Genomic DNA, 57,299 nt, shown 5'->3' on the forward strand with positions numbered 1-57,299 from the left:
ATCTAATAAAAAGGTGCTAGCTGAGGGTGACTGAAACCAGTGCTGGCTCTGCCTCTCCCCACAGCTCCCTACTAACCTGTGTGTTCTCTGCTGGAAACAGAGATGCGATTTTTGGATTTGTTGTGTTTTATGAGCTACACTTCAACATTAGATGCATGTAATTGAGCTAAGTCTTAGGAAGTCTCAATGAGTATCTGAGGGAGTCCACGTTGCAGATGGCTGGCCTAAGTCAAGGACCTGCTATGTGGTTTGCCTTGGGTCACATGAAGAAACAGCAGTTCCAGACAGAGGTGCCCCAGATTCCACAGGTTCTATGCTTTCTTAGCATGTAAAGGAATCAAAGCGATACTAAGTTATTCATGTAAAACAAACAAACAAAAAAGTTGGAGTTATGTGTCTAGAAACCTCTCTCACATCTTTTTTGTCATCTTGAACATCATGCAGGTCACTCAGTTGGTGAAGAATTAAGTGATCAAATACTTCTAGACCCACTGGAAGATAGAGCAAGCTGTGAGCTCTTCCTGGAGCATTTTTTCCCACTTGATGAATCCCAGAGATAGAAATGAATTTCGACTACTTTTCTTCTTCGTTTAATGTTGTGTTAATGAAGCCACTGCACAAAAATGATATACCTGAAGAGGATTCTTGGAGTATTCAGTTTAAGATTCTAGTTAATTTTAAGCAATTTGCTTTGAGGAAATTTATCTCCCCTACTGTTCTTGGACGTTTTAAGATAAGAGTCATCATGTCTTTTAAAACACCACACACACACACACACCACACACACACACACACACACCCCTGTAATCTCTTTATTAAGCATGAATGGCACTTAGTTAAGAAATAATAGCTCTATTATCAACTAAAAGATGTTTTTCAATTCTACAGTTTTCTGTCACAGACTACAGAATTAGAGGTGTAAATAATAAACGAGGGATAAGGATGTGTTTCAGATACCAGCATGAACAATATTCAACAGGAAGTTAAATTAATCTTGAGTCTACAAGGAAGACAAAGTCAAGTTGGGCTAAGTTAACTGGTGGAAGGGAACACTGTGACCACCTGACACGTTGCCTGCCTCGTGGTGAGTCTTTATCAGGCATTCACGTAGAAGGGTGTAGCAAATGTGCTCGGACCCCACCTGCAGTGGCCTGAAAATGTTTTCCACTTTCACCTTCCAAGTGGATAAATGATTCCACTTAACAATTAGAGGGAAGGGCTGGCAACACCAGCTCAATCCGTATGTATACATTGCTGGTTCTGAAGTCTTTTTGGATTTTGATTCTAGGGAAGGGTGAAGAGCTGCACAGCCCTGGACCCTGGGCCCCGGGCAGCGGGTTCTTGTTGGAGGCAGTGGGTGGATGGGCATGCGCAGCTAAAAGGTGGGGCCGACTGGGCACCACCTCCGCAGACTTCAGAGCTGTGTCTGCAGCACACTAGGACATGGAGAAGCTTGCATGGAGATACTTTTGTACAGCTGAAAATGGTGATGGCTTTTTGCTGCGAATCCTGCAAAAAGCCAAAAGCGACCTTCGGTATCTTAGAATCCATCCCTCTCACTTTACAGGTGAGGCTCTGAGGCACAGAACATAAAAGGATCTGCTGAAGGTCACAGCATGAGTCAGTAGCAGAAATAGAGCTAGAAACCAGGTGCCCCTTTCATGATTTAACACCTTTGTTAACTGTCTACAACTGGCCAGAAACTGTGCTGCTATAATTAGTATTATTTTCCTTGTGCCGTATGCCTGTGTACCTGATGTATACTTGGAGGCTTCTTGAGGGGATTGGTTGTTTTTAAAGATATGGTTGACTGCATATGAACATTATTTTAAAGAGATTCCACTAATCAAGTTATCAAAGTATAAAAATCTTAAGCTGCATGTATCCTTAGCTTTTGGGACACATCTAAAAATGGATTAACCTACCTGGTTTGCTATATTTTGTTACAAATAATGCAATATTTTAGTACCCCCCCCTCAAATGACTGATGAATGATTCTCTACCTGGAATAATGAATCGGAGTAGGAAATACTCTTTTCCATGACGATGCTGAAAATTTGCCTTCAAGTAAGTGTATAGTGTAAATATCACAAACATAATTCAAAAATCCATCCAAAGTAAAAACTAAAGCAGTAGCACATCCAGGCTAGCGTCCTTGGTGCTGCAGTAGCTACTGTGTCTCCTGAGCCACCTGAGGCCTATTTGCTACCCAACCAAAAAGTAGGGTAATGGTCCTTTTTTTTTTACCTACATTAGGAAAGTGAGTTTTACTACTCCGGAGTTTTCTTTTTCTTTTGCTAATTCTTCTCTGGGTTGGGTTCAGAGACTGACAGTAAGCTGGACAGCAGTTACCCAGGAAGGAATACTTTATTTTTTCTCATTTCCATTGCGAACCTTTATCCCAGGGTTCTTTGCCAAAAAGGGAGTTGATAAGAAAGAGAGCGGGCTGCTGGCTGAGGGACACTTCCCTGTGCAGAGCAGTAACGTGCTCACAGCAGGCTGGGTTCACCTTTCAGACACAACAAAGGGCATCTGGTTATACGCCCTCTTGCAAGGAGCTTCTGCATGTGGTTCCTTCTTCCCAGGTGAAAAGAACAAGTGGACAAATCTTGTTTCTTAGCTGAGCTTGGCTTACTCAGAAAACGTGGTTTAAAAACAAGGTCCAAACCATGACATTGTGTATTCGGTAATTTATACTGTAATAGGGACCACAAAGTAAAGGTTGAAAATGCATGATTTCACTTTGGTTCTTTTCTTTTGCCCAAACTAATCAGAAATGACCTTGGTACATATGGTTGAGGGTTCAGCTTAGTTGCTTGGCCATAAAATTGCATACATAAACTTGGATCTGCAACTGAAGGCAGGTGGGTGTAGCAGGATAAAATCCTGGAATAGATGAAACTATGATTCTAGCATCAACGAAAACCCTGGGCCTCCGGGGATTGTTGTTGTTGCTGATGAAGGGAGGCATTTATTTAACAAACATTTCTCTAGTACAAGTACTATGCTAAGCTGTGTAGATCCCTGTGTCCAACCCAGCCTTTCTTCATCACCTGGGGACTTTTGAAACATATGGTTTCTTCCACTGATTGGGGTGTGGTCTTGGGCAAGTCAGTCAGACCTGGGAACTCTTCTGGCTTGCTTCCTGACTCCAGGGGCCTTTTCCCATTCTCCCTACCTAAAATGTCTCACTCTTATGGCAGGGATTAACCTGAGATAATGTAAAGATCTTAGCACTCAGATCTCAAGGGTGTGAAGTTCTCTGCTACGGGTGGGGACTCTTGGTTGTTTAAAAAGCTACCCAGGAAGTATAATGATCAGTCTTAGTACCCAGGACTACAAGAGGCCTGAAAAATAATCTCACCCCTCAGGGTACATAGTTACCTTCCCCAGGAAGGTGACCACTGAAAGTGTGTTTTAAACTCACAGCTGGCCTCTGGGTTGCCTTCAACCAGTATCTCAAAATGTGCTTTCATCAATGTTAAGTTTTTACAAAAACATTTGACTTTTTTCTTCTCCCTAGGATTATTCTGTTAAGAAAAATGAATCGATAGACAGCTCTTTTGCTTCTATGGATACTAGATCAATTTGGAATTAAGTGTAAGATAAGAGTACATTTCCCTCTTTTTCCTCAGACAGTTAACTTTGTAGGTAACTATTCTGACTGTGCAATTCAGGTGCCACTAGGGAGATTTTCCGTTGAGGATTATTAGGATTTTATACAATTGCGTATTATTTTTGAAATGTGAATTCGTGGTTTTATGGGGAATAATGAGCTCACGGCTCTTAGCAAAATTAATATTTGTGTTATGTGCACATCCCGATTTGAAAAGTGGGCACACAGTGTCCATGGACAGAAGTCTCTGGATTACTGTAATTTTGGGGGAAATACAGTAAAGGAAGGCAAATTAAAATAACAAACAAAAAAGAAAGAAAAATGAAAAGAAAAGAAAAGAAGAAAAGTACTTTGAAGGCACTTTTTCCATAGGAAAAAAATATTTTATTTTTTTAAGAACAAATTCAGTTTGAAACATGTGGAATGTGACTTCACGGATTTCATTTTCTGGGGCTAACTGCAATGTGAAACTAAAGCAGATTTAAAACCTATGACAGGCTATTAAAATAAAACAAAGAAAGAAAAAAATATTTATAACTCAGGCATAATACTGTGTTACTTACAAATTGGACAACGAAATTTTAAATAAATATTCATGGTACATAATTACGGCACAAATATGCAGCAATTTGGCAACCTTTTATACCATTTTTTCCTCATTACAGTGCAAAGGGGAATGACACTGCCGTTAAACAAGCTGTAGCTAAATACATTGCAAAATTCAGATTTTATACAAAACATCTTGCTTAGACTTTATAAAAAACCAACATTGCTCTATGTACACAATCTGGGTAAGAAAAGCCATTTCTTTCTTGTTTTCACGTGTGTTTTTATTAAAAAGGTGAATAAGGCTACTGTAACACCCCAAATCCATAGACAGTAAAATCTGAACCTATTTACAGCATCTTCACTTAAACATGATGGGTGAAATTCCAAAGTCGGGTGACCAGCGACGACCATACAAGCAAGGCATTTACAGTAACTTTCCAAAGCTAAACCAACTTCAAATAAAGGGACGCTTGGTAGATTGTCATATTCTGCACCAGACACAAAACAGACGCACAGAACACTTTTCAATTGGTTGCAGGGAACTCTTTTATCAATTCATCTGATTTTTCACAGTTTAGCATAGAACCAAAACGTAGCCAACTGATGATACATACATTTGATTTCATTAAAATCAGACTATTTCCCATTTTTCCCCTTCTCGCCCCTCTCCCCCATCCTAAAAGTAACTTCTGATGGCTTACAAGAAACTCTTGTACGAATGCACAGAAAGGAGAGGTTGGGGTGATGGAAAGAATTACATATGTACTGTGGCTGGTTACCACGGCAACCCTCCACAGAAATATGATATAGATATATATAATATATATTGTAGATATATATTATACATATATGTACACATGTATACCACACACCCACTCACACATACACACACGCACTTTGGACCAACATCATTTCCAGGTTCAGGAAATAGGGGATCATAATTTCTGTGACAACTCATTTTTGCAGGTACTCACTGGAGGTCTGAGAACCTTAAAATGCTGTCGCTACATTTTTTTTCCCTTCCAATTCAGAAAGCAAAGTGTTACCATAGTAACAGGACTATGTTAAAGATGTCTATTTTGCATAGCACATAAAAAGTAGGTTTCCTGTTTACTCTTCTTGTTTCCCAGAAGGGAGGGGGTGCGGGGGAGGACAGGAGGAGGGAGCCAGAGCTAAATCATCACCTGAAGCCCCCAGTGTGACCCGCTGGATTCTAGAGAACACTTCAGCCCATAAGGCAAGGGAAAACCCAACGCAGAAAATAAATGCCGGAACATCTTGTCATTGTTAAATATATGATGCAGTCACATCGACTTCCTGCTCTGCGGGGCTCGTACTTCCTAGTCTACGGTTCCGTGAGATGCCTTCGGAGGACTTGGTTATTTTTGCATTTGCTCTCATTATTGTTCTTTTTGGAATGATGTTGTTTTTCCCAGAAGTAGCTGTCCAATTTGTTTTTTTTAAGCGCTGAGCATTGGGACCACTTAATTGCCACGAATGAATTTCACATCTTCTGGTGTGTACTGTGTGCAACCTTAAAATATATATTAGTAAAAATCTTTCATTTTATATCCCTTGTGTTCTATATACCTATTATAAATATGTCCTATCTTCCTTCTCCCCCTGGACATCATAATTTATTTCCGTCTTAAGGACTCTAAGAGGTTTGCCGTATGTGCTTCACCTTGACACAGAGCACCAGGCGCTGCAGCCTCCATCAGTACCGACCCTGCAGCCCTGGCACCCGGACAGCACCGCATAAACCAAAGTGTCGTAAGGCTCAATCGGGAGGGGAAGGGGGAACCTGGGGGGAGGGGGATCTGACCTACCTTTTATAGATGAGAATTCTTTAATAACAACGATGATGATGGAATTACAGCCTGTTTGACCTTTGGCTTTCCAACTTTTAGGTCAGATTTGGCTCTCTGCTATTCTCCTAAATGCTTTCCCTGTGTTTAATAAAATGTGATAAGTATAGCAGCTGAGTCTGCTTAAAAAATCATCCAAAGCAGACCGACTCTCCTACAGCTCGGAGCTGTATATCTTATTGCCAGTACCACAACAGTCCTGCCCGAATATATCATCAGCGGCCTACTTTCTCCCTTCCCTCCAAGCCTGTTCCTTTCCCAACAATACCCGTCTTTGTTCCCCGGAATGAAGAGGGGCTTTTCTTCCTGCACATCGCTATTTGATAACAGCAAGTGCCTCCCCATGCACTGGAATCCACTGTGTGTGCTGTCGTGTCTCCTACTTGCCTCTTAAATCTCAGCAAAACCAAAGTGCTGTGCTACCTAATTGCTTTTTTCTTTTTTCCCTTCCAACTTTCTGTTTCAGAGGCAGCAGCAGTGAGCTGCAATTGCAGCCAGCCCTTTCCCCAGCCCCACTCCCTTCTACGAACTCTTGGCCTTCTTCGCAGACAGCCTAGCATCTGGCTAAAGGGCACCTTGTTAGCAAACACAATTTCTATGAACGGATTACCCATGGACTGAAGCTGTTGTTGCCAACGGCTGGAGGAGGGGACTCCAGACATGAGTGTTCCATTAGTGATGCAGATGTGGAGTGGAGGTCTCAGGTGAGGTGCTGCAGAGCCCTGGGTAACAGAACGAGTGAGACAGCAAGGACTAAACTCTAGAGATCTTTGCACACCTTAACTAGCCCAAGGTCCGTGTGACAAGTCCGGTATGCACTGCGGGGGAAACGCACCCCAGGCAGAAGCCGGCCCTTCCAGGCGTGGCGTCCTGGGGCACCTGCCAGGATGCTCACAGCCCTCTCGTCCACAAACCACTGTCTTCCCTTGGCTTCTGCAGAGGCCTGAGTGACCGCAGCACATGGCTTCGAGGAGGAGACGTGTGACGCGGCACAGCAGTCCGAATGGGCGTCTTCTGCACAGTCTTCCAGCTTCCAGGGAGCGTGTGTGTTCACCAAGGCCGAATGCTACAAGACTAGGTAAGCTGTCCAGCGCGACGGGCTCTTCCAAGGAGGAGTGTCCCTCTCCCCCGGTGCTGTGCTTCAGTCAATTCTCCAGCACGCGGGCTCTCAAACCCTCAAGGGAGGCATCGGGACATTAGGTGTCCTCTGGGAAAGCACAGGTACCACCAGGGTCCCTCTCAGACCTTGTAGTAAATGTTCGCCGGGCTCTGCGGGGGCATCTCCTGGACGATGTACACCGGGTGCCCGTAGTCCCCGCTGACCTTCTCGTAGTGAGGGCAGAAGACGCTGTCCGCAGTCCTTAGCGGGATGATAATGTCACTGGGCTCCGAGCCGTTGTTGTTGCCGCTGCGCTTGGGTGTGGCCAGTGTGCTGAGCGACAGTGTGGTTGTGTGCTGTGGCGAGTGCTTCCTGTGTCTCCTCCGGTACTTCAGCAAGAGGACCACCAGCGTGATGATGATGACGATGAAGATGATGCATCCTGAAGCAATCCCTGCGAATAAGGCCACTTCGGAACCGAGGATGTTGTTCCCCGAATGTCCGGCGCTGTTGCCGTCTGTGCTAGAACCTGCAGACGCGGAGACAGAAAAGGTCAGAGATGGTTACTGCTGTCCCGGTGCTGATGGACTGCTTTTATGACCCTTAAAAATGTGAAAAATAAGCCAGGCTTATTACTACCTAGAAGCTGGACTTTGCCTCACCAATACCTCATCTAAGAGCTCAATGCAAAGGGAAATGAGAGGTATCTCTAGGAGGGACTTCCCTACCCTCCCAAGCCCCAGGGTTTCCTTTGTATCGTTATCCAGCAAGAGCACAGACTGTCGGTGACAGCCAGCCCTTGATCTTGCTTCATCTTGGAACCCGTGTCAGCCAGCCTGGGGCAGCGGCAGGGAAGAAAAAGGGAAGCGGCCAATTCTCCAGGTCAGCGGTGAGCGTTTATGTGGTATTGCTCTTCCGCCTCCTTTGAGAAAGGGAGTTTCATGCGAACCTTCAAAGGGCCTGCCTTCTAAAGAAGAGCCCTACCTCCTGGCAGAACAGAACAGCTCGGGAACGCGGAAGGAGTGAGGGGGCCTGGGAAAATGTGCAGCTCGTAACTCATCCGTATTATTTGATTTACACTTAAAATATATTTGGAAGGCAGCAGAAACTCTCACACCGAACAGACTGCCAGCCCAAATGTTAAGCACTAAAAAATTGCCTGGCATCATTATATTATCCATTTATCAGTTTGTCACAAGAATTTGACACATCTTGTCATTGAAAGTTAGAAATAACAACTTCCCTCCTTGACTCTTGGAAAGAGACGGAATATTGCTGCAGATGATAAATTCGCACAACGACCAACCAAGCACACAACAATCCCTAATACAAAACTGCTGATGTCTGCTCAACGGCTACTCTATAAAACCTTCATTAGCATGGTAACAAATACAGAACTATTTGTTCCAAGACTGTTAAGAAAATGAAGGTCAACGATGGACAATTTTATCTGGTATTCTACACTTTTGCCAGGGACCTGTTTAATATTTTCTTTTACATGGAAAATGTGAAACAAAATAACGATAACCACCTGAAAAAATACTATTATGCAATATTTAAAAATGTTACCATTTAAAATTTAGAAGAGGATCAATTAAACCCTCTGTGGATTACATATAATTAGATGAGGGATTAGCACATTAATTACATATACATTAACATCAGCTTTAAGCTGGCGTTGACAACCAGCTTGATAAAATGTCAGCCAATGAAACCTTTGGCCTGACAGAGTAGTTCTAATAACTGGCACGTACAGCTCATGAATTCTACTCCTTTGAATGTATGACTTTCATTGGAATGAGTTATTTTGTTCTTATTGAGTGTAATTAATGATGACTCACTGACAGCAAAGATTCCTGATCACTGTAACTTCCAGCTAATCCTAACTGGTTAGAAGTCCTTAGACTCTGCCCTACCTTTTAAGATACTACTAAGAATGTGGTACCCACAGACCTCCATACACACAGATCATGCTGTTATACCTGGATTTGGTTTTACAAAGGGACTTGTTGTCGAACTTCTTCCATTTGTACCAGCTTCTAGTTCTGGACGTCTTGTTGGATCTTTATTCCTGGTTGATCCAGCAGAACTTGCATCTATATGAAAAACAAATGATTAATTACGGCACAGACATCTGACAATATCTAGCTTTAGGAGCTGCATATATATTTCAACAGGCATGAATAGCAATGAACATAAGAGTCTTTATGCAAAGTACTGTGAAATACAAGAATATAATTTTTCTTTTAAAACAAAATGGTTATACTAGTTATTTCAGAGGTTTAGATCGTGAGGCCATCTGTGGAAACTATAGGGATTCTTGCATTTGGCAGGCAAAGCATTGCAGATGACATTTCAATTTAACTGAGCAAGTTGATTGACTACTATACCAATTTTTAATTAGAAGAATAATTATTTCTTTCTGCACAATAGGTTATCTATATTGGAAAAGTCACAATGAACAAAACTCTTCTGTAGTCAAGATTCAGAAATGAGCAAAACTGCACAAGCTTTTAGTTTTCATTCTGGATATTTTGATTTTGAACCAAAGTGTTTTGCTTTTTAAAAAGAAATATCTGTCTATCATCTATCTATCTATCTATGGCAATAGACATTCTACCTTGCTGACACCAACTCTTAGAGAGATCTCCGATAAAAGCTTAGTACATTGACTTGAGGAAATCTGTCAGTGGCTCAAAGTGCAGAAGGGTTTGCTTTGAAAACTAAAGAGAAGCGCGAATGAAGGTGGGCGTCGGCAGCATTAGCGCCACACTAGCTGGGGGCTACACCAGGTCCCAGTGGCGTCATGAAGCAGCAGATGGTCTTTACCTTGTCCAACTTTCATGAGGATCTTCATGGCTCTTGTCTGGCACACCCCTCCCTCCTGGTTATCCAGGCCCTCCAAAGACCCATTTGATGTAGCTGATCAAAAATAAAATGGACAGAACAAAAAAATAAAGAAAAATCAGGAAATCAATAAGCCAAGTTTACATGAACATGAAATGTCTGAAAACAATTTGAAAAATAAGAATTCACTCTTAGTCACAAGTTTTCTGAAAGTATGGGGATGCTGAAAGCCAAAAAGAAAAAGAAAAAGAAACAAAGAGAAATGGATATCGGAAACACTGCCGCATGTATGCTATCTGACTCCAAATTTATTTAGGCACTTTCTCCTTCCTTCACAAATGACTGATTTAATGTTAGTCTATAAATAAAAGGGGTGGCATCTTTCAAAAAGTCTATGGACTCTTTTGGGGCCAAACTCAGAAGAGCAAAATAGTTAATGCAGCCATTTCCAAATGTGGTAATCATCCCCCCACACCTGCTTCCTCCACCACAGATTTCCTGCTTCAAGAACAATTAGCTTGACGCTCTGTTTGTCAAGCATCCAAGTTCTGTAAACACTAGACCAGGAGCCTCCCACAACCCTTGTCTTCTTTTTTCAGCCTTATACATGCTTAAGAAGTATACCAGAATTCAGGTCTTCAAAATCTCCCCTTTTTCCTCCATCGTTTTGTAAATCAGAAGAACACACGTGTTATTACTGCCAATGTCAACCTTAGTCAACCTCTTCAACCAAACTACCTGCTGCGGGAAAACTCTGGCTGAATAGAGGGTTCACACACATGCCCACCACTGATTCTGGGTCCTGTGGCAACCCTGGAGAGAAAGTGGGCACTTTCACCAGCCACTTGCTGGTGTTCACCAATTGAATTCCCTCTCCACCTCAGCAGTGAGGACTGGAAGGAAGGACAGAATCATTTTACCATTTTCAGCATTTTTTTTTTCAACAGCCTATGCTCTATTTAAACACATCCTTGTTCTGTCTCTTTAGACCAGTGAGGTCTCTGAATAGCTTTGTAACTCAAGCTGTAAAGAGATAGGCTGCCAGGTACTTTAATGAGAAACAGGCTTTGAATTACAGTTCAAGTTCCAGGAGAGAAAAGAAGGTGGAGAGTGCTAGACATTTTCATTCCCCTAAAGTTCAAGGGGCAAGGAACAAAAGTGTTTCATATACACTTCTGCAATTTAAATCCATTTTCTACCTGATTATCAAAGTCTTGTCTTGTAACACTGTACTTTGCAAGGGACTGAAAAAAGGATTGATTTTCCGGTAAAAATAAATCCCAAAGACATTCTTCTAATGGGATTGTTTGTTTTCCAAACAGTAGGTCAGCAAACAAGTTCTATATGCCTTTATGGTAGAAATATGCATTCCACTGAAATTATATTAACTACAAAAATAAGGCACTTATTTACTTGTCTTTGTGGTCTTGAATTAACTTTTACTTTCACTGTTTTCCTCAAAACAAAGGCTGCCTCTTCTGTGCATACATATCACTGTGCTTCTCTGAGTGCCTGCTTAAACTTTACAGTCTCACAATCGCATCTCATTCTTCTGTAACTGTGGATAAATTTTTCCCGGGAAACTGGGCAATAATTGCCATAATAATAATGTCTTGGAAGGTAGTAAGAAGCAGACAGTATCTGTTTGTAGATACAAACATTGTAGACCATTAAGAAACTGTTCAGCAGACAGCTTAAAAAAAAATACCTAAAAATTTTGTACACTTCTGTGAATCTAAAAAAAATATTTTTTTAATTATTTAATGGGGCTATTAAAAATTTTTTTTTATTATACTTTAAGTTCTAGGGTACATGTGCACAACGTGCAGGTTTGTTACATATGTATACATGTGCCATGTTGGTGTGCTGCACCTGTTAACTCGTCATTTACATTAGGTATATCTCCCAATGCTATCCCTCCCCCAGCCCCCCACCCCACGACAGGCCCCGGTGTGTGATTTTTTTCAGTTCTTCGTTCTGCTCTTTCCCTTTTCCCTCCTCCAAATATGTGCCTAAATTTTAAAGTATCCTTTCCTCCCAGAGGCTTCAAACTATGAGTTTCTATGAGCAGACCCTATTTCTGGACCATTTCAGAGCAGTGCTATAATCTTCAATTAATTGTTGAGAATTTTCCTATTTGATTTTTCTAAAAAATCAGGATACCTCTGCATATAGAAAGAAGTGAAAGGCTGATGTCTCTATTTGGCTGGTAGTTTAAAATGTTTGGTTTACTTAATTCAAGTGGAATCCCAATGTTTTTAAATTCACATGCACGTAAATGAACCTACATGCAAAAGTGCACTCAAACTCAAAGTTAAATGACTTACTTTTTGTTGCTAAAAGTTTCAACACTAAGCTGAAAAATGACAAAATGAGATCTGAAGGGCAGTGCAGAAAGAAAGGGGAGGAATATACATTTATTTATTTTAATCTTGAGGGGAAAAGACAGTCAAAGATTCAGATCCAAAAGAAAAACAATTAAATGAGTATCAGCAAGAGAAAGACAGGCACAGTAGAGCAGAGTTACTTGTAAATAGAATTGAGAACTGCGTCTGCAGAGGGAGAAACTACTGATGACTTCTACTTTGTCAAATTGGAAGCACAAGAGGTGCACATTATTTGACTTTTTTTCTTTTAATTTGTAGGTCAGTGCCTTTTCTGAATATCAATGCTTTTGTGTGGAGCTCCCTAGGTTTACCAAAATGGTGTCTTGACAACCACAAATGTAAAATCTCTAGAGTATTAAAATTCAATTGGAATCTATAATTTAACATCCACAGACTACAAGACAGTAGGAGGAAGGCTGTGTTGCATAAGAATGAAACTGCTTTGCACCTTTAAGAGTGAAAACTTTTTTATTTCTTGGTTTAAAAAAAAAGTGTGGGGGGAAGAGGGAAACGTTCAAGTCTTAGAGTTGAATAAGGAAAAATCTACAGATGCTGCCTTTGTAGGTTCTTCTGAAGCCACAGGCTATTGCTTGTTTGGGGGAGTGTGCTTGCCGGGTGGTGAGCAAAAGTGGGCTGAACAGTCTGAGCGCAGACAGTTTTTCTGCTATATTCAGGATTTTGCTTCTTTTCCTTTTAAGTCAACCTGTGACTTGCAAAGGTTACTGGAAGATACTGAAAAATTCACAATTAATATTAAAATAACATCCCAAATACTTGGTTGCTTATAAAGGGGCATTTAAAATACAGTTACACATTCCACCACGAAAGATTTTTGCCATGAGTGAGAAATGATCTAAGGTGCCTGAATAACCCTGTTTTAACCCAGTGAGTACGCTGGTACTAACTGAAACTCCAGGAGGTAAACTTTACGAGCATAACATAATTCAAAATGACTTCAGTCTATTTTATACTTGATGTAAGTAGAGCTTCCCATAGTAAAAATCACCTTTCTTCTCCCCTGCTACACCCTCATCACGGAGTATAATTCTTATGCTGAGGTTCCAAACCTATCTCCTTGAGCAGTGACACAGCTAAAAAAAAAAAGTCTCCTATCCCAATTACACCTCCTTCCTGGCAGCGAACTCTGAAATAAAACCACAAGATTAATATTCTGATTTCTCCTGCAAGTCACCAAGAAGCTTTGAAAGGCTTAGTGGCTGATTTTGAAAAATAACAAGAAATTGCTAATGCTTGGGAAAAAAAATCTATTTCCATTTCAGGAGACAATTTTGCAATTATGTTCATTGTTCATTTGAATGTACTGGGAATTTTTAACTTAGAGAAAGAGTGAAAATAAATTGTTAGTTCATTATACTTAGGTTTTCTTTGTATCTTTCTATCAGCGTGATCTAATGCAGCCACAATCATAGTATTGCTAAATAGATGAAATCACATTTAATCATTCAGAGATAGAAAAAATAACATTGTTATAACTAAGCTTTTAGTGCCCAGTATTTTTTTTCCCTTGGCTCAGGAAAAAAATAGACTTTACAAATCTAAAAATTACCAGAAAAGTTTCTCTATCCAGTTGGAAAATAGGCTTAATAAAGATACATGGGCATTTTACAGCCTGCTTTTAAAAGCTTTTGCTTCAGGGGTCTAACTGCATGTAGTAAGTTTATAGAAGTCACTACATTGTCCCCCCCAGGGCCTGAGTTCCAGTGGGTAGAGATTACTGCTCAGCAAAAAAGTTCCTTGAGTTCACATCGTCTAAAAGTTCTGCAGCACATCTGAAACCACACAGCTGCCATCTGCGGTTTGCCATCTATTTGCACCTATACTTATCTGCAGTTCTTAGTCACTGGGAAGAGTATACTGGTTATCTGAGTAGGAAAAAAAAGAGAACCAGTGAGTAACTGTAAAGCAGACTGGAAGGGCAAGAATATTTCTGGCTGTGCTTTTTAGCCCATCCCTGCGAAGAGGAAGTAGTACTCCATTTTCACATGTCTTCATCTGATGTTCACCGCTCTGCTCCCAGGAGGCTAAGCTCCAGCCCCACATCTTGGCTGTGTTTAGTCCACCACATTGCTAAGAGTGTGCTAATCAGATGGACAATCAAACTTCTGGATTTGTACCGATATACGGGTCTCACTGGCACAGAGATTTGAAACGGGGAAGCACAAAAAAATCCTACAGAATAATGGTATCACAGTTCTTATGGAAAGAACGAAGCACCAGGAAATATAAATACTATGGAGGGTTATTTCAAATTATTGAAAAATGTAGCGTATTTGTACGGGGCCAGGATGGAGGAGAGGGCCGATGGATACTTGAAAGCAAGTATTTGTATCAACTCCGTTGAAGAAGCCCGTCAGAGAGACATAATCAGCATCCAGAGTCATGAAAACCACAGAGTCGCCAGAATAAAAACGTTGCCCTTACATACAGCTGCACTGGACACAACTCACTCTCACATAACCACGAAACAAGTAGCATTTTATGAACATTCTCTGTCAATATCTATGGGAACTATTCTTTTCCAGCATGTCCTCACATGCTAGCCTTGCTAATTTGGACTTCTTAGGCGAGTCTTCCTACACATCAGTTTCCTTAAGCTCAATACAGACTTCTGAAGATCGGAAGACTGTTATCTTGGCAAACTGAGGAACTAAAAAAAGCATAATCCAGTAACAACATGGAAAGCAAAGCCGTGACTTTAAAATAAACATAAACACAACAACATACCAAACTATATTACTGTTTTCTTCTACCACAGGGCTATCAAATCTGAGTGTCAAAAAAAAAAAAAAAAAAGAATAAGGTAAGTTGAAAAATAAGAAGGCTGATAAAAAAATAATTAATGAATATACAACCTAGGAAGCTAAGATTTATCTATTTAACACCCTGACATCAATTCAAACTATGTACTCTAGAAACAAGAATTCAATTTCTGAAACTCAAATTAACGTAGTTGAATGCCCTGAGTTTCACAGTTATCTTTTAAGATGCTAACTCAGAACAAAAGTTCTAAACATGGAAATGATAATGTTCACTGAATGCCAAAAATAAATGACTGTTTCTTTAAAGTTAATTAATAAAACCTTCTGAAACAGAAACATCTATTTAATTTGCCAAAAGGAAAAAGAGAATTTCATTCATTTTTTTTCTAACTTCTTCCTTTTATGTGTTTTTCACTGTGGCTTTAAAATGAGAAAAATGAGAAATATAATCATGACTTCCAAGGGCCTCATTATTCTTGTTTAGCTTAATATATTTAAAAAATTCAGCATTACTTCAAATCACATAGCACTTCATCCTATAATACCAAATTTGCCTTATCTTAGACCAAAGTTTTATGGTATACTTCCCCTAAATGGCCTCACTTGAAGAAAGAAAAATACAGAAGAGTTTATTTTCTTTCTTTTTTTTTTTTTTGAGACGGAGTCTCGCTCTGTCGCCCAGGCTGGAGTGCAGTGGTGTGATCTCGGCTCACTGCAGCTCCGCCTCCCGGGTTCACGTCATTCTCCTGCCTCAGCCTCCCGAGTAGCTGGGACTACAGGTGCCCGCCACCACGCCCGGCTCATTTTTTGTATTTTTAGTAGAGACGGGATTTCACAGTGTTAGCCAGTTTGGTCTCCATCTCCTGACCTCGTGATCCACCCACCTCGGCCTCCCAAAGTGCTGGGATTATAGGCGTGAGCCACCGTGCCCGGCCCAGAAGAATTTATTTTCAAGAAGAAATTTATACTTAGCAAAGTTAATTTAAAAAAAACAAGCCCTCTACTTGATGAGACGGTTCTCACTGACATTTGATTAACTCTTATTTTGCATGCAGGGAGCCACAGCTAAAACACTGTATAAACTACCAGTGATGGAGGATGTGTGAGTTTTTCACCTGTGAAAATATTGTTCAGTATGATAGGAAGAATCACTTGAATTAATACCACATTGCTATGGTTGTGTTTTGAAAACTTAAAGCAGTAAATCATGCATTAAGAAGTAATAACTGGCTTAGCTTCAGTGACTTTTCTATGCAACACAATTAATTAGTTTTCTGCACTAAACAGAATAATTTGGAAAAAGTAGATTCTAAAATTGAGTCACAATTTAGACCTCCCCTCCTGTTTGCCAGCATTGAAATATGACTGAAGATGTTATCAAGTGCAAATGGATGCTCTTAAAGAAAATGGTACAGTTTTATTTCCTTAATTTCAAATATTCATGATGAACAATAATAGGACATTCTACCCAGAGCTCAGAAATAAGAGTGTTAACAATGGAACAACTTTGAAGCAGTTTGGTAAGTTGTTTTTGTTTGTATGTACACTTAAAAGGTTTTGATGACATATATTACTTAATTACTTCTACTTGGGAAGAGAAAGGATACCAGGATACAGAACTGAGTTTACAGGTGCCATCATGCTATGTGAGGCTTGGACACTGAGGGAGAAGGTCAATCTACTGAGAGAACAGTCACAAAATAAAGCAATAAACACCACATCTAGAACAGGAGAAATTCTAGCACAGCTTTCACATAAAGCCTTTTAACCATTAAAAACCGTATGAATGTCAAATAGCAATCAGTGAAGACATTCAGGGCCATAGTTATCTTTGACAATACAGACCTGGAAAGCTACTGGCTACAGACACTCAAGAGTGAAAAGACGGAAGAGCAGAAAGCAGTGATGGCAGGTGCACATGTGTGCGTGTCTACATGTGTGTGCTTGCAAGCACGTGTACACATAGAGGGTACAGATCAAGAAAACATACCATCCAGGCTCAGTGATGTACACTGACGCTTTTCTGAGAAAGACCAGATAGTACTGGCAATAAACTTCACCTCCCCCAACCCCCGACTTTTTTGTTTGTTTGTTTTGCTAGAGACATGTTTAACCACATAAGATTATTTATGGAGTTGTTTATTTTATTTCCCCTCAAAATATTGTTTGGAACACCTTGGTGTCTTGACTTTTAATAAATTCTGTCGAGGAAAAACATCACTTTCTAAGTCTAAGATCTTATCGTTAAAAGTTATGACGATTTATGCAGGTGGAATCTCTCAGTTAAAAAAAATTTAACATAATTTCAAAATAAAAAACAAAACAGAAAAAAAGGCTTTTCTTCTAGTATAATTTAAGGGACCATTTCTTATTGCCACAGTAATTCAGAAAAACTTAATATAGTGGGAACATGAGAGTCAATGGTAGAAGAATAAGTAACTTCACATAGAAGAGCCAGCCTTAGACACACCTGAATATGTGTCCTGAGCTAGGGAATCCGGGAGTGGCCAATGTGGAGAGTCATTCCTTGTCTATGAGGAACAGCTGAGCCCTTGGCCCATCCTGTGGAACATGGGCCGTACAGGGACTCGAGGTCCTAAGTTCTGGAGTAAATGAAGGTTGCCAGGTGGAAGTCATTAGCTGGGTGGTGTTAAGTGAAAATGCTATAGATAAACTACATGCTGTTTGCAAGCAGATGCAGTTTTCCTGCCCAGCTCACTGCCACGGGGCCATGCGGATATCTTGTCTAGCCCATTGCCACTGGACTCTCTCTCTCATGTATATGAGCCCCCAATAAAACCCCATGTCTTGAAAAAAAAAAAGTCAGCCTTAATATGCTTAATATGGGCCAAAATGTACTAAGATGGAGGAATTGTGTTTTAAAAATAGGTGGCCAGATGACCGCTTCAATAGTAATGACTAAGCTCCCATTTTTAAAGAAAAGAATAATGTAAGAGTTCTAAAGATAAAACATCATTCCCTATTGTCTATGTTAGCTGTACTTAAGCATCAGATTTTTTAAAATGAAACTTCCCAGGGAAGGGAGAGTGATAATATCTAATGAAAATATTCTGAACCATGAAGAGGCATGTGTTTGAGTGAATTATTTCCAGCACATAATCCAGTGCCTGCTCTCCAGATTTTGACAGTCTTAATCATTAAAATATCCTTGCCAAGATACGAAAAGGTCTAGCTGGGAAAGGGTCAGAGTAAAAAGTTCATGGTGGGGAGGGTGCACATCCCACAACCCTCTAGCTCTTTCTACTGTCACTAATTGCATGCAATGATATTAATGACCCAGTAATTGCAAGACGAGTGGCACTGAAGTGGAAAACATCCATCGGAGGCAGAGTTCATCTCTAGGTGGTGGGACTTCACCAGCGACCGAATTAATGTCTGCTGACAGTTTAGAATATAACACTGCAGAGGAGAAAATGCACTACTCTCATGGCATCACAGCTTAGATGGACATGTTGTTTGCTTTGACCATTTAGAGACCAGTAGTAACCCCAATAAGGTGCCCCTATCTGAATGTGCCCTACACATGAACCTTATTCCGTCCAGGGGACATGTTCTATCCTCTAAGAATCCAGAGCAATTTCCCACGTTTGTGCCAATAAAAGAATACCTTCATCTCCTGTTTAACATCAGGAACAACAAAACGGGCTACTTCACCAATGCAAAAAGCCACGTGCAAAGCAGAACTGTCACCCAGCCTGGCTCCTCTGTAATGAGATCAATTACACTCCAGCTTGAGGGTCTGCCAATCCATCAGTCCGTCTATCCAGCCAGCCAGCCAACAAAACTGTTGCACTTGTACTTGGCTAAGGAAATTTGAAGTCTCATACCACCTCTACTTGTACGTTTGAGAGATTTTTATTTTTAATAACTATATTATGTAGCAACTTTCTATTGAGGGGCTCAAAGTACTTGCTAACACAAAAACACAAAATAGTATAGACTTATTGAAAAAATGGAATTAAAAGTATGTCTAAAAAGAAAAAGAAAATTCATAAGAGCTAACAAATTGCCACTATAACCACCTTTTCCCAATGGCCTTCCTTTCCTAGTACCCTGTAGGATTTTCTTAGTTCAACTTTGGGGGCAGATGATTGCAAGCTGGTTATATGTACACAATATATGACAAAGCGTCAGTACCAAAATGTCTGATACAAGCATACAGTCCATCCTTTATAGTTCATGAGCTTCTCTGCTGTTGCTATGTATGCAACATGTGTGTACGTATACTCTGCTGTCTCTACATATGTGTTATGTATGCATGCATACTATCTTTACTATTGCTACATGTGCACTTAGATGTTTGGACCCAGGAGGCACTGCTGTAAACTAACAATGCTGGCCTAAGGGTCCAGCGGCCCTGGATTGAGTTTTGTTTCTGACATTTGATGGCCAACTGAATTGCACTAAGCTACTCACACTCTCTAAGTTTCAGCTTTCTCACAGTGATAAAAATTGCTCTAAGACCTAATTGCTCTAAGTCTGTGTTTCTAGACTTCAAAGTGAGAGAAGATTATGTGAAGGCCACAACGCTTCCCTAAGTGATCAAACACCCAGCCTGAAATTTTGAAACTTCAGGAACAAATGTGACTCTTAAGAACTATACAAATAAGTTAAAGTAATATTTGTTTGTCTGGTCTGTGTGTCTTGGCTATTTTCATGTGTTTTATTTTGCTTTAAAGTTTTATCTTCTTGATGAATGTTTAAAGGTTATTAAGAAAGAAGCCTATCCTCTTTCATTCTTGTACTAGGTCTCTAGCATTGTCCAGTTATTTATAAATCCCAGTGAACCTTAAAAAAGCCATAAATAAGGTGCTAAAGATACCAAGATACATTTTATGAAATAATGAAGGCAGTTTTATTCTGAGCAATTCCTAAATAATTTTTGCTGTCATGATGGCTTAGGTGATGTCATTTAATGTGAACAGAGTCTCCGTCCACAACAGCTTTTTCTTCTTACACACTGAGCCATATGGGACAGACATCCCCGTGGTCGTGACTCCATTATACCTGAGAGCCAGAAGTTTCTCAGTGCAATCTCAAGTTAAGCAGAAGCTGAGACTTTAATCCTTAAGTGTAAAGAATTTATCTTTATTCATATTAAATTCAATAAGGAGTCTCACTGACACATACTGGGAAAACCTTTAAGACAGCCAGAAAAGGAGTTCACATGATGTTAAGAAGTAACAGAAACAACGCTTCTAATTATCAGACTAATGGACTGATCTACTTTCCCAGCTAGCCTCAGTGATAACGCAACCCTGACACATTTTCTTCTCTGGAAGACGATTTATACCACATTAGGATGCTACTAAAATTATCAATAAACATACACTATTTTCATTGTGTAACAAGGAACTGAAAAAAAGTCCTGGCAAGGCTGGTGACATGGAAATTGGGAAAAATGATTATATGTATCTGAAGACTCCTCCCCTGTCTGTCTCTTTTGGGTCTTACAAAGGATCTGCTAACAAGCTTGGGCAATTCCATGAACAAAAAAGATACATAAGTGCATGTTTCTTGGTAAAGGAAGCTCAAGGACAAAAGGGCTTTTATAACACTCAAAGAAGACAAAGAGAGAAGATCTTATAATTAAGTTATGCAGCATTCCTGAAACGTGTAAACTCTCTGGAGTTCCATTTTATGGATGGACTTCAAATCAGCCAAGCTTTTGGGGCCCATCCTCTCCAGCTTGCAGCCAAGCACAGGTCTGCCTCCAGCCTGGAGCCTCATACTTCCTCCCCTGCTCCAAAGTTAACTCTTAGTTATATGTATTTGGTGTCAAAGGTGGAAGTAATAAGCATTTTATATATCCCACCGCATCTGGATTCCCATCAACCCTGTGAAGCTGGTGCTGTCATTATCCCCACTTTACAGATGAAGAGACTGAGGCAGAGAGGGGTTAAGTTACTTGTCAAAGGGCACTCAAGAACTCGGGTCTTGCAGACCCCAGACTCTCAACCTAAGATGTTGATCTGTTTCTCTTGGACAGGGGGAGGGTGGTGGTGGTGCTGTATCCCCCAAGATCCCAAATGCACAGTCTCTGGCAAGATTCTGATGAATATCCTATTACAAAGATGACAGCTGTAGGTTAAAAATAAAAATGAGTTTAAATGCTTGAACTCAGCCATTATGCTCAAGGTATCAAACATAAATCCTCACCCCTCAATCAGAGGACCCAAATGACAGGCTGATGTTGCTGTATCACCAAATGGGATTACATTTAATGATGGAAATGTGGCTTTTGCTACATTTATCGTACATAAATAATTCATCAAATAAAGCACATAATCGCTTTATACAGCCCACACATTATTCTATATTCTAAAAGAAATCTATATGTTAAGAGGACATTTGAAAGCTCCTCTATCTTGCTAAAGAACAGTGCATTCAGTACGTTTCAGTGCTACTTGCCAAACCTACACCCCAGAAATAAGTAAATCAAAAGCAGAGAACAAAACAAAAATATGCTCAACAACATAAGCAATAGACTCTAAAGTTCTTCTGCTTTGATTCTTTAAGAATATTGTTTCATTATATTTGTGCAAGCATTTTACTTTATTCTGTGATTTTGCTTAGAAGTGGAGTACATGTCTAAAAAATAGCAAAGCTGTTTGTGAAGCTTTCCAATTTTGCATGCTCTTTATTAAAAAAAAATAAAAAATAAAAAGCTATAGACAACTGAACCAATGAGGGCCCTAAGAAATGGCAGCTTCTCCAGACTCGTTCAGTGTTTCTTAAGGAAGACTTTGCCAAGGCATGGAGAGTGAGGGAGGCCTCCAAGAGGATGCCATGAACACCACAGGGTGGATCTCACAGAACAACCTTTAATCAAACAGTCCTTAGGAAAGATGACTTATGGACTATGCCACAAGATGTGTCTTAGCTATGGATTTGCAGCAAAATAATGCAAAAGCCATATGAAGCTAAATTGGGAGGTGCTTCATTAATACGGTTTTCTTTGTCTAACAGCTCTGCTGTAGCTACTGTTCACTTGAAAAGTATGAAGACAATGGCATTCATTTTTCATCCATCTCTGACTCACATGATTTTGGTAGTGTGACGAAAACCTCTTTGTGGGTTATTTTGCAAGGTTTTATGCGAAGGTAGAATAACCAGCCCACAGAACCTTCATAAGGACAGCTGTTGCAAAGGGCCAACACATCAAACCTGCTGACTCATTCAGCTCTGGGTGTCGCCTCTGAAAAGAAACTAAACCAGGCACAGAAAGTGCTGCAAAGAAAACTCTATGGATAAAGGCTACGAACACAAGAAGGCTTTCCCAGTATCAACTGGAGCATTTAGTAAGTCTAAGACACAGCTTCCCTTGAAAATGGGCAATTTCAGAACAGTTATTTCATGAACATTAAAAAAAACTTTAACGACAATAATGAAATAACTATAGGTTAGGTAAATTAGCTACTCTATTTTTAAGGCAATTAAAGATCTGAACATAATAAAGAAAAGGTCTCTTCAGACCACATGGCCATAATATCTCCATCTTTGCATCACTTGAAGATTAGGAGATCTCATTATGCAAATCAGGCCCAGGGCTAATTACTGAAATAGGTCACTTCAAAAAGTCAATTCTAAACAAGAATAAAAACCCACATACAGATGCTCTGTGACTTAGGTGGGGCTATGTCTTGATACTTGATAAGCACAAGGTAAGCTGAAAATATCATTAAATTGAAAATACATTTAATACTCCAATAAACCCATAAGAAAGTTGAGAAATTTAAGTGGAACTATTGTAAGTCGGTGACCATTCGTATATAATTTTGCCACAAGTTAAAAAACAAATAACCATCTATGAGAAGAACGAATGAGGATGCATATCAGTTTGCCACATATCTCCTAAGGGGACTTAGTGAATACTTAGTGTGTTTAAAAATACAGTTCAAATTAAAAATTCATATTCACGTCTGAAACTCACAAGTGTGATGACTATATTTTAAAGCAGGTAACACCACAAATCAAATTAAATGTTTTTAAAGAATTTACAGAGGATCCTGTCCATTTGAAACCACACTAACAAGTGATCCTATATTGGATTTGTATGCCCAGCCCTAAGGTGGCTTGAAACTGGAGGAGACCGCCATCATTAGCCAGAACAATGACAATACTAAAAGTGTTTTTTAGGGAAATAAATTAAAGTTCAAAGAAATAAAATTGACTTTCTCATTAAGCTTAGGAAGCAGGACTAGCAAGTAGGACTCTAGGTTCCTGGTTTAATTCTTCTGAAATGCTGTTCATGTAGGGTACTCCCCAATGCAAGTCAGTCCCTCTGGACTGCTCCTCACTGGGGGAAAGTCAAGCACTCCTCCAAAGCATCAGATCTCTTTTTCCTCTCCATGGAAAGAAACCAGCACACAATAACATATTTATTATAACACTGCTCGTTCTGAAGGTGCTTACCAACTAGACACTCAGATTTGGGGTTAAACCCATGTAGAATTTATTAAAGCTGAACTCAAATACCAATATTATTTACTGTCTCAAAGTGAACCAACGATTTGAAGTGTTAAAAATATACATGTAAATTTTAATACTTTCCGTCATGCTACCTAGCACTATTTATAAATGTACTGATATAAAAATTACTAACTTCAAACACTTTCCTTCTCAAAAAAGCCAGTACAGAGCTTGACTGTGTGTGTGTGTGTGTGTGTGTGTGCATTTGTCTGATATGCAAAGTAGTGACTTTTTAAAATCCATTCATTGTTTTGGTGTATTGGAACTTATGCAGAAGCAATACAAAGTCAATATTAATTTCTAAAACTATTTTAACATTTGTTCTCTGCATTTCCCATTTCCTTTTTAGGGAAACTTGTAGATCAATGAGCTTTGCTGTAGGGTGGGTGAGAAATTGGCTTCTATATTTTCCCAAGTATCTGAAACGCCTTCCTCTGCCTACGCCATCGTGCAAGTCTTTCAACTCTGCTGAAAGTCTCAACTGGACTTCCTGGCAAACTTCTGAGCCCTGAGTCCTTCACCCAGCCCTTATGACAGTCCCCCAAAGCAACATTCAAATAGCCTCTCATAGTTTCAAACTTGAGACCCTCAATTCTATATTAAGAAAGATTCATTTATCCCAGGCTACCATATGCTTTTGCATGGTAAATCATAACTCTAAGGAGAGCTCTGATGGCCAGAGTAGCTCAGTAACTGCAATGAACCTGTTAGTGTGGTATGAAGAGTTTCCAAAAAAAGAAAATAATAGATGTCATTATTGTGTAGATCAATATTATAATTATAAATTAAACTGCTTCTAAATACAAATCTCTCATGTATTAATAAAAAGCAATTATTACATGCTCACTACATTAAGCAAAGAGATGTTGGTAAACATTTATTTGCATATCTTGCATATTATTTCACACTGAAGGTTAAACTCTTAATGTTTACTAAAATTCCACTTGCGCCCAGTGCGAACTTAGAATTTGCAAAGCATTCTTCATGAAGTCATAAGCTAAAGTAAGAAGAGAGACTCTGGGTGTATTGGCATTATCAGTGGACTTGGGCTGCATCCACGCATTAGGGACATACGTTCACTGCCCTAGGGCATCTCATCTCTAGTGTGTCCACTCTTCCCATACCAGTACCTTCTTTCTCCCACCCCACCCAGGGGCATCAGTTTCAGTTCCCTGTGAATGTCATGCTTAACAGTAGCTTTCACTGAGAAAGTCTTACTTTAAAAGTCTTTACTAAGGCCAGGCGCGGTGGCTCACGCCTGGAATCCCAGTACTTTGGGAGGCCAAGGCGGAAGGATCACGAGGTCAAGAGATCCAGATGATCCTGGCCAACATGGTGAAACCCTGTCTTGACTAAAAATACAAAAACTAGCGCACGCCTGTAGTCCCAGCTACTTGGGAGGCTGAGGAAGGAGAATCGCTTGAACCCAGGACGCGGAGGTTGCAGTGAGCCGAGATCACGCCACTGCACTCCAGCCTGACGAAAGAGACTCCATCTCAAAAATAAAATAAAATAAAATAAAAAAATAAAGTCTTTACTAATATAAATACGTTGTTAGGCTTCCAAGAGCTTAAAGTTTCCATTTATTTTACCTGGTAACTATTTTACATTTTCAAAGATTTCCCTACTATTCTGCATACTTGGCCACCCCATCTACCTGTTTCATTTCAGAATGCTTTTATTTTATAATAATTATTCCTTACTAAGTATATACTCTACCACTCTCTCTTTTTTTTTTTCTTGTTGTTGTTGTTACTAATTCTTGGTAAGCTACTCTATGCATCAAGTTGGCTTTAAAATAGGTTTTCATTCTGTGCTTTGAAGTGTAGCTCTTGAGCTGCGTGCAGTGGCACATGCCTGTAGTCCGAGCTACTTGGAGGCTGAGGTGGAAGGATCACTTGAGCCTTGGAGTTCAAGGCTACAGTGAGCTGTCATCATGCCACTGCACGCCAGCCTTGGCAACAAAGCTAGACCCTGTCTCTAAAAAAATAAAATAACAATAAAGTGCAGCTCATAGGTTGAGATGCAAGAGTTTCAGTTTGATCACCAAGAGTCTCCTACCTAAAGTTTTAGAGTCCACCTTGGGGCAAATAATAAACCAGTGGCAGACAGCAGTTCCCTAATAAACTGAAAGTCTATGGTAACCAAGCCACTGGAAAATTCAACCCAATTATGAGTATAATTTTAAACCAAAGAAATTAAGAAAAAAGACTTCATTGCTTGAATGATGCGAACAGCTGTCTGAGTCACCTAGACTTTAACAACACCTGGGGCCCTGGGAATGACGCTGACGAGAGATCTGCACATAGTAGGCGTGGGCTCCAAATGTGCTCATCAGCTGACTTCACATCCTCACAAGTTAGCCTCAGATATGACCCAAAGGATACGTACCATCTCTTCCTGAAACAGCGTGTCAAATTATATATGTATGCAAAAAAGGGTAATTCACTGAGCAAACCAAGTTTCATCTTTTTCTTCTGAATCTGGTTTTAATGTGACCTGTCATCCCCACCTTTCTAATTTATGAGCTCCGTCTTCTCTAGATTGTTAACTTCTTGAGGAAAACATGCTATTTTACCACCTTTCACTGCTGAATCCCTAGCCCTTAAGCACAGTCTCTGGCACAGAATAAATACGAAATGAATGAGTGAATGAATGGATGGATGGGTGAAGAGAAAAGGCAATGCACAAGATTTACCTATCAAAATCCACCAATGGTCCTTAAAAATGGTTTTGTCAGTAGAGATGCTGAATATATTCATATAATACATTTATTTCAATACTATTAAGAATTCTAGTGTTTTTTTTTTTCTCTTTGGGTATGTATACTTAATGAATACTGGTAGCACAGGGTCCCAAATTCAATGAAGTTTTCTTTGAAAAAAAAAAAAGGGGGGGGACAATTTTTCAGCAAAGATTTTCATCAAATTATTTGCCACAATAATTTTAAGGAAACAAAAAATTGATACAAACCTATATAGCTTATCTTAATTTCTATAAAATAAATGAATAAAATGATACTTACATATAATGTAATAATCTTTGTTCTTCTGAAATTCTAGACCCCAGAGGTTAGGGCTGAATTCTTGAAACTTGATGGTGAATTTGATATCTTGGTCTGGTTTGGCACAGTTGAGGAGAGGGGTATTTTCCTTCTTAATAGTGCATCTGTCTGCTTGGTCTTTATCAACCATATAAACTTTATAATATTCATACTGGCCAACAGTTTTAGAGTCCACTTTGGGGCAAATAATATCCAATTTGTCTCCTATCTGTGGGTATAGTACCAGTCCTTGTCCAGGTAGAAATCTAAAAGCATAAGAAAAAAAAGCCATTGAGTTGATAAAAATTAACAGTATTAATGACAGTTACAAGATAGCCAGGCAATGCCGATAATCCCAAACTACACATTTTCAGATTCACGCTTTTATTTATCAAAAGTCTCTTACTTCAGATCAATATGGGATGAATGTATTTTGGAATTAAGCTTTAAAAGAAAAAGGAAAGACAGAAAGAAACCACTTTCCTTACTCTAAGCTGTAGGATCAGGCTACCTGCTGACATTTCTTTACCACCCCCTCGCTTGTAATATTTCAGTACTCCTTTGTGTAACTTTACAGTAACTTTTCCTCCACGGTGAGTCAGATCTCCCACATGTTTGTTATTTTTTAACCATTGGCAGCTTTAGTTTATTGGGCATGCCACAGAGAGAGCTCATCAATTGGAGGGAACAGTGGATCCACTAATACTTTGTTGTCCTGTTAGTTTCCATGTGCTGTTGATGTTAATTAACAGACAAGTTTCATCAAGAATGTTTCAAATTACTTATCATAATTAGTCAGTCACTGATCAAACAATGGGTTTTTTATTACACTGAACAAAAGAAATGTCTTACAAATGCATAAAAGATAACCAGAAATAATTAGTTGTGGTATTGATTCAGCTGCAAAATGAAGAGTCCTCTACTTGCAAGGACAACAACTACTGTCCCTGCTCTACAAATCTTTTTTTTTCTTCCCTTGAGATGTATTTGCTCCAATTAATTCTCAGAAGCAAATCTTTAGAACTAAGACTACTGATACAATATCCCCTTAATGCTTATAGCTAAAAGCCTCCCTCCTCCTCCCTTTCCTCTTTCTTGGTAGCCATGTTCCTGAATGATCTTTCTTAATGGGGAGTTTCTCTGAAAAACTGAAACAAGAACTTCCTAATGAACATCCTTCTACAAGTGCTAACACTAACAACACACTTAGAAATCCCAGCTCGTTCGTAAGCAGCCAAGCCTGCAGGCTCATTAAAATATTAAAGCCTAAGAACAAAGAATCGCCTCTGAATCCTTCCAGTCCAACCCTTTCTTTAACCAGAGACGCCCACCAGCCATGATGACTACAGGGTCATAATTCACTAAGAGATAAAGCAAGGATGATAGCGCACCCCCAATTTCAAACCCATACCAAGGGAATAGTTTATGATTTATGCTAATGAATGGTATTAATTTTCTGAAAAGTGCATGAGTGTGGTTATGAAGCAGCACAAAACATAACAGAAATCATACTATGGATTCATATTAAAAACCCGCACTCTTTTTCAGCAGGAAAAATGTATGTGGCTGTTACCTCTTTCTTGGGAATGTGTTACTGTACAACCCCCAAAAGAGAAGGATGGTCCCTTTTTTTTTAACTGAGCTCCTTTAGCAAGGACATATGACATTCATTCATTCAAAAAAACTTTCTGTGAAACAGAACTCAAAACGAATTTTTACAACAATGATATATTTAAAACAACCATGTGTGTACTGTTGAAGAATTCTCTAGAACTTTTGACAAATGCAAATCACAGTGGGAGCCTCTCTGTGGTATCCCCTCAACCTTGTGAATGGCAATGTATTCTCTCTAGACAATTTCATCTTCTTTATGGACAAAACACAATTCAGTTTCTCAAGTAACAGACTGAATCAGAATGTTTGTGGATGAGGCTAATTTCTTTATCTCCCCCAGCCCCTCCAACACACACACAGTAATTCTGATTTGCTGCTGAGGTTAAAAACCTCAGGCAAGATGCCGGGCAGTAAGTACAAACTAAATTCCATAAACATTAAATTGATCATCTTCCTGACATTTCCTTTTTCTCCTGACTTATTCTTTGACCTTTTTAGGACATCTTTAAGGTTTACAAACACCAGGAGTCAATTCCTGTCTTGGGTTTCTCATACACTCCAAACCTTCTCTATCCTTAATCTGCTCCTTCTGTAGCCTGCACAGCCAGCACTATACAAGGGTTAGCTACTATTAGGGGAAGTATTCCTAAATTACAAGCCCTGGGGGCTTCCCAGTCTTCAGAGATTAGGATCCTTAACCAAGCCTGATGCACCCATTTCCTCAACCATTCATTCAGCTCTTTTAAGAAAATGCATTACACCCCCTCCCAAGCTGTACATCTCTGCAAATCTTAAAACTCTCCCACATTACACCCTATGTCTCAAGTTTGGCTCAGTAAGCTCTTTCTACATTCAAAATGCTCCCAAGATCCTGTTTCCTTCATGAGGATTTTTTTTTTCCTGCTTAACTAAAGATTCACAGGAGGTTTCCTCCCGGGCCATGCAAGTCACTCCTCTTGACTCTCATCACTCACCGTCTCAGCGACAGCTCTTGCTGGTGCTGATGCCGTGAGGTCGAGAACATGGGACGCAGGAGTCGGTGTGGCTTTGGGGATCTCTGTGTTTGAGGCCATATTTTCAGAAGGCGTAAGTCACATAAATCACTTAATGAGCCTTTTAATTCATTTTACAAACATGCCAGGCCTTCCTTGATGTAAAGTTTTCATTCAGTGTATACTGTCCAACTTTGTTAAAAATCTATAATGGTCAGTGATGGCAAACCAGGGGGATGCTTATCAAAATGGAAGTGTGGCGGGGAGGCTCACATTTCAATATGCATATTTGATATGCTCGTAAAAAGTAAATCGTGACAGAACTCACTATTCCTGATGATTCCAAAAGCATTAATTCACCTTTCAGAACACACTGTGGCAAAACGTGAGGCAAGAATTTGATCCTCGGCTCTTCAAAAGTAATTGTTTCTAGAGCTCATTAAAACAATGATTGTTCCTTTAATTAAATCAATACAAAAGGCCCCAATCCTTGAGTGGTTTAGTAGCTTTTACTTTTTAAGCGTATATGTAAACAGCCATAGCACACAGTCACTTTAATTGAAGAAATTACGGCTTCTCAGTGGACAGAGTGCAGTTGAGCTGAGAGCCTGAACTACAGCTCTCCTGGCCATGTTTTCACTACGTGCAGTCTGCATTATTGACTCTGCCTCCCGGGAACTCTCACACTTCTAAAGCACCATGGCAGCAAACAACAGTACTGTGAGTCTAACAACTCAAGTAACCTATTTTGTGCCAGACGTTATGAGTGACAGAAAAGTGGAGACCGCTGATCATTAGGAATTTATAGTCTAGCTCCCTGAGGGCAGGCAAGTCCCACATGTGACTAATTCAGTATTAAACGCCCAAGGGGCTGACACAGAGTAGATGCTCAATAAATAATATATTAGTTGAACAAAAAATAGGAATGAACAAATAGAAGCTAATATTTATACAAATTGAAGTCAAATTAAGTACCACTATTTGCAGATCACGGAGATGACAGGCATTCTGAAGACAGAACCACTGAGTCAGGACAGGATACACGGAGGAGGAGAGACTGGATTTCCACAGATGCCCTCCCAGGCACACTGGCGTTTCTGGAGAGCAAGGAGCCCTGCAGATGCAGTTTCTGACCCTTTCTCTCTGGAAAAAGTTGTAAGTATTGGCAGTCTTCTACAATCCCTCTCTACTTAAAATGCAAGGCAATCAGCCACCTCCAGAACCACTAATAATACAAACACAGCTGCTTTTGAGCACTTGCTTTTGGCTCAGCACCGTCCAAAGCCCCATACATCCCATGTTCTTCATTTCAGCATGACGCATGGACCTAACACACAAAACAGGTGAAGACACACTGGTGCCCAATGAGCATGACAGGAAAAGCCCCCTTTCTCTGCACACGTTTCAGTTTTGACTGCAGCACATTCAATTATAACTCCGGCGTTGGGAAACCCATTTTTTCCCCCAAATCAAGCTGTTCATACATAAGCCATGAAGTTAAGGGAAATCAAGACACGCACATGTAAGCGTCACATGGAGAGCCAGGGAAAGCCTAGCTCCACACCAAGCACACATCAGTGGTGCCTGAAGGGAAGAGGCTTCTTCTGAGGCAGTCATCTGAGACCACGGCTCAGATGTGCGACCCTTCCCCAGGAGGCCAGGAACCAAAACGTGAGGAAGAAACAGACCAGCTACATGGCATTTGGGTTTTACATTTAATATTACATATGGACTCCAGACAATTATGCAAACAGCAGAATATATATGAAAAGCAAATGGGGTGAGTTTCCTAATACTATCATTTTTTAATGGAAGACAACTGAGTTCCATATGTTATAATCAAGTCAGTAAACAGAGTTCCTATTTTGGAAGTGATGGGGTTTATATTTGAATTCTGTTAACTTTGATTGCTTAGACTCATTAACAAATCAAACTACACAGCACATCTATCTATGCCCTAAATGTTTTGTAATATTCAACAATACACTTCTCCTATGCTGACTTTGAAAGTGTTAAAAAGAATTATGATGATGATAACTGGCTAATTTTAAATTGCTAAACTGACTTTCCATTATGGATGCCAAATACAGATTTCTTTCTGTGTGTTCAGATAATGTTCATCTTGTAACCAAAAACAGCAGAGGGAAACCGCCACAGTTACAACCCATACCACATGGGGGGAGGCTGTTCTTGTTAAACTTCGCCCAGACAGAGAGTGGTTAGAGAGAGGTGTCATTTCATAAAGTCTGCTGATTTTAAGCCCAAATAAAAAGCAAAGACCACCAAAAGTGATTCATGTCCCACACAGGAGAGAGAACTGAGCCAGACCAGTTCCGTCTCTGAGCAAAGTCAGAGCAGGCTCTCTACTGTTTTCCTGGGAGGAGAAGGCTGCCTCTTCCTTTCCATCAAGAGAATCTCCATGTTCAGGACTGCTTCCCAGGCCATGGCGTGTGGCTTGGTGCATTCCCACTGGAGGGCCTCCCTTGGAACCATGGGAAGCTGCTCTAAGAGTGAGGCATACTGAGTGGAAACAGGCAACTCCAATGGTTTTTCCCAGTGAATCAGTCCTAAGCAAGACAATAGATGCCCTGCCTTTGAATCAAATATAGACAACATAATGTGGAAAAAACTGGAAACACTCAAGTAGGGCTTCCAAATTTAACATGCCTATGGTGAAAAGATCTGATATTGGAATCTATTTTTACTCTTGGATTACCTATTGAACTTAATCCAAGCTTTTTCAAGTTTTTCACCAATCTAGACTCTAATACTTCTACATGGATACTTTGGCTAAGTCTAATCATCTCAATCAGACATAAATATTTAGTAATCTAAACTGGATCTCTAATAATTTAGACATTTCAACTTCACAGTCATAATTGTAAAAACTTTAAAAAATAGTCATTATGTTGCCAGGCGTGGTGGCTCACGCCTATAATCCCAGCACTTTGGGAGGCTGAGGCGGGTGGATCACGAGGTCAGGAGTTCAAGACCAGCCTGGCCAAGATGGTAAAACCCCGTCGCTATTAAAAATACAAAACTTAGCTGGGCAAGGTGGCAGGCGCCTATAATCCTAGTTACTTGGAGGCTGAGACAGAGAATTGCTTGAATCCGGGAGGCGGAGGTTGCAGTGAGCCGAGATCGCACTACTGCACTCCAGCCTGGTCAACAGAGCGAGACTCCGTCTCCAAAAAAAAAAAAATAGTCATTATGCAACACAATGTTCTTAAATATTAATAGACTAGAACACAGCATAATTAATGAAGACAACAGAAAGTTTTAACCTACACTACGAGCACATGCTTGTTTAAAACACGGGCCTAATACACTGAAAACATAAACCAGCCACTTAGAGTTCAGAGGTCACCTCATGTGATTTTCATTCACAGACCAGACCATGGCACGTTGGGATGTCAAGTCTGGACTTTTCTGCTGACCTGTATTGCATTATCGGGTCTCACAGGGTGCCTGTGAAATGGACGGAGGCAGTGGTCGCCTATTTCTGCACTTTGCCCAGTGTAATAGGAGGATCCGTGGGAAGCCAGCAGTGGAGAAGTTTATGGAGAGCTGTGTAGTGAACCCGAAATTGCACTCCCTGCTTCCCCTCCCACCCACGGCTACTCCATTTTCCCTGCTTCTTTCTTCCTCTGACCATACTACACGCACCTTAGCACAAACATCTGATGCCTTCTTACAAATCTTCTCAAGGTTGGCCAAAGAGTGTAGATTAACCGGGAAGAAAACGCAAACCGCTGGGGGGCCACTTGATGCTGGTGTAGTCTCTGAAAATACACGCGAAATGTGTGACAATATACCTGGTGGCTCTCCCGAGGGACGCGACAGATCCACGGAAAGAAACCACGGAAGGAAATGCCAAAGGTTCCAAACAAGGATGAGTTAATATGTTAGTAACTGACTGCAAGAATATTTAGCTGACACAGAATAAAGAGATCAGAACAAAAAAGATACAAACAGGAACTACCAGTTTCTACGTCCAGACAGATAACTAGGCCAGGTAAACCCCAAATGGAGACAGACACGATGACAGTGCTTGGAAATGCTGTGGGAAAGCTTCTATTTAAAAAGCATCAGATTCGATCCAGAGCCACTTCTACCTAATATTACACACGTAAAGATCTATTTAAATATTTAATATTTATGCGTAATTATGGCAGTTATCATGCACTTGAGAATCAGGGCCATGTTACTCCTGTAACAGGACAAGGTGAGTCCTGACATGGACGCTGGTGCACGTGCAAGTGGAATAAATGTGTGTGGGGGGAGGAGGCCCACACATAAAGCTCTTCTACCTTTGGAGCAAACTGCCAAGCAGGGCGAGATTCATAAGTCAATTCGCATTACTCTCCACAAAGAATTATGTTATTTTTCTTTTCATTTCAAAATTATATCATTAGTGTATATGATCATTGTAAGCAGATGGCTAATTTCAGTTGAAAACATACACATCAATAATATATGGCATGTTGTTCTGTTTATTTTGCTGACTGCACGGAAACAACCATAAACAAATGGTCACACACACCGCCTTTACTTGAGACCACTTTGGACTACTGAATGGTGGACTTAGAATGATTTTTAGCTTTCTGTGTTTTCTTTGCAATAAATAGTCAATGTTTTTGTGATAAGATTAAAACATTATTTTTTAATGTAGTTTCAGAAAAACTTTGTGCTATCTTTCATAACTGACTTTAAAAATTAGCATTTAAAATATTTAACGCTTACAGACTTAAACTTTTGATGCAATTCCCTAGCAAGCAGATAAATAAAATTACCCTAGTTGAAGTTGTGGCCGATCTAATACATAAATCTCTGAGTCCACAGAAGCTGTAGTAACAAACTTGTTTACTCAAATAAGTGAAAAATAGGGAATATATACAATTTATGCTTAATCATTGAACTGTACAAACATTTCAAAGATTCTAAATCCCAACTTTACAAAGAGGCTCAGCCTAGCAGTTGCAAACCAAAAGTCATATAACATCACAGGTTTATTCCCAAGCCAGTGTTCTGTACTAAGTATACTTCGAATTTACCCCATTTTGGAAAACATGTACTTTTTCCATAAAAGGCTTTAATTTTTAATTAAATGCCAAAGCCTACAGTGAAGAAGAGAAGTCAGAGTGCAAACTGGTTCGTCTGCAATTCCGAATGCGGATGAGCAGTCTGCAGTTCTGCTGTAATTGGCTGGTGTTTCCAGTCACCTCCTGACAAAGGATGCACGCTGCTCTGGATAAGCCCAAACCCTTGACCCTTCACCCCACCATGTACTTTGGGCCCGCCACGTCTATACGGAGCTAGAAGAGCATTAACACCAAAGACCAAGGCTCCTTTCCGAAGTGCTCTGTGCACTTGGGAATACAAATACTCCCAAAGAAGGACTTTGCATCATGAGCGTGTGAATTTGATGGCACACTTCATAAACAGGCAGGATCTTCAGTCTTGCATGTCTTCCATTTAATGCTAGATTGCTGCAACAGCTTAATAAGGTATTCTCTCAATGCCCCAAACATAAGAGTTTTGTTATAAAATGAATAAATAAAGGCAGGGCCTACGAAAGACACAGGCAGCAATAAGAAATACTTGGAAAATGTTTTTTCCTTTTTTGTGGATAGCACTTTACTGCCCCCTTTTGCACTTTAACATCAGAACAAGTTTCTACGCAGACTTATTCTGAAATCAGAGAAATACTGTGGTGTAGTGATAGGGTGTCAGGTTTATACGGAATTAGGTTACCAGATACCACTGCTTAGAGTAAAAAGTAATTACCTTAAAACTTCCAGCGAGTGCACCACTATCTTCTCAGCGGCTTTAAACCTCCAAGAAATAAGGTAGTAATTGGAGGCTTTAATTGACATTTTCTGCTTTAATTTGAATGTATATGTGTGTTGGAACAATTGCCTGTTTTTGCAGGTGCCCCTTCTTTCACACTTTCCTAAAACAAATATCTGCAACATGAACCTGATTTATTCAAGGAAAAGAAAAGGGGTCTAAGAGCAGGCTATACAATTTGGAACCATTAAAGTGTTATAAATCTGAGAGCAAAGACTAGATGGGTGGGGGTGGGGGTGGGGGGGTACAATTCACACCAATGACAAGCAAAATCTTTTCAAGAAAATGAAAGATGAGAAGCACAGAAATTCAAACACATGGTGAGCTGATAGGCACACAAACCAGTTTAGCAACTCTTCAAGGTGAGGTGTATTTTGTGCCTCTTCATCATGCATACCTTTGAAAAAAAGTAATTAAACTACAGTCTAAAGGAAAGTTTTATTTGTCAAACTTGAATCTGCAATAACAGAGCTAGAGAGCCCCCAGTTCCTGGCCCAAAGACCTCAACTTGTATTTGATACAGCTGCGTGTGATGCTGTGTATCCTTTTATTTAAACACAATCCATTTTCCTCTGTCAGTCTACAATTAGCATATGAGTCAAAATAATATTAAATTTCACAGCCCACAGTGCTGCACAATTGAATGAAAACTGACTCCTTTTGATGTTAATCTTGTTTTTTATTTGTGATATAATGCTCAAAATCCTGCTGGCTAAAGTTAATTTTATTTTAAAATGCTCCAAGACAGTATTCTCATAGTTTAAGCTTTTTTTTTTTTCCTTCGGGGAAATAACAGAAGTATTTATTTAATTTTTATCTGTGCCATGATTTTCACTGTCATAAAAGCCTCCAATTCACAGAGGGGCATACCTATAACTGGCTGAGGCTAAAAAATCATCTACTTTGGTATTAATCATCTAGAAGTCTAACTTTAAGTGTGTGATCACCAAATATCATTGTTGTCTTTTCAAAAGTTGAGACTAGTTAAATCTCTGCCATGAAATTAAAGACAAAACTCAACCACCTATATCAAAATAAAAATGCAGGTCTTTATTTACCAAAAAAAAAAAAAAAAAAAAAAAAACCCGCACACACCCCCCCAAAAAATCAGCCTATGAATTTTGTAGCTAGATAAGAAAAAATGTGGAGATTTGAAGAGTAAGGCTGGGATGCTATGTACAGTGGGCAAGTGAGAAGGGGTGTGATCTCACAAATGCCAAATTTCATCCTGCTGGCTTGATCACGCCGGCTCCATTACTAAAAGGAGGATTTCATAACCCTCAGAGACAAGATGCACTGCAGGTTTCTTTCCCAACTGTAATTTGTGTGCACCTGTACGGTCTTGTTCCAAACCATGCTTTTACCAAGAGTCTATAAAGGAAGGTGGAACTCCTGTTATTTATAGGTGAGGCACCAGAAAGAAAAATGGTTTTCATAGAGAAAGAAATTCAAAGGGCATTTCCAGCTGGTTCTCTCTTGTTTTAGATATGAGTGTTCAAATCCATTTGCTCATTTACCTGAGTGGGAAAAATGGCAGAGATGAAAGGCTCACGTAAATCATACAGGGAATGCCTTGGCATTGAAAAAACTCAAAGAAATGGAATTAAGCTACAGTGACAAGCATAACAATACTACAATCTAGAGTTAGGGAGAGCATGTCTTTTGTTTTAACCCTCTGCCCATCCCTTTCCTTCCTACCATCACATTTTTTTTTTTAACTACAAAGAATTTTGCCTATTGACAAAAATGATTCACCCATGTATTATTAAAGTGAAACCTTTCCCTTTTGGTGGGGCCAACAGCCCCGCGAGGGGCTGCCATTTCTGCTCCTCCAGGATTGAGTCTGTCTTGTTTACCATGGGACCCTCCCTCTGACCCCCGACCAGGTACCTTGCATAAGTAGGGTGCTCAATAGGTGTCTGTGTAATTAAAGAATGAACAAATTAATAAGGCAAAAGATGAGATAAAACTCTCCAAGTTCTCTCTTGCTATAAGAGATTCACCTTGCCAGTCAAGCATAATCAGCCTAGTAACACAGTTTACAAGGCTGTGTGCAATTGCTTTACAAGCAGGCTGCTTCAAAGATACCTCCTTCCTGGGATTCAGAGGAGGGTCAGGGCTAGGTCTGCTGTGGGCGTATGACAGGAGACATTTTCCTGCACGTCTCAGGGCTTTGCCACAGCCCGTGGAGTTAGGGAAGAAAAGGAAGAAAAACAAAGCAGGCTACAAAACAGCCAGGTCAGTACTGCTAACATCAAAAGGGAGCAAAATCAGACTGGGTTCCTGACTTCCATACGGATCACCCCCACAACTATGTACCTTAGGAAAATAGAAACAGCGCTCCACTGTAACTCTGTGGACGACCCATTTATTTCCTGCTTAGTCACCACATCCAGCCTGGAATTACCTTGACCAAAACCCAAAAACACCCCAGAAGTTAAATACTATAAGTGATCCAAACAAGCAGCTACTGAGAACTGCATGAAAGTAATTGGACAAGGAGGAGGAAGGAGGATGTGCTGGGTACCCTGAGTTCTAAAAGGCATGAAGATGTGGTTGTTGGAGACCTCTGGCCGGCGGCTGCATGGTCTCCAGGTAAGCAGATGCTAAGCATGGTGAAAATGCAAACCAAGGGGCACCACTTGGAGTCAAGAGAACCCCAGGCCCACCAATATTCACCGCCTGGCTTCCTTAAACAAATGGCTCCAAACTTGCAGAACATCAAAAGCCAGATGGGCTGTACTGAATGAATCCACAGGCAAGAAGCCAGAATCCCAGTTTGCTGTAGAAATAAGCCTGGACTTGATTTGAGTCTTCTCAGCTCTGACAAGCTGGAAGCTGGCACGGATCCCAAAATCCAAAATAAAATGGCATTTAATTGTGACTAGACTCTAAAAAAGATGTCATACTATCTCCTTAGCTTGACACACACTCAGCATCTCACCAAATGGATCTCCCCTCAAAAATCTGACCTCTTTTCTCCCAACAAGGAACAATCAAATGTTTCAATTTTTAAAAGGAAAATGTTACCAGTCAAAGGAATAATACTCAATATATGCATGACTATTATATATTGTAATAACCCTCCAGTCATCCTTTAAATGGGCTGATCATTATTCTGTTTCCATTGGGTATAACCTTATTATACCCAAGATTTGACATAACCTTATTATATCAAAGATTCAAAGGTTCCATTTAAAACTACACGACCATCATAAGAAAGTGACTATAAATCAAAATGGATAATGACAGAATTAAACCAATTACACCACAAACTTTTTGATCCATCATGTATGCACTGCTTTAAGCAAATGCATGCTTAATTTAGTTATATGATAAAGACTACTCCACGCAACAGCATAAGCAGGAGGCAGAGGATTAAAAGAGGGACCCTGGCCCCAGACTAGCTGGGTTTAAATCCACTTATTAGTTCAATATGACTTTGGCTAAGTTAATTAACCAATTTGGCCACAGTCTCCCCATTGGTATTATGGATATATTAAAAGTACTTCCCTCATATGCTTACCATGAAGGTTTCAGGAGTATTTGTCAGGCAGTTAGAACAGCAGCTGGCACATAGTGAGTGCTATACACAAAATGCTGTTAATAAAACAACGTCCACCAGTTAAGCAGTTTTCTAAATATCATGTAATATCAATGTAAAAAATGCAATACTGCCCATCCCTCCAGGTTGAATTAATGTATTCATTCAACAACCTAACTGCTCACAGTACTCTCTACTATACAAAACGAATTCAGACAAAGAGCCTCCTCTCAGTCCACAGTTGCACAGCTGAATGACAAAGTCCAGGGCTAAAAGTGTTACTAGAAAGCACCAAAAGTAGGAAAGCAGAGGAGAGAGAACTTAATTTAACAGGACAAAAGAAATACAAAGGGTGTTTCATGTAGCAGAAACTCATTAGAAATGAGTAGAAGTTTGGCAGGTAAACAAAATAAATTAACACCAAGGAGTTTAAGGTGAAAGTATTATGCTATAGTCTTTATTAACAGAGTATTTGCATTTTTTCCTTGTATGCAAAGGCAAATTGAACCATGGCCAGGCACACAGTACATATTCAACTGACTTTTATTAATAACAACTGGTGTTTTATTGATTGGTTCATTGTGCCAATCACGGAGTTTAGCTCTTTAAATACACTAAATGTTGACCAAAATTTTGTTACTCTTTTATTCAGCACTGTTATGTTATTGTCCCTATTATAGAGATGGGACAACTGAGGGACACTAAGGCTACTGCTCCTAAAGCTACACAGCTAATAAATGGCTAAACTGGGATTGGACTCACATATCCAAACTCTAAAGCATATGCCCTTAACTAAACTACAATGGCACTTGCCCTACGGTCTCTGCGAAACTGAATTGCCTCACCTATCCATGATCATACTCATTTTGAAAAGCAGTAGTTATTGATAATTCTCACATGAAAAGGTAGCTGAAATCAGTGGCTTAGCTGTTCCTGTGAGGGATCTGTATTGAGCAATGGCCTGATGTAGGGAATCCTGGGGCATGTTCACAGGTGGATGTGATAGACACACACTGCCCTTGGCTGAAATACTGTTTCTTTGGCTTGCTTATTATTTTCTTTATTTCAGCTCTCTACTGTGACTTCGCTTAGAGATGCCCACAGTATTTCAAGACTCAAGCTCCTCCTCCCCGGGCTGTTTCTGGACCCCTCCAGGGGCAAATGCCATTCCCTTCTTCTGTGTCCCCACCTTGCACCAGGCACCTACCTCTAAATGTGCTTGCTCCCACCTGGGCGTCTCTCTACTGGACTCAGACTTTAAATCTCGAGGGTACAGGTCACTCTGCCTTGTATTGTTAGAGCCGAGTAACTGGCCTAATACTTAATAGTTGCTTGCTGAATTAACAACAAATTCTCCACCATCAATGGTTAGATCCCTGATGCTCCCCCAACAAGGCAAGGACCACAGATTTCTTCAGAGATCCCCAAACAGCTTTAATGTTGAGTTGTTTTCCCAGAAAGGTTGGTGTAGGGCGAGGGTTCTCAGCGTGGCCCTGAGGCAGCAGTTGCCAGCGTCACCTGGGAGCTTGTTAAACACGTCCATCTTCAAGCCCCACCCCAGACCTCAGGAATCAGGAACTCTGGGGGTGGGGCCCAGAAACCCCTGTTTTCTCAAGCCCTGCAGGGGATTCTGGTGCCCTAAAGTTCAAGAGCCAGTGACCTCTGAGCAGTCCCATCGTCTCAGGTCTCATCCATGTCTAGCAGCAGAAGGATGACAGTTAAGACAGGGTAAACTGCCATCAGCGCAAATCTGGGTTGTCTGTCCATTCCACTAATACTGGATGCCAATGCTGGACAGAAGTAGGGACTGATGAAATGAAGAAGGTGTGTCCCTGACTTTTAGGACAGGTAGAGTGGTGAAGACTTGCACATCCATCATGGTGTACCGTGTGTATGGCTCTTTCTAAGTACATCTAAGCACAAAGTGCTGTGGGATTATGAAGAAAAGACTTAAAGAGATCACTCTTGATCTATGTCATAAAGAGAGAGAACATGCCTAGGAGAAATCATGAACTTTACTGGACAGTCCATTATAATAATGATCCATTTTCCCATAAAAGAGGGGGATTCAAGGCCTACGAGAACTTGCATTTTTTAAAAACCTAAAATGTACCTCGAATATAGTTCTGGTAGATAAGTAAAAGATGACATTTTCTAACTTCTTCTGCAGCTAGGTACATTCTCAGCTGGTCTGGAACATGATTTGCCCTGCCCCACTCACTCATTAGACAATTCTGATTCTGGGCAAATGTTTTAGGGCCATGGTAAGCCCAGGTAAAGGCGTGGCAAGAGCAAGGATTATAATTCATCAGCTATAACCCTAGGCTGGAAGAGATCAATTGAGAAACACTTCTGGCTCTGAAGGTCGGAAATTCTTTGCTACGCACACAGGTTAGGTGCCCTGCAGGGAATGTGGATTAGGAACAACAGTAGAATAGGCAGACAATAAGGAGTTGCACCCACCCCACTTAAACACATATCCACGCCTGCCAAAAATGCTAAAGCATCACTGGCTTTCCTCAAAGACAAACATGTTGACTCTACTGGTTTCAAAAGTCTGGGTAGCACTCATAATTATTCTGGGGTGATACCAGAGTGGTGTACATGGAAAACATGGATAAGGCCTCAGTGGCAATGAGGACGTGGGTAGCAAGTATGGGAAGACAGATACAAATACTGTAATTAAAATTGGATGCAACAGGATTTAAATTGAGACAATAAACTGGTAATATAAATAATTATAATAATATATAAAAACAACAATAAAATAATAAAAATAATAATATAAATAAATTAAGTGTGGCAGAACAGCAGTGGTTCATTCACAGCGCTCTAAATGTATGCCCACCACAGGGCAGTTTGAACGCTTACTTACTCGTGCTTTAGAGAATGAAAAGAGCACACTATTAATACTCCACTGCTGTCCACTTTTTCTTCCTATTTTGTTTGGAGAATTACTAAGGGCAGAAACAACTTGTTTAGTGGAGCTTCCCTTGCTATGTTTTCTTACTTGAAATCAGCAAGTATGCACTTACCAGCCACACAATGCTTTGGACTAGAATTACATATTTGAATTTAGACATGAAAGGAAAATATGTTAATAGTCTAGAGCCACTGCTGATTCTCTGCTGGAATAACAGAAATAGGTTCGCCTGGCATTCAATGTGCATGGAAAGCATTTTATAACTGGTCACCTACTCTTTTCACTGGTTTGCTAGATCCTCCTTATCTCTAATACCTCTGAAATATCTTCTCACAGGTAGACTGTAAAGCTAAATGTTGGATGAAGGTTAGTCAACAAATGGCAGGGCTTTCTTGAATGATTGCTTTAATCACTTTAACCCTGTTTCTGATAGAAAGCTGGAGGCCAGGGCAATTCAGCTTTTTCTTTTGTCATTTGCCTGCCATAAATATGCACCAGTCTGCGTTTGAAAAGCTGAAGGAGGCGGCAAGCTTGCTGGACATTTATCATGCTCTGTTCCCTGTTAACAAGCAAATACTTTAGTTGAATGGGCCATTAGCAATCATTGTCAAGTGTAGAATGCAAGGTGCTTGGATGTGACCAGCCTGTAAATCAGGGGGTAGCCCCTCTCTGATGAAGCTAGACAAATGAAATGGATCTATTAATACAGATTGCTGCGTTAAGTTAGAAAAACAAGGTAAAGTAACAAGCACTGGATATGGCCAGCCTATATGCAATACTTTAAAAATGCTTTTAGTCTATGAAAGCTACATAGTAATGGCTACAGTAATTCCCATAGTAACGAGAAAAACAGGCAACAAGGGCAATGTATCTACAGCCCCAAACAGATGCTCAAGTCAGTTGAGAATTTGGAACAAAATCAGTGAAATGGGTCTAAATTATAATATTTATCATTTAATGACCATTTTTGTCAGACACAGAATCCAAGAGTCTAGAAGGGCCCTATGTTGCTGTTAATAAAAAAAAAAAAAAAAAAAAAAAAACAGCACTGAATTCCCCTTTGTAAAACACACCAAGATGCACTCCATCAAGAAAGACACTTAGGGTGTTTGCAGCCTTTGGCATTTTCAATGTCTTGAGAGTTCAGACTCTTCCAAAGTGTCGAGACTTTCCTGTAATGCCAAATAGGGGGCAATCGAGCAAGTATTTCCTTCTGGCTTGACCCAATGGCGGATGTCACTCTGCATGGAACCCAATCGTGGTTTCAATGACTTATTTTGTTTAATGGCTGAAATGGAAAGTATGGAAGGCAAAAACAAAAGTCTAGCTTACTTACAAGGTTGTTCAGGACAGAGGGTGGTAAGATTCAACAGCACAGAGATTTTTTTGTTTTTGACTTTAAGGCTGGGCAGCACTAACATTTTTATAATCCTGTAATTTACACCACCTCTAACAGCCTACCCCATTCACATTTACGAGTAAAATTACATCTAGGTAGAGCCCACCGCTTTGGCATACTGGATTACTACTCATTTGAATTAAAACTAAATTCCTCCCTCCCCTTTTAAAAATTGTATTATATCTTTTTTTCCAGGGTGGGAAAGACAAAACTCACAGAAGAGCTCTGTGGCTGAGGGAGAGGGACAATGTGTCCTGTTTACCTTTGCTTCTCCCATGCGGCGGGAGAGGGAGGTGGGTCTGAAAAGATGGCTGAAATCAAAAGGTCTCTGTTTTCTTTTCAGATAACCCCAGCCCTACCTATCCCCTCTGGTCTCTGTTCCTTCCCAGCATGTCCCTGCCTGAAGCCCAAATAGATTAAGGCAATGACCGCGAAGTGCAGTTAATCCTACAGAACGGCTGCCGCTGTTAGGCCAGGAGTTAAAAAGGAAAATCTCCCAGGCCCTAACAACTGCAGTGATCTGAAGTTTTAATCAGCCCCAATCTCAATCTATAAAAAAGGCAGTCAATGAAATCTACCTTTGCCATATTATCCACCACCAATGAGCAAGAACTGAGCAGCTTTTCTTCACAGCCTCAGCCATCCCAGACCACAAGTAGAGCTTTCATACTTCCTAATCCCAGTTTCCAAGTCTGTGTGGTTCTCACATAATGCCCAACAGCCTGGAGGCAAGGGACTTCGTCCCGCGCCCTTTTCAGAGACGTGTCATTTCTAACATCAAGCTAATCTATATGTTGCCATGGCTTCACCCTTTATCTGCCTTTACATCCTATGAACTGCATGGATTTACCACATTATTTTTATCTGAAAGACAGAAAATGGTGGTTTTATTGCCATACAATCAGATTACTGCTGCTAGTTTCTCTATGCCTTTTTACCATACTTCAATCAAAAGGGATCAGTTTCTTTATACTCTGCCCTTGATTTACATCACATCTGTAAAGACCTAGTCTGAGTTGTAATCCCCTTATTAACTATGACCAGGGTTGATTTGCCTAAAAATAAAAGCAAATTGTGTCAGACCCTTTCACTTTGTTTTTGATTCGGAACTACAAAATGGATTACTAAAGAAATCTTCAGAGTTCACACGGCTAGTATCGTGCTGAATTTAAAATGAGAATTAAACAAGTTAAACAGGGGAGGCATGTCAACGGTTTGCATCTTCCATCATGGGAGAAGGGCTGAATTGCTTATGTCTTTGTATTCTTTGGCTTTATAGAGACAATGAAGCCACAGGAGTTTTTCCAAGCTGTTCGGAACATGTCCCATTTGCTATCCTTCCTTCTTTGCTGTTCTTATATTCCTCCCCCAGCCTCCTTCTAATTCCCCCCTTAAAAAGAAGGGGGGAGCTCTTCCCTGAAAGAGCTAATTCCTGACTAGAAGCTTATAGTTCTATGGGTTCTGCATATTTTAATCAAAATATTTTAAACAGTTGAGCACTCCTCTTTAAGGCTCTACTCCGCTACACAAAGGGTGAACTCATAAGCAAATCTATGTAGATGTATATTAAGTGACCTGAAAAACAGGTTCTTTATGTCAGCAGCAAAGGCAGGCAGAGATTAGGCTGATAGGAGGACCAGTTTAATCACCTTCCTTAGAAGAGCACTTCTATTTGTCTAATTTGCAATTAAGTATTTTAAGAATGAAGTTTTCATAAAATGTTAAAGAAATATCTTTCCTAAAAATTTTTGTATTAGGGTCTACAATCTGTGTTTCCTTTTTCCCTGCCACTCCCATTCCTATGACGCATTACTGCAGTCACGCTGGGATCTGGAATAGTTTCCCATTAGGTGAACGCACTCTAAAACGTCGCCCGAAGTTTGGTGTCATACTGAAGCTCTCGGGAGCTACCTGGAAGATTTCAGAGGAAGGAAAGACAGCAAGGATTTAGTTGCTCCAGTTGCAATGTCCATCTGAAGGCAATTATCTCACTGATCCACCTACCGAAGGATGTACCTCAGTAAGTTTACAGACAAGAGGTTTTAATATAAATCTACCAATTGTTCTTCAGCTGACACTGTATAGAGGAACCATTCAAATACTTAGTTTTTAGCTGGTCTCCAGGCCCATGGCTAATTCACCTGTCCACATACTTTAGCTTAAGTCAGAAGCCTTTGGAAATGTTGGAGTCATTTGCATTTCTTTGCGTCGGTAGAACAAGTGTCAACAGCTTATGCTTTGTAAAAGATTTAGAACCAAGTGCTTAACAAATCATCTTAACCTCTAGCTCCTGTTTCTGGGGCTTGAAGCTGTAATTGTCGAGGTTAAGATGTGCAGTCCCTAGACACATGATTCTCAAATAAATTCTCATCTGAAAACAAGGCTACCAAGCATGTTGTGAGGTATCGCTTTAGCTTCGTCTTTGTGCTCTGCCTGGCTCAGTTGTCCTGTAGAACAACGACAGTCCATTACCTACAGTTTATCATCCTGACAAAATGTGAGGAATGTGGATGTGAAAGCACTAACAATTCCACCCCTGGTGCTTTGAGCTTTTTTCTCTCTATATTAAAACCGACAAGATTAACCCAAACGCAAACTGTGGAACATAGTTCAAGGGGCTATTCAATCAGTGCTGAATGTGCATTTGTTTACCTACAAAAATAAGAATTTCAGACACAATGGAAGGCAGGCTGGCTTATGTATGTTATTGAATGGACTGTTTAAACAGCACTATCCATTGTAGTTTATTTTATCAATCTCTGACAGGTCTGTATTTATTCAGAGCCTGATTGTGGTGAAGCCCATGTATTATACGTTATCTGGATATCATCCAGCCATTCTTTTGTATCAAGTCAATTAGTATCAGGAATCCAGTATTATATAGGGAAAAAATTACATGGGAAAAGCAAAATGCTAACTAACTAGTATGTGATGCATAGGGAATGGTAACCCCAGACAGAAGGCATTAGTACTCGAAATTTTCAACAAAGTCAGTGTAATGCATTGCAGAACACTGTGAGCAAATACGGTGAGCAAATACAGATTTGCTCACATTAAAGTAAAATTAATTTGTTTTAAAAAAGAGCCCACTACTTTACTTAGGCCAAAATATCCCTCTTGGAAAAAAATGTTCTACTGAAGTGTTAGTTAAAAATGGAAGCTAGGCATTACTGTTCTCTGCTGAATTAAAAAAACAAAAAACAAAAAACAACTTTAAACAACCAAAATGGCTACAACGGACCCAACTCTACCAGAACATATGAAAGCAATGTGAATAACCTAACAGGGCAGCTACTGTTTCAGCACGCAGGACATCTTTCCATTATTACATACAGTCAGGGACGGGCGAGCCGACAATGTGATTAAAGTAGTTACGGAGACGCTGAATTTACAAAGGGTTTTCTGGACCCTGTATCCAAACAGCTGCTGCATGCTCCCTGTGTCGACCACCTGCTAAAAAAGCTGACCTCTGAATGAAACAAATCTAATTACTGATGGCGGCTTCATTACAAATGAATTGTTTCACAGTTCATAGGAACTGATGTGAAACTTCAATGCATTTGATTACCTTCCTGCCACATCATATTTACCGATTGAAACTTTCCCCTGGAAATAAATATAAAACTTCCCCAAGGAAAGCGACCCCCTGGCATCAGGGGGTTGTATGCATTCTCAAAAACTTAGAGAGGGCTCTTTCCTATGGCTCGTACAGGAAGAAATCTTTCTGATCTCTGGAGCTAGCATTCAGCTGCAAAGGAGACCTTTTCCAGGGACACATTATCCAGTCATCCAGGCAAGCCGTTATCAGGAGAATTTTAAACGAAATGCTGCTGTGGAGGACAAGACAGCAACAGCAACCTCAACCGCGCAAACGGCAGGCTTCCAGAAACGCAGGGCCCTCGCAGGTCTGGACATAGCTGGAAAGACAGACTCATCTTCACCATCAGAATGGGGGGCGGTGGTAAATACCTGTCACCTCCCCCCGGAACCCCCTACCTCGACACATTACAAAAAGAAGTTATTAATGTCTAAACCTTAGGTTGAAATAACTTGTTCTACCTTTCTTTTTCTCCCAACTAGGTATTTCTAATTCTCCTACCGGCTACACACAAACTAATAGTTAATAATAACGCAAAGATAAAGATACACACACACACTGAACTAAACGTTGAAGAGGCTAACGGAATTTCTTTCAACTAGATTTAAACAGAAATATTAAATCCTCATAAGAAAAAAAAAAAATCAGCCTCAAAGAGAGCCGGTCAGTGAAAGTGCAGAGTGGCTGGAGCAGGCGGCCTGGGGGAGGGGCGAGGCCTGGCGCTGCGCGATTCCGCATGGAAGAGTGACCTCTGGAGGCACCGGGCGGGCAGCGGCGCCGCGGGCTCCCCCCGACCGCCCGCCTCTCCCGGACTCCGGGACCCGCTGCAGCGCGAGGTCCTAGCCCGGCTTCTTCCGGCACCACCTGGCGCTTCCCGAGCCGGCATCGATGCAAAGATGCCGCCGCCAGTACTTCATCAGCAAACACAATAATTTACATTAAAAATATAATCCATGCAAGAGCAGACTACATGGAAGGAGGCTGAGCTAAGTAACTTCTCCGTATGAGCGGTGTTGAAAGTGCCTTCTAGCATGATACAAACATTTGTTTAAACTGATTTGTAACCGACGTTTTTGCCCTTTTCATGAAGGGATTCTTGGTTAACATGTTAGTGAATTTGAAATTTGACACTTTTAAGAGAATGGACACACTCCTTTAATTAAGACGGGATTTCTAAATCAATCCCCCATCTCTTTTCTCCTAAAACCAGGCCCAACTTGCTCAACTTCAATTAGGCCATTGATTTTGCTTCTGATCTAAAACGTTTTCTCCAGAAACCAGCTAATGTCTGCATACTTCTTCTCCAAGTTTCCCGAGACTACAATTCCATGATTCTGTAAAATATGTTTTGGCTGTGATTCGAAATAAGGGGATATACAGTACTGAATGCCCAGATGACTACGAATTATGACCACACAGATTTAGGGATGGATGGGATTTTCTAAATTCTGAATGCACTCTGGTGGCCCAAACTGAAAGTTACTCTCCACAAGGCCTGGCTCGCTCCCGGCTGTAGCGTCCGGTAAGAGCAAATCTGATCCTAAGGATCCCATTCCTACCAGTGGCCCGAGGGAGAAGGCTTCAGGAGCAGTGTCGACTGGGCAGGGCCCTAAGCTTTTATAGGAAGTGCATTACAATCAGGTCGGCCATCGAGACCGCATACTCCGGGGCTACCGGCTTGTGAACGAAGCGGGAGGCCGAGGTGCGGCGGGCCCTCAGGGAGAAGCCTAAGGCCAGTGTCCCCGGAGCGGAGGAAAGGGCTCGACGCCCGAGTTCTCCTGCGAAGCAGGCGAGCTCCCCGCGCACCCTCGGGCTGGCAGCGCGGTGCCAAGGCGCCCCGGCTCCAGGGCTCTGCGGGCAGCGTAGCGACTCCAGGCTCCCCTCTCTAGGACGCGCTCCGCTGCCCGCGTCCTGCCACCCCGGTCGCCCGCCCGCGGGCCCCCGACCACGCCGCCAGCGCTCCCCGGGAATGCAGCATCTCCGCCTCTCTCCAGAGCCCACCAGTCCCCGCGTGCCGGCCAGCCTAGATTGTGGCCATGTTCTTCGTCCTCGAAAACAGGAGAGGGTCAGGTAGCAACATCAGACACCTTCTCGGACGTGACACCCGAGCCGATAGTAGCTTTTAGCGCCCGGGAGCGTTCGGGGGAGAAAAGGCGGGGAGACCGTCCGTTCCGGCGGCGCTCGGGTTGGAAAGCCGAGCGAGGAGTCTCCACCTAGTGAAATGGGGCGGGGGTTGGGGGTGGGGGACGGGGAACCGAGGTTCCAGAAACAGGCTCCGAGGCCCCGCGGACTGACCCCTCCTCCCGCCCGGACGGCGCGGCAGATCCCGGGGCGGGGACATAGGGGGATCGCGGACGCCACTTACTTGGAGTTCGAGGAATTCCAATAGATAGGCTCTAAAACTATCGATTTGGAAATCACAGTTCTGCATAAAACCATCAAAACTCCCCAGCAGTACTTCCACACGGAGTCCCTCCTCACAGCCATGGCGAAGCCACTCCCAGCTCCGCGCACTCCGAGCCAAGAAGGGACTGACGGGACGCAGGCTGGGACCCCCAATCCTCCGGGGCAGACTGGCGGGGAACACGGCGTGCGCCCGCAGGCAGCTCCGGGGCGCGCTGCGCAGCTCCAGCGGTTGCCGGGCCAGGTGCACTCGCCCTCCGGGGCCCTCAGGGCGCGGGGACGGAGCGCACGCGCGGGGCGCGGCGGCGCGGCGGACTCGGGGTTCCGGGGCGCCGCGCCGGACGCAGCTCGGACGGCCGACTCCCGTGCGGCTCCAGGGTGCCGGGCCGGCCGCGGCTGGCGGGTGGGCGCGGGGCGGCGGGGCGGCGGGGCGGGTGCGGGCTGGGACACAAAGACCCGGAACGGAGACGACCGGCGCGGGCGGCGGGCGCTGCGCCCCGAGCGGGGCCGCCTGTGACTATAGATCCAGTGCAGCGGGCAGCGGCCCGAGCGCGCGGGCGCCGCGTCGGCGCGGTTCCATGTCCCGGAGCACAGAACGGAGTAGGGCGCCTCCGGGCGCGCAGGAGCCTTCTCAGTCCGCGCGGTTCCCGGCCCCCAGGGCAGGAAAGAGGGAGCTCGGTCCCCGCCGCGGGCTCCGGACGTGCGCGGGCCTTTGTGTGCGGGGAGGGCGCCGGGACCCGCTGCGTGCGCAGCTCCTCGCTCCGGCCGGCGCCGCGGTCCCCGCCGAGGAGAGTCAGCGCGGCCGGCGCGCTGTCAGAGCGCTATAAACGCGGGGCCCCGCCCCGCCGCGCGAAGCCCATTGGCCCGCGCTCAGTAGCTGCGCGCTGGTTGGGCAGCCGGTACGTCCGTCCGCCATCCCCGCCCGACATTGGGCGCCGCGAGGCGGGGCTCGGGCTGACAGGTGAGCCCCGCCCCCGGCTCCCGCGGGCGGCGGGAGCGGAGCAGACGCCGGTCAGGAGAAGCGCTCAGCGCGTGCACAGGGCGCCCCCGGGGCGGCGAGAGGCTTCCTGGGCGCGGTGCAGAAGTGGAAACAGCGACGGCCGAGTAGCGGGCCACCTGTCTCCGCGCCCGGGGGCGCCTTCCCCCTCGGCGGAATCAAAGGGCGCGGCTTTCCCTCGAGCGGTGCGGAAGGCAACGGGCTCCGCTCGGCGTCCCTTCTCCGCAGATGCGGCGCTGCGCCGCGTGCAGGACCTGCATTCCGCGCGCACCCTTAGAGCTCCCGGCTTCTGCGCGCTTCTCCCGACGCCGCTCGGCGAGGGCTTCTCACTTGATTTTGGTACCAATCGCCTACGGCTCAGCTTCAGTCAGTGGGGCCAGGAATTGCAAGACGATTCCCGCGACGCAGCGCCAGAATTTGCAGCTCTAATCAGGGCCTGAGCGTCGTCGCCTCCCGCCTTCTCCGCGGGCGTCTCCCTTCCCTCCTGGCCTCCCGGGAAGGTGGCGCCCCTGGAGCTTTCCCCGCGTGTCGCCGGCACAGGCACGACGCGGGGACCGTCTCACTGGCCTCTAGGAGACACGCGCGCTTCCCAAAGTGACCAGAGATTTAGAGGGTGTGAGATGGAAAAGTCAAGGCATGTGCTTCTCACTCGGCGTCTGCAAGACCCCAGAGCAGAGCTGGCAGGAACTCCTCGCTACTTTCCCGGTCGAGCGCCGGTGCTGACGCTTCTCCGTGACTTCCACGGAGCCACAGCGCCCACTAGCGGCCAGCTTTGCTTCTCCGCATCTCGAGCGCTCTGCGGTCCACCGACCCGGATCCAGCATCCTGCAGCATCTAATGAAGTCACAGTTCCAGGGAAAATCTTTTTGTATGTCCAACAGTAGGAAGAACACGGTAGAAATAAGGCACAGTGCAAATGTACGATTCAGTATGAAAAATTAAAATACACTGTATGCCCACTTTTTTTTTTAATTTAATGCCGTCCACCCCAGGATTTATGTTTCAAACACAAACTGGGCAGCAATTCTACAAATTACGTATTTTTAAAACAAAGTATCCACTACGCTAAATTTAAAACAGAAAATGCATATGGTAAAACACCTTGTTTTCTTTCACTCTTCTTTGTAACAATTTCTGAAGATTTTTATGGTACGTTGCTTTTAAGTATCCGTTTTTGAAACATTAGTCTAAGTTAACGTATACATCTCAATTGGAGTGGTAAAAGCTTGTGCAGACTAGTTTTAGAAAACACATTAAGGCATACAGAGTACTGAATACACTTACTCTTCCAAACAGATCTTTGAGAGCAGAAAACTTTCATAATTTATTTTCATTTTAAATAAGCCTTCAAACTAAATATATATACACACACACATATACGTATATACACACACGTATATACACATATATACGTATATATGTATATATACACACATATACGTATATATGTATATATACACACATATGTATATATGTGTATATACATATACATATATACACATATATACGTATATACATATATACACATATACATATATACGTATATACGTATGTATATATACATATATACGTATATACGTATGTATATATACACATATATACGTATATATGTATGTATACACATACGTATGTGTATATATACACATATACATATATACACATACATATATACACATATATACGTATATGTGTATATATATACACATATATACACACACACATATATATAAAAAATTTATTTTAAAAAGGCTCCACCACGGTATGACGATTTGAACAGCGGATTCCCAGGAATTTAACAACCCAAGAAGGAGCAGGCACTATGACTCCTAACTTGACAAGGGTGAGAAAGGGCTAGTTTTTTAATATGCTAAAATATCATTTAAGGAACTCATTGAAATTGAATATAAAGTTAGCTTAATGATCTTTTAAAAGAACACTGGGTACTCAGTACCTTTTGACAAACTTATATTGTGAAATTTAAATTGTGACCTCTTAGCTCACTACATCCTCCTCTCCAAGTAAACTAGAGGAAATACAGGAAATTTGCATTGTCTGAAAATAAGCCAGCTTCCAAAAATAACATTTTCAGTAAATCAGATAGTCTCACATCCAAAGCGTTTTACCTTGGGACAAATGTAAATATACACTTTAAAATCGCTTCCTTTTCAAAACAAAGTGCATATTTGACTGAAAAGGAATCCTACACACACAAAAAAATCTATAGTATAGTGTGAGAATACACAGCTTAGTTTCAGTCAACAGAGATTCAATGTAGACAATGTGAAAACCATCAGCAGTAGCAACTCACTTCGAAGATGTCAACATTCTACTATTTAATAGTAATTTTGGTAATTAAAAGCATCACCTCAAAGCCATTTATATCTACTATTGTATAACATGCCAGGCAAAAAGTAGGTCATACTGGCATGCACAAAGCAAAGTAGAATTTCCAAAGCATGCCAAACCAAGAACCAATCACATCAGTCTCCTATCTCTTGGTATTTGGACTTCATTTTACAATTATTGGGAAAACTTGGTTAATTTTTTTCTTTACCACACTTTGAATCATGATCAGTGTATTTCGAGAAATCTATACTTTTAGCAGGTGTATTTAAACCCTCATCAAATGAGATTTTATTTCAGCAGAGGAAGTTACTTCACTGTGTTCTAGAATTAAGAAGTTTTGAAGGCCGGGCGCGGTGGCTCACGCCTGTAATCCCATCATTCTGGGAAGCCGAGGCGGGCGGATCACGAGGTAAGGAGATGGAGACCATCCTGGCTAACACGGTGAAACCCCGTCTCTACTGAAAATATAAAAAATTATCCGGGCCTGTGTCGGGCGCCTGTAGTCCCAGCTACTCAGGAGGCTGAGGCAGGAGAATGGCGTGAACCCAGGAGGCAGAGCTTGCAGTGAAGCCGAGTTCGTGCCACTGCACTCCAGCCTGGGCGACAGAGTGAGACTCAGTCTCAAAAAAAAAAAAAAAGTTTTGATAAGTCAAATAAATAAGGATTTGGGAATTTCAAAGAATACCATAGTTATAAAAGTTAACACAAAGCTGAATAAATGTAAAATGAGATGACAAATAGATAATCGCAGCTTAAAAAGAGTGGAATCCCCCACCTCCAGCAAAAAAAAATTCATCTAAGTAGTTATGTTCCTACCCCTTTGAATTCCTAGGCATGTTTTGGTCTTTAGAAGTTATGGTTGTTTCTTATATATTCCTTATACAGTATTCCATCATTTCTAGGACATATTTCAAAAGATATATGCAACAGAACTTCTACAAAAACAAAAGCTTATCTAAATAACATTACAGAAAAATAAATTTGTTATGTGTTGACTAAGTGTTGTCCAAGCCATACGTTCTCTATGTAGCTTGTAAGCCTCTCGCAAAATCATACCCTTTGTTTCCTGGCATTGTATGCTGTTTATTTCATACAAGTCACTGATGTTTTCAGCACTCTCTAGCAAATCACATTTTCCCCCATTTATCCTTGAGGGAAAGATCTGACAGGAGAAAATAAAACCTTTTCTTAAAATCAACTTTGCTAAACACCCTTCTCCCATCTGCTTCTAAAATTCAGATTGTTAAAACACTGAAACATTTTATATTAGAGTCTATTTGTTTGGCAGGAAAAATACATTAGGCTCTTGGTCAAAAGAGAATCATTCTTCTCTCTGGGAAGTTTAGAGAAAACTCCTACCTTATAGATTGTCACATATTCCTTATGGAAGAAAAATACCGTATTTTCCACTAGTATCCATTTTAATCTGAAGCTCAACCTCTCATTTCTTTTACAGCATTACTAATGTAAAAACAGCACACATGGAAATATGAATGGCTCCAACAAGCACGCACACCTGGCATGAAACTTCATCTCTTTATCTGCAAACCAAGTGTGGAGGACCAAACTCCACTCATCATTCCAAGATGGATTAAGAGGTGTGGTGGATATAAAGGAGCAGATAATGGCTAGCTAGCTGTGCACTCTCTTGATTGCATGATTAATTCTAATATTTAACCTCTCTAAACAGGATGTTTTTTCAGACTGATTTGATACAGACATACATGAAAATTTAAAAGTTAAGTACTACCCTTATAAACATAAGGAAAACTTCTGACAACAATCATAACGGATCTCCTCTTTTGGGTCCATAAAATCATTTTTTGCCTCCTCTTTTTACTACTTAACAATAACAGCTTCAACAGCACTTAAAACCAGCTGCAATAATGTATTATTTTGTTAACTCCTTATTCTACTTGTCACTTCTTTAATCCAAAGTAAAAACCTAGAAAATGAGAATCATCCAAAGGGTAAACAAACCCATTTTATTCTAACCCTAATAAGCCTAGGTTTGGTAATCAACAGTTGTAGCTATCAGAAAACATACACTATTAAAAACATACGCCTTTGGCCGGGCGCGGGGGCTCACGCCTGTAATCCCAGCACTTTGGGAGGTCGAGGTGAGCGGATCAGGAGGTCAGGAGATTGAGACCACCCTGGTCAACATAGTGAAACCCCGTTTCTACTAAAAATATAAAAATTAGCCAGGCATGCTGGTGGGTGCCTGTAATCCCAGCTACTCGGGAGGCTGAGGCAGAAGAATCGCTTGAACCTGGGAGGTGGGAGGTTGCACTGAGCCAAGATTGCACCATTGCACTCCAGCCTGGGCAACAGAGCAAGAGACCACGGGGGGGGGGGCGGGGGGCAAAAAAACAAAACAAATACAATTTTATAGCACTGATACAAAAACAGTGATGAGAGAAACAGCTGGATCATTGGAGTTACTATTCTCTAATGTACTGGCTCTTTAATCATAGAGCAAAAAATAAAAATATAAAAATAGAACTGTCCCAACATCCTCTGGTCAACCACTGGAGGCTCAGAAAAAGATAAATCTTCAAGTATGACTTCCAATTAAGTTTTAATTTCTAAACCCAATAATGACTTAGGTATAAAAGCACTTATCAATTTGTGGAACACTTACATAGATGTAAAAGCAACCATTCTGATTTGTATTACTTTGTAAAATCAGAAGAAAGTTCCAAAGAAATACATAATGGAGTAAGAGGCTAGTTATTTCTCTCTCACACACAAACCCCTTAATTAGGTCTTCTGTATCCCCCACTTCCACTGTTTGCCAGCACTGAATCAGTTACTCTAGAACCAATACTGGATGGATGGATGGATGGATGGATGGATGGATGGATGGATGGATGGATACATAGATAGGTAATACAATCCACTCATCTTAAGCATATCTACAGTGAACAGTGTAGTTTATCAGCAAATGCAAATCTTCTAGATTACTGCACCACATTTTCCATCATCAGGGACAACTGAATGTTAAAAGCCAACAACAACGCAAGAGTAAACAAAAAACATTACAGACAACAAAGATAGTCAAAGAATCAAGACCACTGTTAAATGGCAATTCAACAGATCAAAAAAGTAGGGCCTATTGCTTGGGCTTCCGCACTCATTCTAGACTTCCAGGTTGAGGCCTTATTTTTACCTTCAGCAGTCCCTTGAGGTCCTGTGATTACTAACACTAGTACTTGTTCACAAGGCTCTCCTGGAGGGGGAGGAGAGCCTCAAAAATTAAGATAGCCTGTCTTCAGTATTTCTCATGGCCGTTAATACAAAACAGATGAATGGTTTTGGGTGTAAAGATGCAGAAAATTGAGACAACTGAAAACAGACGCTCTAATGGATAGCAATAGCTTTGGAGAAATGTCAGTGAAGTGACAGGCTCCTCATTATAAAATGAGGCATTAGAAATGATACACAGAGTTCGACAAGCCAGGATTCTATGCTTACTATACTTAGAAAATTGAAAAAATACTAACCACTGAAAATTCTTAAGATACTGCTAAATCCAGGACAGGTGGTGATACAAAAAAAAGCTATGGACACATACTAGTACCGTAAATGAATACGGAACTTACTTAGGGTAGAAATAGTCTGATTTGCTGCATCTTCATAAGGGAAACTGAAGTAGGTAAAATCTCATACTACAAACCCCTTCCCCAATTTAAAGCATTAAAGAGTCCTCACACCAAGCTAATTTAAAGGTTTAGTTTATACAATTGATAATTCTGCAAACCACAATATGTCAATAACTACATACTGTAATAAACAAAGTCATAGTTAATTCTATAATGCATTAAGAATAACCTAAAAAAACAAACTGTGAATAAAGGCATATTTAATAAATTAGGGAACATCTTAACTTCTAATAGACTAGGGGAAATTTTTAAGTTTTCTATGTACACAAAGGCAGTGGGAACAAATGAAAAAAACAAATTACTACATTGTTGCAGCACATTAAAGACTGGATGGTGTATATTATTCACAATTACATCCTCTTTCCCATAGCCTGGCAGAGGAAAGTAGTTACCAAGCACAGGAACAATTTCAACATCTCATCGGAGTCTCCAACAGCAAGCAGATACTGCAGGATGTCATTAAGCAACTTACTGTCACTTCACACCATATGTGGCAGTAAGAAACTTAAAAAAAAAATTAAAAGGCACGCATAAGCTGATTTCAAATATTTTAAGTTCAGGCTACTCTCTTTAGATACAATGTTTTGAACACTTGTATAGAACAGTTTTTAAATAAACATTTCCAAAAACTTGAATACAGAACTTAGGAACCATGAATCTGCACCAAAAAAAGTTACATTGGAAAAAAAAAAATCATGAAATAATTACAGCTAACCTATATTTAGAGATAAAGTATTTTTTGGCAACCTGTATTCTTTGGGAAAATAAAATGTTTGATTTTAGAATAGGTAGCATGTTTACTAAAAGTTCTCACTATATTTCATGCCTATTTAAAATTCTACCTTTAAAGATCTTTAAACTGATTTTATATTGTTCCTTACCACAATTAGACTCATTGAAGAGCTCAAAACTAAAGCAACAGCATTTTTCTTAGCATGCACACACAAAATAATCTACCATTTAGTCATCTCATTAGCTTATGTTTTCAATTTTTAAGAATAATCAAACTGTCTAAAAAATATTGGGAAAAAATAAAAATATTTTCTCTACTTGATGACATGTTTATGCATCTCAGGTAGCATTTTAGATCAATATCCTTTTCTTGAATGTTTTAATACCTGTATACTTAAACATATGTAAGAGTAAATGAGGCAGATTCTAGTGTATAAAATGAAAGCCATCCGTAAGATTCCACATGCAAAAAAAAAAAAAACAAAACTTCATAAAGTTCAAATGTGTTTGTCCTAAAAATAAACGTGCAAGTACACTACACAATGAAAATGACT

At 41.1% G+C, this 57,299-nt stretch overlaps 1 protein-coding gene across 3 annotated transcripts; it reads right to left on the reverse strand.

Moving 5' to 3' along the window:
• Positions 1–2,214: 2,214 nt before the first annotated feature.
• On the reverse strand, positions 2,215–49,804 carry EFNB2 (ephrin B2). 3 transcript variants are annotated; one of them, XM_054529211.2, is made up of 6 exons: positions 38,665–42,615; positions 32,955–33,070; positions 26,665–26,948; positions 9,962–10,054; positions 9,115–9,228; positions 2,215–7,661 (listed from the first exon to the last, which is right to left on the reverse strand). In XM_054529211.2, the coding sequence occupies exons 1-6, from the start codon at positions 38,665–38,667 to the stop codon at positions 7,273–7,275; spliced, it is 999 nt and encodes a 332-aa protein (XP_054385186.1). In that variant the 5' UTR covers positions 38,668–42,615; the 3' UTR covers positions 2,215–7,272. The 3 variants fall into 3 exon arrangements, with proteins under 3 accessions (XP_054385186.1, XP_002824462.1, XP_054385187.1); XM_002824416.6 differs by lacking the exons at positions 32,955–33,070; positions 38,665–42,615 and adding an exon at positions 48,968–49,804; XM_054529212.2 differs by lacking the exons at positions 2,215–7,661; positions 9,115–9,228; positions 9,962–10,054; positions 32,955–33,070; positions 38,665–42,615 and adding exons at positions 10,061–21,248; positions 48,968–49,803.
• Positions 49,805–57,299: the final 7,495 nt, after the last annotated feature.

The sequence above is a fragment of the Pongo abelii genome, chromosome 14 (genome assembly GCF_028885655.2).
Source record: "Pongo abelii isolate AG06213 chromosome 14, NHGRI_mPonAbe1-v2.0_pri, whole genome shotgun sequence".
Taxonomy (NCBI): domain Eukaryota; kingdom Metazoa; phylum Chordata; class Mammalia; order Primates; family Hominidae; genus Pongo; species Pongo abelii.

What these genes read in the sequence shown, in the direction of transcription:
- EFNB2 (XM_002824416.6), bottom strand. Translation starts at nt 49,089, where the DNA reads ATGGCTGTGAGGAGGGACTCCGTGTGGAAGTACTGCTGGGGAGTTTTG. An exon ending in CCTCATGAAAGTTGGACAAG is followed by an intron (nt 9,229 to 9,961) that starts GTAAAGACCATC and finishes TTTTTCATATAG; the next exon opens with ATGCAAGTTCTGCTGGATCA. An exon ending in CTTTGTAAAACCAAATCCAG is followed by an intron (nt 7,662 to 9,114) that starts GTATAACAGCAT and finishes CCGCGTCTGCAG; the next exon opens with GTTCTAGCACAGACGGCAAC.